At 38.9% G+C, this 72089-nt stretch overlaps 1 protein-coding gene across 2 annotated transcripts; it reads left to right on the top strand.

Moving 5' to 3' along the window:
- Positions 1 to 29322: 29322 nt before the first annotated feature.
- Positions 29323 to 56672, top strand: LOC120525063 (thialysine N-epsilon-acetyltransferase-like). Of its 2 annotated transcripts, none has more exons than XM_039747033.1 (6): positions 29323 to 29441; positions 38345 to 38396; positions 46157 to 46240; positions 49186 to 49287; positions 51717 to 51757; positions 56289 to 56672. In XM_039747033.1, the coding sequence occupies exons 1-6, from the start codon at positions 29421 to 29423 to the stop codon at positions 56466 to 56468; spliced, it is 480 nt and encodes a 159-aa protein (XP_039602967.1). In that variant the 5' UTR covers positions 29323 to 29420; the 3' UTR covers positions 56469 to 56672. The 2 variants fall into 2 exon arrangements, with proteins under 2 accessions (XP_039602967.1, XP_039602966.1); XM_039747032.1 differs by lacking the exon at positions 29323 to 29441 and adding an exon at positions 35335 to 35443.
- The last annotated feature ends 15417 nt before the right edge of the window (positions 56673 to 72089 follow it).

Genomic DNA, 72089 nt, shown 5'->3' with positions numbered 1-72089 from the left:
AAACAAATATTCTGTGTGACTTCAACTATGAATTAGTTTACTGCAGTGGCGGGTCTACATTTTGGGGCCTTGAAGGTTGAACTGTTATGGGAGCCCCATAGCAAGCAGCAACAAGGTCTGGCTAACCACTATCATCTTCTTCAATGGGATGGATCCAAATGTGTTAAAACTGAACCACTATATCTCAGATTTTGATAAAAATGACTATACTGGATTATCTCACATGTCAAAATCACTGGTGTATATACAAATTTTCGATGTCTTATAGTTTTAGAATTATTGGGTAATTAAAATTAGGGAGATTATATACATGCATGATTCTTCGAAAAATGATGGACTAGAACATAAAAAAGGCGGCAGTCAATATAATCATATTTTTGACACCTGTGAGAATACATATACTGTACATGAAGCATATTTTACAAAAAAACTTTTTCTTTTCTACATGCAGATGTGTTGTGTCATATGAGAGCTTCCTTGCAATGTCATTTTCTAAAGACAATATGCACTCTTAAAAATAAAGAATGGTTCGTTCAGAGTACTGCCATAGGGGAATAAGTTTGGTCCCCAAAAGAACCCTCCACATGAAGGTTCCAGAAAGAACCTTTATTTATATAGATCTGTAACAGGCTCCATGAAGTTAATAACCATGAAAAGATGGCAACAGATTTATGAAAAACCAGTGGCTCATGATTTTAACAGAACCCTGGCTGCATATGTAAAGTAACACAAGCTAATGTTAGGTTTTCATAATCTGTTAGTGTTCTGCTAGGTAGCCTACCATACAATAAAGAATTCAGGTTTTTTTTTCTTCTTCTGTATATTAGATTTTTTTCAAAACTCAAAGAACCAACTTCATATGTAAAGAACCCTTTCCAGAATGAAATGGTGCCTCGTCAAGTAATAGTTCTATGAGGAACCACACAGCCCAGTAAAGAACCATAAAGTCACACTGAATAATTATTATTTTTAAGAGTGTACATTAAGTATTTAAGCACTCTTCAGTTATGGTAGACTGAAATTTGTTCTTTATAATTGATAGCTTTGAACAATTCCTATCTGTTTCCCAAAACTACAATATATTATTATTATTATTATTTAAACATCCTTTTACAGTAGCCACACAACCTTTTTAAGCAATGAGAACTAAAGTCACTTCTGGGATCCCCCTGGGATTTGGGCTGGATTACTCATGAAGGAAAATAAGCACATGCTTAGGACATCAAAGGAAGGGGGCACCACACGCAAGCTGAAACAGGTTCCACAAAACAGGCACCCACATTAAGTTAAAAAAATACATGCACACTGTGGACGCTAGAGGCGCTGTTTCCCTGTTGAACCCACCAGACAGACGTCCAAGACACACGTTTAAAACACCAAGAATACTTTCTTTAATAATATTCTTCAATAAAGTGCACAAAGCACTACACACTCCATTAATCAATAATCACAATATTAAACACAATCCTCCACTCCCAGCAGCTCCATTACATTCCCTCCCAACTCCGACTCGGCTTGCTGGGTTTCCCAAAGTCCTCTTATAGTCCATGACCCAGAAGTATTCCTTCTCCGGGTCAAACGCCACATCCTCCTTCCTTAAGTATCCCGGAAGTACTGCGGGCTGTGAAGTGTAACAGGAATAGTCCCCAGGTTCTTGGTGAGCTCTCCCTGGCAGCACCCACGGCATCCAACAGGGCTGAAGAAATGGACTCCATGTCCCATGCTGCCCTGAGGGAATCCGGGGAACAATTTCCAACCAGGGGAGCAGCCATCTAGTGTCCCGGGGGATGTAGTGCCCTGAAAAGGCTGCTTTTCTTCCTGTTCTCTGTTGGGGGATGTCCCGGCCATACTGAAACACCAGCCGTCCATCACATATCATGCAATAATAATAATTAAATAGTAATTCCAGAGGCAGGCTGGATGCCTTATCTCTACTAAGTACTAAAGCAGATGTGTTATATAAGATCAATTTTGAGGGTCTGATCAAAGACTGCAATCAAAAAAGTAAGAGAAAACTTTTCAGATATAAATAAAGTGAAAGTATACAAAAATAAACATTATTTTCCATCTTACTATAAGTTTTGTTTCATTTGAAAAAATACAATTTTATTTTATGATTTATTACTGTCTCTGTCTTGAATTACATATATATGGGGGCACCAAAATCTTTTAAGTTCTTAGGGCCTCTAAAGGTGTTAATCTGGCTCTGTGCTGTGTCACACACGTGCACATGGGACGCAGCTAAAGAGCTTGAATGAGGGTAATTCCGAGCCAGTCTAGGATGGGTCAGAGTGTACTGACTATTTTTCTAGCTTTTCTGCAGACCGTTCATGGGAAATTCCTCCTGGCCCTGATGACGTCACTTCTGGTTCCGACCCCTTTGACGTCATTTTCAGGTCCAAGCCTTCCGGTTCTGCCTACTCTGATGTCATTTCCTATACTGGCCTTTAAAAGCTGCCACCTTTTCTCTATCCCATCAATTCTGTTTTGGACTCTGATTTGTGCACATCAGTGCTATCACTTTTTTCAATTTTGCAGCCAGAAAACAATACACGGGTGACTGTCCCAAACCTTGCTATGGCTCTTTGTCAAGTTTGTGACAGCTGAAGCTTAAGCTTCTTTAGTTTCAAAATATATCCGCTCTTGTTCACAGTTACAGTTTTCCTTTTAGAACAGTTACATCAACTAGTAAACAGGTCCTCAACACAAGTTAATGGAGTTAAGGAAGACACTTTCAATGCCGGCAATCCTTTTATCAGCAAGGACAGTGAGTTGTGCACAGAAACCTCTGCATGCATCATCCTCCTCCCAATGCTTTATTTACTAACAGGCAAGTTAAATGGTCTTACTAACGTAAAAGTATAAAGTGCAACCAAGGGGCAGAGTCGGCAATAACATCTCTAAGACCATCATGTTGAGCACAGGGGCCCCACAAGGGTGTGTGCTCAGCCCATTGCTCTTCACCCTGCTGAAACCACGACTGTGTACCAATCTACAATTCCAATCACATTGTCAAGTTTGCTGATGATACAACCGTGGTTGGCCTCATCACCAGCAATGATGAGGCTAATTACAGAAATGAGGTGAACCAACTGGTCCAGTGGTGTAAAGACTACAATCTCCTCCTGAACGTGAGAAAGACCAAAGAGATTGTGGTCGATTTCAGGAGAGGTCACTCACAGCCTCACTGACCATCGATGGTGTAGCTGTGGAAAGGGTGAGTAGCACCAATTTCCTGGGGACGTACATCTCAGAGGACCTCTCCTGGTCAGATAACACCACATCACTGGCCAAGAAAGCTCAAACCCGCCTCTACTTTCTACACAAACTGAGGAGAGTACAAGTTCCAACCCCCATCACGTGCTCTTTCTACCGGGGCACCATCGAGAGCATCCTCACTAACTGCATCTCCGTGTGGTATTGAGGCTGCACTGCCTCCTGTAGGAAGTCCCTGCAACACATAGTGGATGCAGCCAGTAAGATCATTGGTGCTCCACTGCCCTCCCTCAAGGACATTTTCCACACCTGTCTCACCCGTAGAGCCATCAACATTGCTGGTGACTCCTCCCACCCCTTTCACTCCCTTTTTAGCCTCCTCCCCTCAGGGAAAAGTTTCCTAAGCCTCTGGTCCTGCTCCACAAGACTGTTTAACAGCTTCATCCACCAAGCTGTCAGGATGCTGAACTCTGTCCACTACCTTCCCCCCTGTGCCCCCTGCCCCTGGACCATAACAAGAGTCACTATATACCAAGTACCCTACCTCAGCTGGTATTATATAAGGACTCAATATTACATCTGCTGCTAACTGTCTGTCTATTTGTACATCTCATAAGCTACTCTATAATGCACCTTCTCATTTTTTTTACTGTAATTGGCTTTTGCACTAATGACTGTTGCACATTGTACACAGGTCTACTTTACAAGTTCTAATGTTATTTATCTTATATGTTATACTTTATACTTTCTATATTTTATTGTACTACGAAGTTGAGAGAGAAACAGTATTTTGGTTCTCTTGTATGTTCTGCACATATAGTGAATTGATAATAAAAGGCTATTTGATTTGATTGATTTTATTTGATAATCAATATAAGAATGAAGTACCCTGCTACATGTAAGCTTCTGTGCACAGAGCAAATCGTCATTCAGTAGGTACTAACTACCATATACTAAACCAAGCTCACAGCTCCACTAACTAAACATTATACTGATTCAGTATTTCACTGTCATTATAATTTAGGTGGCCAGACGTCCAGGTGGCAGGGACAGTCAATCAATGCACCTCGTGTAGTAACTGAAAAGTATACCCTGTCTTAACAGGACAATATATTTAGGAACAGCACGTACAAAGCTCCAAGGGAAACCCCACCCTAGATCTCAGTTTATATCAAACTGAGATCTAGGGTGGGGTTTCCCTTGGAGCTTTGTACGTGCTGTTCCTAAATATATTGTCCTGTTAAGACAGGGTATACTTTTCAAAGCTCTGCCCTGTAGGGGCCCGTGGTCACCGCCAGGGGATGCCCCGATGCCTATGGAACACTGGACCTCAGCACTTCCACCGCACCCAGAAGTGCTGGGGGAAAGATGATCAGGGACACCCGGAGTGCTTCAGGGTGCGCAGCTGGTACTTCCAGCACGCAAGGGAGTGTCGGCGGAGGCTTGTCAGGAAGCACCTGGAGCTCATCCGGGTGTGAATTAAAGGGGCCACCTCCCTCCATTCGTTGGCTGGATATGGGAGCAAAGGAAAACAAGGTCTTGGAGGAGGAAGGGAGGTGGCCTGAAGACTGAAAGAGGCAGTGTGAGGTCTGGACTTTGGGGGAGTGTTGGGGGTTTGTGTGCACTTTGTTGGAAATAATGACTGTAAATAAACATGTGGTGGTGCGTAATATGATGTCTGCTTGTTTGTGTCCGGGGCTCATTCCACAACGTATAATAGTGTGGTCAAGACTCCGACGGGGAAAGCTTAAGAATTTGTGTTGAATTTGAAAAGCATTGATAGAACAACCAAGAAGCAGACAAAAAGAGACAACACTTTCATTTATTTGTTTCTACTACAAGCATTGTGTGACCATATTTTGTTTTTTTTGTTTTTTTTTTTCCCTGCCCTGAACCTTTGGTGTTGATGATGAGATAAAACAGGCATTAAACAAATGAAAATGGACTTTATGTATGGGCACAAAAGTGGGAGCAATATCTGTAGTGGTAATGGTATGAACATGTGATGAGGAGAGCAAATGAATACTGTATGTGGGCAAAAGAGTGATGGGAATGGAAATTCAGGGGAAGAAAAAGTGGAGTGGAGGTGGATGGTGTGACCGCCCCGGTCAGGACACCCCTTCTATATACGTTACAGGGGAGCAAGCATGGGCTGCACAGTACTTCCTCTAGACCACTTGGTGGCAGCCCCCCTGGGTGACTGTGGTATCTCAAATACCTGCAGGGATCGATAGGAGATGGAGATCTCCACAGCCCTGTTGGGATCCAGGGTGGCCACCAGGAGGCACTGCAGGGGTCAAAGTTCAGCCACACCCAGAGGTGCAATCGGAGGCAGGTGGTCAAGCACCTGAAGTACTTAGGGTGAGCTATAAAAGGGGCCAGCAGCCACCACTCCGAAAGCCTGAGTCGGGAGGAGGAGGACAAACCTTGCTGGGAGGAGTGGTGGTACAAAGAGTAGTGTGTGTTTTGTTTTTGTGCTTTTGGGACTGTGTACTGCCTGGGGGACACAGGGAAGACGTGCCCCACAGGTGAAGGAAAATAAAAGTTCATTTGCTTTTATATGTGCCTCCGGTGTCAGTCTGTGTCGTGTCAGTGCCTTTGTTACACTGGATAAAGTAAAAGATGATCTGAAGGAAAAGGGCTTGACTGTCAAGGAGGTACAAGACTGAACCATTTGCAGAAGGTTGATCAAGCACATCAGCTCCACATACAAGTGGAAAAAGATGAAGAAGTCACACTATAATTTACCATCAGAGCGCAACTGTCACCTGATATCCACAATGGTCGCTGTAATAAAATTTGCCTTTCACTTCTTTTTTTCCCTAACGTTTGTCATAATTGTAAAGCTTTGTATGTCCCATTTCATGAAAATTACTACAATTAGACTTGCTCAAGCATTAATTACAAAGTTTATTTATTTATTTATTCATGTATAGCCCCAATTCTAAAAGGTTGGAATGCTGTGCAAAATGTAATTAAAAACACAAGGCAATGATTTTCAAATCCCATAAGTCCAAATTTTATTCACAATAGAACACATAAAACATATCAAATGTTTAAAGTGAGAAAATGTACCGTTTTAAGGAAAGAATAAGGTCATTTTGAAATTGATGGCAGCAGCACGGCTCCAAAAAGCTGGGACAGGGACGTTTATTTATTCCTGTATAGCATCCCATGTTCTTTTAACAACCAATCAGTAAATGTCTTGGAACTGAAGAGACCAGTTGCTGGACTTTTGGGATAGGAGTGTTGTCCCATTCTTGTCTGATATAAGATTCTAGCTGCTCAACAGTCCTGGGTCTTCTTTGTCTTATTTTTCATTTCATGATGCACCAAATGTTTTCAGTTGATGAAAGGTTTGGACTGCAGGTAAGCCACTTCTGCATCCAGACTCTTCTACTACGAAGCCATGCTGTTCTAATAGAAGCAGTATGCAGTTTAGTATTGTCATGCTGAAATATGCAAAGCCTTCCCAGAAAAAGACATTGTCTGGAATGGAGCATATACGCTCGTATTGCTCTAAGACCTGCTCATACATTTCAGCAATGATGGCGCCTTTCCAGATGTGCAAGCTGCCAATTCCATAGTCACTAATACACACCCATTCCATCAGAGATGCAGGCTTTTGAACTGAGCGCTGATAACAAGCTGGATGGTCCCTCTCCTGTTTAGTCCAGAGGATGCAGGGTCCATGTTTTTTATGGCAGCATTTCTGAATCATGTTTACATATGGCTTTCTATTTTGCATAATAGATCTTTAACCTGCATTTGTGGATGACACAGTGAACTTTGTTCACAGACGATGATTTCTGGAAGTGTTCCCGAGCCCATGCAGTGATTTCCTTGAGAGAATCAGGCCTATTTTTAATGCAGTACCTCCTGAGGGCCCGAAAATCACGGGCATCCAATACTGATTTTCGGCCTTGTCCCTTCCGCACAGATATTTCTCTAGATTCTTTGAATCTTTTAATGATATTATGTACTGTAGATCAGGGGTTCTCAAAGCCGGTCATGGGAGCCCACTGTGGCTGCAGGTTTTTGTTCCAACCAGCTTCATAATCAGTGACAACACCTGATAACACTGATCTCAAATAATTAGCTGTTTTTTTTTTTTTCTTCTCTTATTCTACATTAAGCTAGTACCGCAGCTTGATTTTTACTTTTATAAGACACTAGCAAAATACCCGTGCTTCGCAGCGGAGAAGTAGTGTGTTAAAGAAGTAATGAAAAAAAAAGGAAAAATTTTGAAAATAACGTAACATGATTGTCATACAACCACATATATACATATATATATATATATATACTAGCAAAATGCCCGCTTCTTAGGAGAAGTAGTGTGTTAAAGAAGTTATGAAAAAGAAAAGGAAACATTTTAAAAATAATGTAACATGATTGCCAAAGTAATTGTTTTGAGTATTTGGCGGTAGCGTCACAAAGTTGTTTTCGGTAGCTGCATCAGAAAATGTACCACAACGTCTGACACGCCTCCTTTTTAGTGTTTTCTCACAGCTTGGATTGCTGCTGTCATAATCGGTTTGAGTCTACATATACAGGTATATATATATATATATATATATATATATATATATATACATACATATATACATATATATACACATACATATATATGTGTGTGTGTGTGTATATATAATGTAGATAGGTGTGTGTGTATGTATATATATATATATATACTGTATACATACATACATACACACAGGTATATATATGTGTATATATATGTATATTTCTATATGTGTGTGTGTATAGCTTTGGTCACTGAGTGCAAGGGAAAAATAATAAAATGTAGTCTATAAGTTATTAAACAGTAAAACATTAATGTTTTAAGAAGTACAGGTACATTGAGCACTACTGGAGTGGTTGCGGGTAAACTACATTTTAAAGACTGTGTAACAGAACACAGAACAGGTAAGTAGAACTAACAGCAGCTAAAATGTATATGGATCATTTCGCGGTAGTAGATTCCTTTTGAAAGGCGCTACACGACGGCTGTGGTATAGAAATTACATTTTCTGTGTGAACATCCAAATTTCTCCCTCTGGTAATGTGCCTTACCGGCATTACCAGCAATTAAAAAAAAATAGCTTTGTGTCCTATGCAGTGTTAAGAGAGAAAGTCTTTGGTTTGGGATAAAAGGAAAAAAGGTGTAAAGAAAGGAAAGTTGCCTTTTCTTTTATATAGTGTAGAGAGATGTCTTCGCTGACAATATGAGCGCCTTTTGGGGACAGTCGCGGTGGGTCTTGTGTAGACTGATGAGACGTCCCTGCCATTAACCGGCTGGGATGGCACTGTCGGTCCTCCACTCCTGTGCGTGTCTTCTGCGACCTCATAATAGTATACGTGCAAAAGAAAGTGAGAAGCGCCTTAATATTAGTTTGCCACGGTCTAGAAATGGGATCCCGTGTTTACAGTTGTCTGGGCTATAGCTTAGGGGGAGGATGAAAAAAATTAAAAGTGTTTACTTTCACTTAAGGCAGAAGCGCAGTCAGCATCTCAAAGTCCGGCACAGCTACACACGCGCGCACCGGCTGCCTGACTTTTGTAGTATTTTTGAAGTGCAGGAAACGCCACTTTTTGCCGACACGTTCACGTGATCAAAAGTCTCTGCGCTCTTTAGAGGTCTTGCTTTCTCTGCGCACTGCACTCATAGTCAGTTCACGTGAGCCGCTTGGAGTACATGCATCGAAGCTTCTGAGCTGTGCCTGTGCTATCTCGTGCGATCTTGCGATGTCCACGGCTTTATTTAATGTTAGCTAAGACCCGGCACTTAAAAGTTTCTTGCTACAGCAATTTTAAAATACGTTACAAGTGATCCAAAGTCTCGTTTATACCTTGTGTCTTCTCATTAAACTTGTATCTCGTGAATAAAGTATTCAGCGTTTTTCTTCAGCGCTCATGGGAGCTCTTCCTTCTTTTCTACGTACTGTGGTCATAGTCAGTTCACGTGATTACGTGGGAGGCGTGATGATGTCACACGCAGCTCTGCCCCCCACGGCCATCAAGCTAATTTCCATTACAGTATATGGAGAAAAATAGGTTCCAGTTATGACCGTTACGCGTAGAATTTCAAAATGAAACCTGCCCAACTTTTGTAAGTAAGCTGTAAGGAATGAGCCTGCCAAATTTCAGCCTTCTACCTACACGGGAAGTTGGAGAATTAGTGATGAGTGAGTGAGTGAGTGAGTCAGTCAGTCAGTCAGTCAGTGAGGGCTTTGCCTTTTATTAGTATAGATTTAGGAATATTTCTATTTTTGCTAGAGATTTAAATGCTTAACTCCATTTTGTTGATTTCATTATATTTTGCCCTTTAGCTGTGCAGTTTTGCTCCCTTCATTGTATCTTAATAATGGCAACCAGCAGAGCAGACAGCCAGGCAAGCAACACTGAATCATGAAAGGCTGCAACTACTTTAGCGTTAGACCCACTAATGAGAAAATAATGAATTAATTAAGCAATTTAAACACCCAACAAAAAATAGAATGAAAATCAACATGAAAGTATTGTTAAAAAAATTTAAAAAATACATTATTCCCATATAACTGCTTGGTACACACACATATATGTATATATATAGACATATAAAATCCTAAGCCTAAAAGTGCAACTGTTTTGTGCAACCATTTTATGTAATGTTTTTATGTCACGTTTTTTATCATGTTTTAAATGTGGCTTATTTTAAAACCTACATATATATGTTTGGTATCTTTTCAGAATTTATCGAACTTTAATGTGATGTTGTTAGATTTTCAGATTCTTCTTCTGTTTTAAAATTATAAACTAAAAAAATATCGAGAGTTTGTGACCAAAAAATGTAACCACACCCAGGGCCGGAAATAAAACACGTAGAGTAGGACAGCTGCTATACAGGCTTTTAAATGTTCAAATCGCCGTGTGAGATGCAGATCATGCAGCACGACAGAAGCTTCAAGCTAGCAGCTTATCAAACAAAGAAGAGGTTAAAAAAAAAACTGTATTTGTTTCCCATAGTATCACAATTTAAGAGGGGGTTTCAGAGGAGTGACTGTGTCTCCTTGGGGTGTGTTCACTTCCCCTCTTCACAACGCGAAGTGACTGGCACATATAGCACAAAATGGGGGGTGGCAAGCGAAGTGAGAAGCCACTGTGCATTTTTTATTTTATATTTTTTTCTTTCCTAGGACACACTATTGTGGGGTATAGCATGTACTTTTCTGCTTACAGCTTATTTGTGTGCTTAACTCTATACCCTGTCCACCCACAAATGAACCAGTAAGGTCAACGTCTCAAATGGAATTTGCTTGTGGCAAGTACTGAAATGTTTTTAGCTGTGCTGTGTTGTATGATTCATTCACATATTTTCTAAACCAATTCAAGCTTAGCAGTGGCATAGCTAGAGTTTGTGCTGCTCGGGGCGGAGCGGTGCTTCAATTTGCCGCCATCCAACATATCTGAATATGTTAACCTATTTAAATAGAAAACTAAAATGACATATAGAGAAAAATTAAGATAAATTTTGCATAGATTTATTCACATATAGAGAAACAGCAATAAGTTTTCACATATAATTATTTATAAGCATCGACTAGACAAGAATATAGTATAGAGGCACTGATAAGCCGTGTTCTAATTATTAGTTTAATATAATTACACTGTGAAAACCAGAACCAGTGTAGTGTGCAAGTGATAGGTGGGGATGTTTTCTACGCAGAGCAAGAACGCATTTGGATTGATAATGAAACAAAATGATAACTTGTAAATGAGTTGTTTATCTTTCTAGAAATTATTATTGGTGTAATGTTTATGTTTTTGTTATTTTTGTTATTGCCTCATAAATTTCAACTGCTGTGTCTGATGCCGTCACAGAAGGACAGTCTGAAAATTATTTTTAAAGTATTTGTGGATAAAAATTGGAGAATTTTAATTTTACTTTTTTCATTCATGAGTGATATTTTTCCGAACCCTGCTGCTTACACACGAAGTGTACTGAGCATTTTGGCCAATAATACCACCCCCAAAAATGTGCCACATGGGACGGACTGCCCCCGCCACCCACCCCTAGCTACGCCACTGAAGATTAGGTGTGGGAAGGGATGTCTGTCCTGATGGCACTGAGTGTAATGCAGGAGCAATTGTGAGTGGTAGACTTGTCTGTAGTAGGTCAGATAGTGCAGGCAGTAGAAAAGGTCATTGGGACCTCTCTGACTGACACTTAGCTATAAACAGTTGCATCCGCAAAGCATCCAAAAAGCCTATGGCATTATGATCTGGCAGAAGGTCCTGTAGCATGTAAATCAGTTCTAGCAGGTTTTGCAACAGCTTTTTCGCTGTCTGGTCGCTGAACTTTGTTGTACCCCACTGCCTTCAGATCTGCTTCTCATAGCATCATATGCAGTACACTATTAATATTACTACTGTTTTTTTATTATTATTGTTAGTTGTTCTTGTTATTATTTATTAATTGCTATCTAGTTCAAATTATTGCGTTCTATTTACTTAGTTATCATTAGTTATCCATAATATTAACCACTTTATAGATTAAACCAAGAATGTATAATTATAGGAAAAAGATGACACATTGGTATTATCACCGTTTTATATCATAGGTCAGCGGTTCTCAAACTTTCGTATTTCGCTCCCCCGCACCACCCAACCTTTTCTACCTGGAATAATTCTGCGCCCCCTGCATAATATAAGATAGGTGAGAATAACCCATGATACAACTAACAAAGGTACTTGTGCGGTGTCGCGGTATCCTATCATTTTTACTTTCATAAGATTTGCATGTGTTCGGCTAACTTTGATGAAATATATGCAAAGGAGACCCGGGTTCGCTTCCCGGGTCCTCCCTGCGTGGAGTTTGCATGTTCTCCCCGTGTCTGCGTGGGTTTCCTCCCAAAGACGTGCAGGTTAGGTGGATTGGCGATTCTAAATTGGCCCTAGTGTGTGCTTGGTGTGTGGGTGTGTTTGTGTGTGTGTCCTGCGGTGGGTTGGCATCCTGCCCAGGATTGGTTCCTGCCTTGTAACCTGTGTTGGCTGGGATTGGCTCTAGCAGACCCCCGTGACCCTGTATTCGGATTCAGCGGGTTAGAAAATGGATGGATGGATGGATGGATGATTTTTTTTAAAATGCTTTAATAACTGTTAAAATGCATTGTGTGGTTTTTGGTAGTAATTCTAATCCCAGAAACAAAGAATAAATTATTTATTCATATTTAATTATTTTTTTATGTAAAGAAATGATTAAATATGTTTACATTTTTAAAAATCTTGTAAACGAGGACACCAATGAAGTCAATCTGAGCGAGACGAACGTATTTTTGTCCGACAAATATTATACCTCTGTTAGTTGTATCATGAAAATAATCCAATACGCAGTAAATTATTTACCTCAATTTGGCAATATTGGCAACGCAGCCAATGTGGTAGGTAGATCACCTGATCTACTGTTACCCGAATGTTCGCGATAGATACCGATACGTCGCGAACTTTTCTGGATTGAAAATACGCGACTATAAAAGCAGCAGCAGCAGCGCCGCTCGTCATAGAAACAAACTTCAAATAGAAAAGGAGCTCAGAGTGTCTGTCTCGAATATCAAACCAAACCTGGACAGGATGTGTACTTTAACTCTTTGAGGGCTGAATATTTTTACAAACAACAGTTTTTGAAAGCAATGGTTTCACACAGAAATCAAGATTAAACATCTGTTGCTGCATGCTGTGGCTGCCAGTTTGACAAGAATGTGCGGCAGGCTTGCTGCCAAGGTGTCTTCACGTGGCTGAGGCATTGCAATCTAGGTCCTTCCTCGCAAACATTGCCGTAGGCGTATCAGCTACATGAACCCATTCAGCACCATGATTGGCTGGGGACCAGTCAATTGAAGCTGGGACCTCACATTCGTTTTTGATCACTTGTATCAAAATCGGAGTCCGACAAGTCATAGTCCAGTTCAGAGATAATAATCAAAACGTTGTCCACGCAGTAGTTTGCTTTATGCAATCACTTTGATCTCTCATCAGCTGTCAGTGCCATTTTTGCTGTTGTTTGCACCTTGCTACTCACACAAGCGCAAGAAATCTCTGTCAAACCAATGAAGCTCACTTCCCTTCAAGCAACGATAGTCCAACTAAAACATAACAGTTGGTTTTGTCATGATTTTACAGTTGATTACCATCGTCAACTCCTCCTTTTGACAAAAGTCGACATCAGCCCCGAAAGAGTTAAAGCAGGCATATATTAGTCATGAGATCTACGCCTTAGAAATGTTTTATTTTAATTTTAGTTATAATGCATTCATTGTGGATATATGCTTGCAAATTTAAATTTGAAATAAAAAATTAAATTTGATGTCTCGTTCATTTATTCGACGCCCCCCTTGTACAACTTCAGCGTGGGGCACACCCCACAGTTTGAGAACTGCTGTCAAAGGTTAACTTGTAGCCAGGCAGTGTTATCTAAACATCCGCACTGTATTCCACAATACTGACAGCTCACTCCTTTGCCTGTCCTATTGTATGATACTGCCAGTGATCCTATTGTAGATACATAAGAACATTGCTATCAGTGTGGTTTGTAAGTAGTTTTGGAAAAACATGTCATATAAATAAATACATCAATCATAAAGACACTCTGAATATACCTTTACAGTATATATCCCATTGTGGGAAATATACACAGCAGATTTTACAATCAGTACTATCTGAGCTACCTTTGAGAAAATCCAGTATCAGAAACCTTTCCTTTGAGATCACGACCAACATCAGACTTGGTGGAATATACTTAAGTTCTGAGAACTGAGATTTATTGTTGTGTAAGTACGCAGCAATTTACTATAGTTATCATTTAATTCAAGATAAAGTTCCTAATGCCATAACTCGAGGCTCTACATCTCCACTCTGAAATGAGCAGGTTTACATAATGGGTGGAAGGGAGGATTATGTATTGAAATATAACTTGCTGTGCAAAATAGCAGAAGTTATTAATAAATTATAGTAAACTTCAATTATACAGATTGGTTGGGATTGGAGAGTCAAGAAATCTTTGTTAGACATTAGCACTGCTGCTGCCCAAATCCTGGGGCCTGAAAGTGCAGGCGCATAAAGTAACAACTGTGTGACTCTGCCAGATGTGAGTTTTGTGCAATTTGACCAGTGGAGTAGGAAAGTGCAACAGCTGCAGAGAAAATAAATGGACAGCTGTGTGTGATTTAACATTCTTCATAATGGTGGCAACCAGCCCTAGATACTACTTGCAAGGGGCCAATTTTGTTATCTTCAGTTAATTTCATTTGAACATCTAGCAGATATGGTAGAAAAACCAGAGTACCTACAGAAAAACCTACACAGGGAGAACTTGTGAACCCTATGCAAACATTGGGAAGGTAAAAGATTCACACTCAGGACTCTGGATTTCTGCAGCAGCTTCACTACACACAGTAACTCTGTTAATATGGTAAGTGCTGTGAACTGCAACAAAATAATTATATATATGTGACAGGCAGTTAAAAGACCATTGCACTATTATACTCCACTCAAAAATAGTTTGGTTTCTTCCCTTTTGATTTCAATACATTTTGCTGAGTTTGGAAAAGTTCCTGCACATTGAAGATTTCAGTTTTTACTACATATAAGGAAGTTTTTCAAAGCACAAAGAACCAACTTCATATGCAGAAAAACCCTTCCCAGAATGAAATGGTGCCTTGTCAAGCAATGGTTCTGCGAGGAACCACACAACCTAGTAAAGAACCGTTCGTTAAATGCCAATGTATTTTTACGAGTTTACTTTGCATTAAGTGGTTCCAGGGTAGGCGGAAACCCTCCATAATGATGCATTGAGTAAGTACATTTAAGAAATGAATGGATTTTTAATTAAATAATCATCTGTAATAATAACAGATACACCTTTCTTCTCATGATTTGATGTTTTATTAACATTCTAATATTTTGTATTGCCAAGGAAAATCTTGTTTAGTCTTATGTTTATCTGGTTTGACTTTTTTAATTAGCTTACTTGCTTTATTAAATAAATAAACAAATAGAACAATTAGAAAAAAGACCGAAATTAACAACCCAATCCAACAAGCTCCACTATTGCCTGTATAGTATGGAGCCGTGAATTTCATTCCGCTTGTGCCCTATTACTTTTGCAATGGTTTTCATTTACTGTAGATATTTATCTCATTATTTATGATCATGGTGTTGTGGTTGTACAGACTCAGTGTTCTGGATTTTAATCTGTTGTCCAGTCACTTTCTGTATAGAATTTGCTCATTCTTCATATTTCTGTATGGGTTTTTCTTTAGATATTCCGTCTGCAGGTTAACTTAATGTATTATGCCAAAATGATCCATAGTTAGTGTGTGCTTTTTGAAGATGATGTTAATAATAATAATATAATATATAGTGTAACAGCATTTTTTCACTTAAGAAACATAGCTAAAGTTAGACCTCTTATATCATTGAAAGATGCTGAGAAATTAGTTAACGCTTTTGTTTTCAGTCGACTAGATTACTGTAACACACTCCTCTCAGAACTACCCAAAAAGACATAAATCACTGCAACTAGTGCAGAATGCAGCTGCTAGAATCCTAACTAGGAAAAGAAAATCCAAGCACATTTTCTCCAGTTTTGATGTCACTACACTGGTTGCCTGTGTCATTCAGGATTGACTTTAAAATACTGCTTATGGTTTATAAAGCCTTAAATAATCTCGCTCCATCTTATATATCGGAATGTCTGACACGTTATATTCCAAACCGTAACCTTAGATCTTCAAATGAGTGTCTCCTTATAATTCCAAAAGCTAAACTTAAAAGAAGTGGTGAGGCGGCCTTCTGCTGTTATGCACCTAAAATCTGGAATAGCCTGCCAATAGGAATTCGCCAGGCAAATACAGTAGAGCACTTTAAAACACTGCTGAAAACACATTACTTTAACATGGCCTTTTATAACTTCACTTTAACTTAATACTGATACTCTGTATGTTCAATTCTTCATAATAATTATTCACAGTGGCTCCAAAATCAATACTGACCCCAACTCTCTCTTCTGTTTCTTTTTCCAGTTTCTTTGTGGTGGCGGCCTGCGCCACCACCACCTACTCAAAGCATCATGATGCACCAACATTGATGGACTGAAAGCCAGAAGTCTACGTGACCATCATCATCAGGTCCTTCCATGAAAACCCTAAATACAAAGAGGACTGTTTTACTTATGTTAGGTAGATTTTACAGAGGGGACTGGGCGGTCTCTTGGTCTGGAACCCCTACAGATTAAATTTTTTTCTCCAGCCTTTGGAGTTTTTTTTGTTTTTCTGTCCACCCTGGCCATCGGACCTTACTCTTATTCTATGTTAATTAATGTTGACTTATGTTTATCTTTTATTGTGTCTTCTATTTTTCTATTCATTTTGTAAAGCACTTTGAGCTACATTTTTTTTGTATGAATATGTGCTATATAAATAAATGTTGATTGATTGATTGATTGATTGATTGATTGATTGATAATGATAAATTTTATTTGTATTGCACTTTATATTTTAGCAATCTCAAAGTGCTACAGAGTCAAAGATAAGAGTCTATAAAAATACTTTAACAAAAAGTATTTTGTAAACAGATGAGTTTTTAGGTTTCATTTAAAAACATCAGTCGACTGTGGGGCTCTCAGGTAATCAGGGAGGGCATTCCAAAGCTTCAGCGCCACAGATGAAAAAAGCCCTGTCACCCATGCTGCTGAGCTTAGTTCTGGGGACTTGGAGGGTGTTTATGTGTACAGAGTGGAGGGTACGTGAGGAAGTATAAGGAGTGAGAAGTTCCTGTAGGTAAAGACGGGCATATCCATAAATGCACTGATGGGTGAGAAGGGAGATCTTGTACTCTGTTCTGAGCTGGACAGGGAGCCAATGAAGAGTTTTCAGGATGGGGGTGATGTGATCTTGCTTTCGCATCCTCATCAGGATCCTGGCAGCGCAGTTCTGAATATACTGAAGTCTCTGGATACTCTTACCAGGAATCCCAATGAGGAGCGCATTACAGTAATCCAGCCTGGAAGAGACAAAGGCATGGACAAGCTTCTCTGCATCTACCAGGGTGAGTGTTGGGTGTAGTTTGGCAATGTTCTTGAGGTGGTGGAAAGATGACTTACAGAGGTGTTTGATGTGGGTGTCAAAGGTGAGTTGTGAGTCCATTTTAACACCCAAAATGGTAACAGATGTGGAAAGAGGGATATTTTGACCAGAGAAAGTGATACTGGTGATAGTAGAAGAACGGAGATGGTACAACTAAGATGGCTTCTGTTTTTGAACTGTTCAGCTGAAGGAAGTTGAGCCTCATCCAAGCCTCTATCTATATATTGCGCTGCCCAAGGTGACATACTCAGTTCTGCCAGTCAGGTATGATGTGAACCAGTTGTAAGCATTTCCTGAGAGGCCAATAGTGTATTGCAGGCGGTGAAGGAGGATGTTATGGTCTATTGTGTCAAAAGCAGCTGCCAGATCAAGGAGAATGAGTAGAGAAGAAGAACCAGTATCTGCTGTCATCAGAATGTAGTCCTGTTTGCTTCACCAGGCCGTGATCTTCAGCTCTCTCTGAATCGGTTTGCAGCTGAGTGTGAAGTGTCTTGGATGGGAATCAGCACCTCCAAAACCGAGACTATGGTCCTCAGCCGGAAAAGGGTGGAGTGCCCTCTCAGGGTTGGGAGCGAGATCCTGCCCCAAGTGGAGGAGTTCAAGTATCTCGGGGTATTGTTCACAAGTGAGGGAAGAATGGACCTTGAGATCGACAGGCGGATCGATGCGGCATCCACAGTGATGCAGGCTCTGCATCGGTCTGTCGTGGTGAAAACAGAGCTGAGCCGTAAGGCAAAGCTCTCGATTTATCAGTCAATCTACGTTCCTACCCTCACCTATGGTCATGAGCTATGGGTAGTGACCAAAAGAACAAGATCACAAATACAAGCGGCTGAAATGAGTTTCCTCCGCAGGGTGTCTGGGCTTTCCCTTAAAGATAGGATGAGAAGCTCAGTCATCCGGGAGGGGCTCAGAGTAGAGCCGCTGCTCCTCCACATCGAGAGGAGTCAGATGAGGTGGCTCGGGCATCTGGGCATCACTGTTCAAGTTGCTGCCCCCACGACCCCACCTCAGATAAGCGGAAGAGTATGGATGGATGAATGGATGGATGGGTAGTGTGTGTAGTGACCACTCCAAGGTTAGTTCTTGCCTTGCACATGATGCTGCCAGTAACTATGATATGTAAAGTGCAAAAAGATTATGGGGTTCAGGATCTGCAGCAGCATGCAATTTAAACACAACAGCTGTGTTTCCATACATGGCAAATACAATGGGCTTAGGACTCCACCAAGGCTTTATCTAGAATTGTCTTGGTGATCTTCTCAAACTGTTCCATTTATGAATTTCTGTCATTTGTAGTTGATTCCCTCCTTGAACAAGATCAGCTTGCAACCAAGTGTGACCCAGGGATGATAAGAATAAGCACCTCCCAATCTGAGGTGTTGGTCTACTCCTGGAAAATATTGGCTTGTTCTCTATAGGTGAGCAAGGACAGTCGCTCCAGGTGGAGATATGTAAGTACCTCAGAGTTGGGTTCACAAGGGTGATTGTAGATTTGAGCAATAGATTTTGTAGCAGCAGCAAATAGCACATGTTGTACTGGATAATGGTGGCAAAACAAGAGATAAACTTTCAGACAGAGCTTTCAGTTTACCAGTAAATTCCCATCCTAATCATTCATCTCACCAACTGTACAATCACAACCCACAGGTGTGACTGAAAAAGTAGAATTGTGAGTATAAGCAGCCAACAAGAGGTCCCCATGTTAATTTTCTGGATTCAAACTCTTAAATTAAAAGGAGACTGATAAAAAGTTTATTTTCACAGCATTATCTCACTGACCTTGATATAATTAGTGCATCACTTTTATATTTTTGACCTGTTGGTTTTATTACTGAGTTCTGAGAGACAACCCATATTAATGATTGAGCTTACCTTAAGGTGTAAGTATGTCAACCTCAGTTCCTGTAGAATCACATATAACATATTATGCAAAATTTATGGTGCAAGACACTATTTAATTAAAACAAAAGTTCATCTAACAGCAGAGAATAGCTTCTAATTAAAAATTGGTTCAAGCAAAAACCTGTAGAACCTGCAGCTCTCTAAAGAAAGGTTTTAAGACTCCTTATTTAGTCCAAGTAACACCCAATTTTACCATAACAGCAGGTATGTTATTTCTGCATAATGGCAGCATGACAAAAAAATCCCCCCATCATTCTATCTCTGTTTCCTTCTTTCTGTGCTGTAGATAGGCATAGAGAACAAGTGCACTTGGCACCAAATGCAAATTAATGACAATGCTATGGATAAGCTGGCACAAAAATATGAGCAGCAGATCTGCTGATGAATGCTCATTGTGAATCACAAGAATTATACTGTAGCTGTGTTTGTGACATTCATGAAGCCCATTGCCTTTAATCCAGATAAACAGTTCCACTCTGAAATGGCAAAAGGGTTTATAACTGGACAATTTTGGCATAACAATCCAAATATTCAGAATCTGGAAGAATGCAAGATCATTGGAGGCAATTTGTAACTTAACAACTTAGCAACAGAGTCAAAGACACCAAAAGCAATAAGGTGTAGTCTTTCTCTAATACAAGGGCAGTTTGTGAACAGTCAGTCATTATCCAACCCGCTATATCTTAACACAGGGTCACGGGGGTCTGCTGGAGCCAATCCCAGCCAGCACAGGGCACAAGGCAGAAACAAATCCAGGGTTGGCGCCAGCCCACTGCAGGACACACACACACCAAGCACACACTAGGGGCAATTTAGGATCGCCAATGCACCTAACCTGCATGTCTTTGGACTGTGGGAGGAAACCCACGCAGACACGGGGTGAACATGCAAACTCCATGCAGGGAGGACCCAGGAAGCAAAACCAGGTCTCCTTACTGCGGGGCAGCAGCGCTACCACTGTGCCACCGTGCCGCCCAGTTTGTGAACAATGAAAACAAAATACATAGTTCATTAGGAAATGTAAGCACACACTTTAACTTTTTATAGTGCCATCATAAGAAAGGTGTGTCTACATATTCCACTATGTGTTTGTTTTTTATTTTTTGTTACCTGTTAAAAACTGCACAGTTGTTAAGGCTATTGCACCACAATTTTAGAGGTCCGAAATTAAAAATGTGCTCTCTCTGAATGCTTCTGTCTTTCTCTCATCTAAAGACATGCTGATTAGCATAGTAACTGGTATAAGTGAGGGTGGCGCAGTGGGTAGCGCTGCTGCCTCGCAGTTAGGAGACCCGGTTTCACATCCTAAGTCCTCCGTGCATGGAGTTGGCATGTTCACCCCGTGTCTGCATGGGTTTCCTGGGAACACAATGAAAAACAACACATGCAAGAAGGGCATCTAAAGTATTGGGATATCTGCCCAAAATCCATCTGGCTTACTATCAGCTGAGAAGATCAGGATTTGTTTTTTGATTGTAAAGGCAAATAAACTTTTATATTCTTAATATTGAAGAATGCCCTTTCTTCACTATTGCACTTCCTTTAATAGCTTAATCAACATCTAAAACTTTTGGAAAAACAAACCAGCAAGTCCCATACTTGCATATACTTACATATTTGCTTTACAGTAATACTGCTTGATTATTGCTTATTTGAATATAATAAAAGTATTCTTTAGAAGAATGCAAATCACCAATTATTCAAAGCTGTGTGTTGCAATTTTATGGCGAGGTCTTCAATTATATCTTGTGGCATGATGGAAGTATTTTTTTTTTTTTAACAAATCTTTCCTTTTATCCAGCCATTGTTGGGATACATTTAATCCAGTTTTAGGCTCCAGCATCAGACTACAAAACAGTAAGGTATACAAATGTTACTTCTAAAATGGTAAATGCTTCTCTGAAGTTCAAGGACATGTTTAGTGTCAGATATGTAGTATAATAAATAATAAATTGACAGCTGTAGCTCTTAAATTGTAAGTAGTGTAAGTGATACAATTGTACAAAGAAAGAAGGACAGCGACAAAAGGTGATGTGCAAAACATATATAAACAGAATTAAGCAGAAAATACAAAATAAAGGAAAGCAAATTTCGTGACATAAGGTACATTTCAATGTGTGTTATACAGTGTTATAATTTGATATACAGTGCCTATAAAGAGCATTCAGCCCTTTGGAGGTTTTCACATTTTATTATTATACATCATTGTATTACAATAGATTTTTTTTTTTTTTACACTGATAAGCGTAATAGATTCTTTAGTGAAAACACACCTGTAAAGTAGTTTAAATTATAAAGTACAAAATAACTGAAAAAGTATTCCTCCCCTTTAATATGACACACCTAAATTATCACTAGTGTAGACAATTGGTTTTAGAAGTCACAGAATTTGCTCAATTGAGATCTTTTCTCTGGGGTTTCAATTGATTGTAATATAAATGCATCATATCTTGAAGGTCCAATTTGTGACGAGTCAGTACGGTGGGCTAATGTAGATAATGATGACAAAAGCACAGTAATTCAGCTCTGTGAAAGGTGATGGAAAATCACAAGTCAGGAGATGGGGGCACATAAACATCCATGTCACTAAATATTCATGGAGTCCAATTAAATCAAACATTAAAAAACAGGAAGAGTGTGGCACAGCTGTAAATCTGCATCATAAATTGACTGATCAGGCAAGAAGAAGTTTAGTGCAAGAGGTCCAAGAGACCAATGAGAACTCAAAAAGAGTTGCAAGCTACAGTGGTTCACCTTGGAGAGGCTTTACAGACAACAACTGTTGCCCAGATGTTTCACCAGTCACAACATTATGAGAGAAAGACAAAGAGAAAGCCACTGTTTAAAAAAAATGCACATGATACTTCAGCTAGAGTTTGTTGGGTTACATTTGATACTCTAAAGTCAATTGGGAGAAGGTTCTGTGGTCTTCTGAGACCAAAATTAACTTATTTGGCCATCAGAATAAAAACACCATATTTGGCATAATCATAACACTGCTCATGATCAAAATCACACCTACCACCTGTGAAATATGGCAGTGGCAGCATCATGTTGTGGGGATGCTTCTCAGCAGCAGGCCCTTGAAAGCTCGTGAGGGGAAAATTTGATAAAGTCAGCAAGAAACTTGTGCCTTAGGAGATTTCTTTTTCATGAAGACAATAAGCCAAAGCTACACAGGAATGATTTAAAACAAGTGGCTGAGTCAGAGTCCAGATCTTAGTCCAACTGAGAATTTGTAACTGGACTGGATAAAGGCTGTTCACTTAACGATTCCCATACAGCCTGTCCAAGCAAAATGGAAAAGAATGGAGAATGAAGGGAGACAAATGTGTCCACATACAGTATGTAAAGCTGACAGAGACCAGTGCACACAGACTTTAGGCTTTCATGGCTTCCAAAGGTGCATCTATTGACTTCAAATGGTTGAATACTTACGAGATCAGTTATTATGTGTTTAATATTTGTAATTAATTTAGTTCACTTTGTAGAGATCTCTTTTCACTTAAAGAGTATTTTTCTCCTTATCAATGTCAAGAATGGCAAATTACAGTAAATCCACTGTGATTCAATTTTGTATAACAATAACGTGAAAACCTCCAAGGGGATGAACTCATTTTATAGACACTGTAGAGACAGGGCACCTTAAGGGTTCAGAATTGAGGTGAAAGGGGCTTGGAAATGAACAACTGGATAGTTTCAGGGGTTACATCTTTCTCCAAGTGTCCAAGTGGTAGTCTGGACCCAAATGATCGAGTACCATTTTCCAGATGGTAGAGGATTGTGCGTTGATGATGCTTAGAGCTCTTTTTGTCATAAATATTGTTGGAGAATCAGACATTGCTAAATAAAATGGTTGGTGAAGAATGTCCACTGCATTTGGTCTTGTTTGCAATCCAGCCTGGTTACCACATTTCCATTTTCATACACATCAATAACACTATTTGGCTTGTTTACCACTTTTAGGTGAATCACAATTTCCAGACCTTGTTGCCAAAGAGTGTGCAAACTGATGCAGTCATCTTTCAGACTAAGATACAGTACTGCAGACTCATATTTCTTTTCAGAATCATTTGGTAATGGCTGAAGAATTTTGTCCCCAACCTTTCAGCATAACTCATACACCTTTAGTATGGAAATGGAAATGACTAATACTCCTAGGTCCTTCTCATAAGGGGTTCTTTCATGTGTTAGACACCCTATTGTGTATTCAGATCTAACATTTTAATTTCTACTTGTGCTATCTTAAATTTACTCACATTAGATTTCATCTGCCACAAATATGCCCAAATCTAAGTTCTATCAAGGTCCATCTGTAATAATTTGGCTGATTCTAAATTTGCCATTTTACCTAGTTTAACATCATCTGCAAAACTAACCTGATTATTACTTATATTCTTATTCTTTGAGTACTTTATAGTAAAAAGGGCAGCGTTCCCACCACTGATCCCTGATGGACATCACCTGTAAAAGCACAAAATTTGTAATAAAATCTTCCATGGACCGTACCTCTTTGTCAGATTTTTACCCACTTAAACTCTGTTCCCTGTGCTCCCATTTCTTTTTGTTTGATCACATTTATTATTAGTATTATTATCTGTTGTAAAGGATGGACTGGTAGCAACCACAACTGATGAACTAATGGGGTAATGCAGGACAGAAGTCGGTCTATAAGATGCCCTGGTGGGAGTATGGAAACACAGACAGTCAGTGCTATGTCCAAATTTAGGAACTCTCCAGGTATTAGTTACTACTTTTGTAGAAAATAATACAGCCCAACTCTCTCGGGGCAGGAAGGAGAAGAAAAAAAAGGATATCATAATTTATATATGTCTTCCTTTCTCCTTTCGTGGGGTCCAGCGGCTGTGGGGCATCTGTTGGTGATGAAAGATTCATGGATCCTGACTTTGCTGACGATGCTGTGATCTTCACGGAATCAGTGGAGGCTCTGCTCGGGGCGCTCAAGAGACTGAACGAGGAGTCTGAGTGTCTGGGCTTGCGAGTGTCCTGGGTCAAAACCAAGATCCAGGGGCCTCGTGTATAATGCCGTGCGTAGAATTCACACTATAACATGACGTAAGCACAAAAGCCAAAATGTGCTTACGCACAGAAAATTCCAGATGCAAGAATCTGTGCGTACTCCAACTTCCGCGTTCTTCCTCTACATAAATCCCGATCAGCATGAAAGCTAACGCACGTGCACGCGCCTTCTGTCCTGCCCCGTCTCCTCCCAGAATTATGCCTCTTTGAATATGCAAATCAATATTAATAGACCTTAAGCACAGCGTTCTGTGAAAAGGCAATGGCAAACCTAACTTCCAGTTTTATTACTGGGCGGCAAATATACAGTCGATAAGAACCTGGACACAAATAGAAGAACATACACAGGCATGGACCGCAATAGAAGTAAAATCCTGCAGTACTTCTTTGTATTCCTTGCTTTGTGCTCCAATAAACACACGTTATCGGCAATACACTAATAACCCAATTGTGCTCCACTCACTTAGAATCTGGAACCAATGTAGAAAGCATTTTAAGACGGAGAAGCTTCTTTCTGTGGCACCCCTGCAAAAGAACCACCTCTTTCAACCCTCACAAACATATGCAGTTTTTAATATCTGGAAAAATTTGGAATTAACTTGCTTAGAGACCTTTATATAGACAACGTCTTTGCATCCTATGAACAATTACGTTCCAAATTTAACATTCCAGCTACAAATTTCTTTCACTATCTTCAAATCAGGAACTTTGTTAAACAGAACCTTCCAGATTTTCCTCATCTTGCACCCTCATCCACGCTGGAAAAATTATTGCTCAATTTCAAGGAGTTAGACTCCATCTCTACAATATATAAAATCCTTTTACAATCCCTTCCTTTCAAAGATCCAAGAGGACACTGGGAAAATGACCTCTCAATTAATATATCAGAAAAGGAGTGGAAAGTAGCAATGCAGAGAATTCACTCAAGCTCCATATGCGCAAAGCATACAATTATACAACTCAAAATTATATATCGAGCACATCTGTCTCGACTAAAACTCTCAAAATGTTTCCAGGGCATGATCCAACCTGCGAACGTTGCAACCAAGCCCCAGCCTCACTAGGTCACATGTTCTGGGCCTGCTCCAAATTAACATTATTCTGGACAAAATTTTAATTACCTCTCAGACAGTCTTGGACTCACAATCCCTCCTAACCCATTAACAGCTGTGTTTGGGGTTCTTCCAGAGGGTCTTAAAGTGGAGAAAGACAAACAAACTGTGATTGCATTCACTACACTGTTGGCATGCAGACTTATTCTGATAAACTGGAAGAACCCAAACTCTCCTCTTTTAAGTCAGTGGGAAACTGATGTGTTATATTATTTAAAATTGGAAAAAATCAAATACTCAGTTAGAGGATCTGTGCAGACTTTTTTCAAAACATGGCAGGATCTAATCAGTAATATTTTGAAATGATTGTATAAAGCACAGAGAATTTGTTGATTTAGGTATTTTTAAAAGCTTTAAATTTTACACCGTTTGGCTTGCTCTCTCTCTCAAGGGTGGGGATCGATCTGTTCTTAGCATAATTCTTTTTTTTTTTGTAAAAACTTGATTGCTATGTATTGATTGTAATAAAATTAATAAATAAATAAATAAATAAAAAAAAAAAAAAAAAAAGAAAAGGCAATGGCAAAAGCAAGAGGGAATATATAAGAATTTCAGCGAATACCAAGTGGTGGCAAAGAAAAACGTACTATTTGTTGGTTTATACAGTGGTATAATCAACAAAAGGAAGTTGATCGAGTGACATAGCGTGTTGGAAAAACAAGCTCAAGTTCACAAAGTCGCACAGTGCCCGACATAAAAAAGAAAGAAGTTGTCACATATCAAAGTCGCTGTGAAAAGGCGAGTCGTAGCCCACCGTCTGAGTGTCATATGGAAGCTTATTAGGGTACAGAGAAAAAAAAGGCACACAGTGGGGAAAAAGCACGAAATGTCAACTTTAATCTCAAAATTTAAACTTTAATCATGTAGTTTATTTTGTCATTAAAGTAGAACAGGGGTGCCCAATGTGTCAATCGCGATTGACCAATAGATCACAAAGGTAGTGCAGGTAGATCACGTTGCATTAAAAAAAAAACGTTAGTCTATCATATATCCTCCCTATGGCATTTGCCACTTGATTGACATACAGGGCGGCCAGTCTGAGATCTCTTTTCTTCTAACACACTGGTCATCCTACACGCACGATCAAACACGCGAGCTACTGCAAAACTCCGGCTGTGATCTAGTTAGCCTTCCAATTTATATTGACTAAAGAAAAAAAAAATTTGTTTGGGGAGGGTATGGGGTGGATGTGGAATTGGAAAAGGATTTTTTTTTCTCACAATGTCAGAAAAGTGCACAATCAAAGTGCGTTTGTCTGATCTGTCAATCTATCATTGCTATGAAGTAAAATGTGGAAAGGCACTTTCAAAATATTCATAAAAACTACGAAACTGACTTCCTTCCGAAAACCGATCTGAGAAAGAGAAAGGAGAGGGAACTAAAATCGCAGTTAATTGGACAGCCGTCATTTTTCACTCAGATGAATTCAAAAACTCCTTGACTGCATTATTCAGCTCTACCTATTTATGTGAGTCAGCCTTTTCCCACATGAAGATTATTAAATCCAAATACTAAAGTGACCATAAATGTATTGAATTGTTATTGTGCCATAAAGGTTATTCAGTTATGCAAGGTACGACAACATACATTTTATGTATAAAGTATACTCAGTATATATATATATATATATATATATATATATATATATATATATATATATATATATACATTTTAATGTAGGTAGATCATTTCAACCTGGTCATTTTAAAAGTAGCTCGCAAAACCGAAAAAGTGTGGGCACCCCTGAAGTAGAACATCATAAACTTAATCTTAAAATTGTTTAATTTACTAGTTTCTCAAATTCCATCGTAACTAAAGTAGCAAGTTAAATTATTTGTTTTGTATTTGATCTTCTATGTGCTCTATGTGTGTGAAACACTATGTGCTTCTTAAACCGGCTTTCTCTACCTCCGACAGGGCACAGAATCCATTATATTCATGATATTACAGCTCTCTGAATAACTAAAATACTGAGATGTATACTTGATATCATTTTGATGATGATAGGAGTTAAAGCATGTTATTAAACATGGGAACATGGTGGTGCAGTGATTGTGCACAACCTTCGATGAAATAATTTATTGCAGCAGTACTGTCTCTTTCAAACGTACTAACCTCCAATTCCTGTCCTTCCTTTTCTTTCTCCAAATACCCTATCGCCACACAATCAGCTCTGTAATAGACGTTAAGCCACCTGTAAGCTTATAACGCTGATTCTTCAAAACGTTTAAGGAACATTGAAATATCTTCGTAGTACATGTTAAATTATTCTATCCTTCACGTCAGTCCCAGTGAAGCATATAGTGTGAGGCAGGAACAATCCGTGAACGGAGTGCCAGATCCTTCCTAGTGTAGTGACACCGTGTCCTTTAATTATTAACAATATAGATTATTTAAATAAAGTTAGAGTTTTATCTGTATAATTTAATAAACATATTTTGCTGCATTTCATCTTAAAATGATATTGTCATCATATGTAAATACGCTCTTTATAAAGTGGCTCAGGTTGTGCAATATTATAACTGTAATGCAAGTTTACAGTGAGGTGATTGTACTAATAAGTACTAACAGTTTTACAAGGAGCAGTTGATGGAGTGATTGATTGTGTTTAGAGCTCTTGGGATGAAACTGTTTCTGAACCGTGAGGTCCGTACAGTAAAGGTTTTGAAGCGTTTGCCATGTGAGAAGCAGTTCAAATAGGAAGCATGGCTGAGGCAGCATGTGCTTGATGCTGTATACCGATAATTCTCTTTCCGAACAGCTGCTCTGAGTGGTGCAGTGAGAGTAATATGGAAATAGATGATCTGCTCTGGCAACCCCTAACGGGAGCAGCTGAAAGAAGAAGAAGGTGCAGTGAGAATAAAACGCTAGAGCAGCTATGGTATTTAGAATAGTTTGACCATTCTGTGGACCATTATATTGTTACGGGTTAATTACAATCAGATGCATTAAACTAATAAACAATATGCGGTTAATTTCAGTGTATTTATAAAGCTGTGTCAGGGATGTGGATCTGAAAAAGATAAACCACACAGGAACAGTAGCATTGCTTTGGTGCTGGGTGCCACCAGTCTGCAAAACCGGGCGGAGAACTTGCATACGACAGGGTTGGAGCTACCATGGAAATGTGCGTGGCTTTACGCCAAGTTTAGGTTTTATACATCGCGATTTGAAAGTGGAAACGTTCGTACGCAACATTTCTGTACGTACACACCATTTATACATGAGGCCCCTGGTGCTTCCTGTCTTGCTATATGGTTGTGAAACATGGACACTATCCAGTGAGTTGAGACGAAGACTGGACTCCTTTGGTACTGTGTCTCTCCGGAAAATCCTTGGGTACCATTGGTTTGACTTCGTGTCGAATGAGCGGTTGCTCATGAAGTCCAGAATGAGGCACTTTACCTGCATTGTGAGGGAGCGTCAGTTACAGCACTATGGGCAAATGGCGCATTTCCCCGAGGGTGATCCAGCTCATAAGATCCTCATTGTTGGGGACCCGAGTGGCTGGACCAGGCCAAGGGGTCGCCCACATAACATTGGCTACAGCAGATAGAGGGTCATTTCCGGAGGGTGGGACTGGTCTGCGTGTCTGCCTGGGGGGTTGCCAACTGGGATCCTGAGTTGTTTTGTCGTGTAGTGGGTGCGGCAACACACTGTACCAGTGAATGCTCTCCAACTTGACTTGAGTTGATTCCTTTCACCTCATTTGTTATACAAATAACCTGTGGTTGGCTTGGCCTTTTAAGGAATTGTTGGAAGCCAGCAGCCTGAGACTGCAAGGTGGAGCTCTAGTCAGGGAACTTCAGAAGATCCCTAGAGCAATGCAGTCCCCAGTAGTGGTCCTGGAGCCTTCCGTGAGAAGAGTTCTCATTAATAGTTCAAAACACATAGATAGAGAGAGAGAGAGCAGTTGGGAGCATGCATTGATACAGTACATTGCCATACACGATGCAACCACCTCGGGATCCCAAATTAGAACCATGAGTTCGGTCGAACATAAGAAAATAGCAGGAAAGGTCACATGTTCAAGAGAAACAGGAAGGTAAAAGGGGAGAGTATTTCTGTGTTTTGGGAATTGGATATGTGCTTTAAACTCAACACACAGACTGGGGAGAATCTGTGTAGGTTGGCATATAGAGGAGAATATTTATTGATTTCTTGCATTTTTTTGTTCTTTGTTCTCCATAAGGGTAAGTCTTCCTTTGTATTTTTGAATAGTCTGTAAAATATCCCTTTTTAGGAATTCTGAGTACATTTTGATTGTTTGGTTTTGGGGTCTTTTGTGTATTGTGAACAAATGTTAATTGATTCCAGCTTTGCTGCTTGGTGTTGCTAGCATGGGCTTTGACTCCCCACAACTCTGAAGTGGAATAAGAGGGTTTGAAAAAAAACATTAATGAATTCAGTAGTTAATTATACTCTACAACATATTGGTATCATAGAAACTGTTGGTGTATAGCGTCTGCTGATGCCACCTCTGCCCAAACTGCTAACTCCTTCAATGTGTTAAAGAAATGTCCATAGCAGTAGAGTGTTGTACCGTATTAACCTTACACCTTGCCTGATGAAGGGGCCGTAGCTGCCTCGAAAGCTTGCATTTGTAATCTATTTAGTTAGCCAATAAAAGGTGTAATTTCACCCTACTTTCTCCTGTATTAAAGAAATGTCAGAAGACTCTTGCTCTGATAGCTTGTGTAATTGATAATAGATTTGATAAGTGTAGCTAACTTTCATTGTTTAAAGCTCTTAACTTGTGGTGATAAATTTTGTAACCTTGTCTTATAATACTTGTTTCTAAACATCCCCAGGCTTATGTTTACTTAATTATGTTGACTTCTTTTGTAAATTGCTTTGACAAAAGCCTCTGCTAAGCAAATAAATGTAAATATAGAAGGAACACTTGAAACTCTTAAGTAAATGGCAGACTTCATTAGACGTGTCCTTAAACGGTGTCGGTGTTTTTTTCTTCTGTAATGTTTAGTATTTAAAATATATTTAAAGCCAACTAAAATATTTATTTAACTAAGGAAGATGTGTTGGCGCAGAGCTTTGTAATGCTACCTCCTCGCAATTGTAAGCGATTTGATTCAAATCCTGACTTGGCCTGCCCTCTGTCTGTGCAAGTGTATCCCAAATGCTGTACACTCTTCACATGCCTATATTTGTCCTCCAAAACAATGTGCCTGTCAGACTTATGAACAGTTTTAATTCACCCTCCATATACAGTATATGTGCGTGAGTGTGCGTGTTCTCATCTTGTTCCAGTTTTGTGCCTAGTCCTGCTTTGATTGACTCTACCACTCCACAGAACCCTGAATTGAAATAACTGGGTTCTGAAAATGGTAAAATATGTTAATTAACCAAATTATTAGGAACACTGTACTAATAATGGCTAGGACCTCCTTTTGCTCTCAAAATAGCCTTATTTCTTCATGCTGTGAATTCCACAAAATGTTGGAAGCATACTTTTAAAATTCTGCCCCATGTTGACATGTTTGCATCATGTAATTTCCCCATATTTCTAAACTGAACATTCATGCTGTGAATCTCCTGTTCTACCACATCCCAAATCTTAATCTTTGGATTAAGGTCTGGTGACTGGGAAGGCCACTGAAAAATATTGAATTCATTGTCATGTTCATGAAATTAGTTTGAGATGACTTTTGCTCTGTGACTTGGTGCATTATCATGCAGGACATAGCCATTAGAATATGGGTAAATGGTGGCCATGAACAACAACAACATTTATTTATATAACACATTTTCATACAAATAATGTAGCTCAAAGTGCATTACATGATGAAGAAAGAGAAAAAGGACAAAGTAAGAATTAAAATCAGAGAACACTAACATAGAATAAAAGTAAGGTCCAATGGCCAGGGAGGACAGAAAAAAGAAAAAAAACTCCAGACGGCTGGAGAAAAAATAAAATCTGCAGGGGTTCATGGCCATGAGACCGCCGAGCCCCCTCTAGGCATTCTACCTAACATAAATTATCAGTCCTCATTGTATTTAGGGTTCTCATGGAAGGACCTGATGGTCACGTGGACTTCTGGCCTTTAATACATCAATGTAGGGGCATCATGGTTCTTTGATTAGGTGGTGGTGGTGCAGGTCACCACCACAGAAAACCAGAAAAAAAACAGAAGAGAGAGTAGGGGTTAGTATGGATTTTGGAGCCACCATGAATAATAATGATAATTAATTGAATATGCAGAGCATCAGGATTACATTAAAATTAAGTTATGAGAAAGGCATGTTAAAGTAATGTGTTTTCAGCAGTGTTTTAAAGTGCTCCACTGTATTAGCCTGGCAAATTTCTATCAGTGGGCTATTCCAGATTTTAGGTGCATAGCAGCAGAAGGCTGCCTCACCACTTCTTTTAAGTTTAGCTCTTGGAATTCTAAGCAGACACTCATTTGAAGATCTAAGGTTACGATTTGGAATATAAGGTATCAGACTCTCCGATATATATAAGATGGAGCGAGATTATTTAAGGCTTTGTAAACCATAAGGAGTATTTTAAAGTCCGTTCTGAATGACACAGGTAACCAGTGTAGTGACATCAAAACTGGAGAAAATGTGCTTGGATTTTCTTTTCCTAGTTAGGATTCTAGCAGCTGCATTCTGCACTAGTTGCAGTCGATTTATGGCTTTTTTGGGTAGTTCTGAGAGGAGTGTGTTACAGTAATCTAGTCGACTGAAAACAAAAGCGTTAACTAATTTCTCAGCATCTTTCAATGATATTAAAGGTCTAACTTCTGCTATATTTCTTAAGTGAAAAAATGCTGTCCTAGTGATCTGATTAATATGTGATTTAAAATTCAGGTCACAGTCAACAGTTACCCCTAAATTTTTACCTCCGTCTTGATTTTTAATTCTAATGAATCAAGTTTATTTCTAATAAACTCATTATATCCATTATTTCCAATCACTAAAATTTCAGTTTTTTGTTTATTGAGAAAATTACTACTCATCCACTCAGAAACACAAGTAAGATATTGTTTTAGTGAAACAACAGAGTCGGGTCATCAGGTGCTATTGATAAATGCAGTTGAATGTGATCAGCATAGCTGTGGTAGTTCACATTATGCCCCGAGATAATCTGACCTAACGGAAGCATGTAGATCGAAAAGAGCAGCGCACCCAGGTAGAGCCTTGTGGAACACGATATAGAATACCATGTGTCTTTGAAGTATAATTACCACAACTAACAAAGAATTTTCTACCTGCCAGGTAGGATTCAAGCCAATTTAAGACATTACCAGAGAGGCCCACCCACTGACTAAGGTGATTTTTAAGAATATTGTGATCAATAGTATCAAATGCACCACTCAGATCTAAGAGGATGAGAACAGATAAACGGCCTCAGTCTGCGTTTTCCCACAAGTCACTTACTACTTTAACGAGTGCAGTTTCTGTACTGTGATTTGTTCCGAAACCCGACTGAAACTTATCAAGAATAGCATGTTTATTGAGGTGGTCATTTATCTACATAATGACTGCCATTTCTTGAATTTTACTTAAGAAAGGCAGGTTAGAAATAGGTATAACATTTTCAAAAGCAGAGGAGTCGAGATTGTTTTTCTTGAGTAGGGGTTTAACTACAGCAGTCTTAAGACAGTCTGGGAAGACCCCCATATCTAATGATGAGTTTACTAGAATACTATCAGTTAGCACACCTGATAGGTGGAGGGTCTCAATTGAGAAATTATTTTATATAAATCAGGTAAGTCTATCCTGGTGAAAGAATTTAATTTGTTTGTAATGGAGAACTGGGGCTTAACAGGATGCACAGTGTTGGGAAGATATACTATTATTTCTAATATCATTAATTTTTTGATTGAAGAATACAGCAATAGCCTCACAAGTTTCACTGGAAGTATTCTGGAGGCATTAGTGACCTGGGTTTAGCAGACGATCAATCGTAGAGAACAAGACTCATTACTAGCATTGTTATTTATAATTCTAGAGAAACAGCAGTGCCCCTCAAGACGGACTGTGTTATTGTATTCTGTTATTTTAACCTTCAGTATCTCATAGATAGTTTATTTTTCTCCATTTACACTCAGCTCTACGGCACGTTCTCTTTAAATCAGACACTCTTTGGGTCTTCAATGGTATAACAGTGCTAGAAGATTTTTTAACTGTCTTTTCAGGTATGAAGGGATGCATATGGTCTGCAACAACAGTCAAACAGGCCATGGCATTCAAGCGATGATAAGATTGTTATTAACGGGTCCAAAGTATGCCAAGAAAACATCCCCACACTCATACACCACCACCACTAGAAATTGAGGTTCACCAGACCAGGCAACTTTTTTCCAGTCTTCAGCTGTCCAGTTTTGGTGAGCCTGTGCCACTGAAGTCTCAGGTTTCTGTTCTTAGGCAACAGGTGCGGAGCTTGTTCTTCTGCTGTTGTAGCCAATCTGCCTCAAGGTTCAAAGTGCTGTACATTCTGACATGCTTTTCTATTCACTACCATTGTAGTGAGAGCTTATCTGAGGTACCATAGCCTTTCTATTAACTTGAACCAGTCTAGCCATTCTCCTCTGACCTATCTCATTAACAAGGCACTTCTGTTCACAGAACTGTTACTCATTTGGTGTTTTTTTGTTTTTCGCCTCATTCTGAATAAAGTCTGGAGACTGTTGAGATTGAAAATTCCCAACGATTAGCAGTTGCAATAATATAATAATATTCAAACAATGACGTCTGGCACCAAGAATCATGGTATTATTTAAATCACTGATATGCCATTTTTTCCCCATTCTGGTGTTTGATGTGAACATTAGCTGACTCTCTTGACCTGTATCTGGGTGATTTTATGTAGGCTACTGTGCTGCTGCCACATGACTGGCTGATTAGATTTTAACATGGATACGCGGGTGTACAAGTTTTAATAAATTTGCTGAATATTTATTTAAGCGGTTAATCTGCCAAAACACACACACACACACATTTTTCTCTGGTTAGCACCCTGTCCACATCTGGTTCCCGTTTTGCGCTTGACTCTGCCTAAATAGTGGCTCCCTACATCTCGAACTACGTTATGATCCCACTTATTTTAACGTTAAGTTATTGTTTGTTCGCTTTTTTACCACGTGTTGGGCTCTCCTCTGCATTAATATTTCGAGTCGTACACACTGATACCCCATTTGACAAGACCCTCCAATCTTTTTTGCGGGGAAACAAAGCGAAAGTCTTAACGGTGTGAGAAGAAGAGAGAACACTAGGAGAGAACCGTTATCTACACGTTTCCAGCAGGCTTTCGGGTCCGAGTTCAGTAACTTACGCTCCCTATAGTGCGAATACTTGCGATTTTTTTTCTTCTAGTCTTGAGATTATCTTCCATATTCAGAAGACGTGCAGGTTAACCAGCGTTTACAAATTGACTCGAGATGATTGCGTGTAGATGAATATGCGATTGGAACTTTGTATAGACTGGTGACGTAAGATCCTATTACTTGAAAGCTTTGATTGAAAAAAGACCCAATATGTGAATAGTATTCGTAATATTATTATTAGAAGTACTGGTGAATTGCTGTACCTTTAATATACTTTAGCTCTAGATTTTATTGACTAACTGACGATTCACCTCAATAATAGGTACGATAAAAATGCAGGACAACCTGCTTCTTTAGCGACCTTTTGTAAAAAGAGTCGTATCGTCAGAAGCGAGCACGCCAATCATTGAAAGAGGGGTTAATCTCACAGACAAAAGAACACTCAAAAAGTTGTAATTGATCAATTAAAACTTAATACTACATAATCTAACGTATTTAATAGTATTATATATATTTATTAGTTAAGTTAGGATGGATAGGGACAGATTTTGTTCCTAAATAAAATACACTCTCTACAGATCACCCCCACAATTTTTGTCAGAAGAGTCACTTGGTACATCCCAGCTCATTACAAAATATTCTGCTTTACAGTCACATACCGGTAGCTCCAATTTAGTTCAGGAACAAAAAGAAAATGAAATACACTATAAGACATGCCGGACCCCAGGACTGTCGTGAAATTATGAGGTTAATTGTGGTAAGATGTATTATATTTTAGATATTTACACTGAAAATATTATTTCATATGTGTCTATACCATTTTCATTGTTACATTGTTCTATATATCGCAACCGAAACGGCTTCACTAATCGGTCAAGTTTATCACAACAGGGTTTCACAACGTGTAGCTTTAAAAGTTTTTAGTCAAACCAGTTTTTAACAATGTGTTACTATCTACTTCTAATGAAAAATAGCATATTAAAAGGTTTTATATCTCTCAATCAAAATTTGTGCAGCAAATTCCAAAGTTCCCATTCAGGACAGGTGGCTCGGTGGTTAGTGCTGTTTCTGATATTTAAGGTCGCAAACAATTCTCAATGTTTAAGACTTACATCAGTGACGTTTTTGAATCCTTTGTGTATTAATGGATTATTTGCTTTTTTTAAAAAAGTGTAATTAATAATTTTATTGTGTAATTAGATTTTGCTAGTATTTGAAGGAAAAACAAGCAGCACAGCTTCTACATGTTTGTATCAAAAATAATACTTTGCTAAAGTTTCATAAAAAATTAAACAAATGCTTTTGGATGCAAGGAAAGAAGCCATGAAGATTCTATACAATAATGAAGGGTGATTTAGTTTTATATAGCAAATAATTTGGGGAGATATGACTGAATTCAATTAAGTGGGTTTGAAAATTACAAGGTGAATGGATGGAACATTTATGTGGAAATAGATTTTCATATTGAGTGAGTGTTCTCCCGTGATCCAAAGACATTTGTGAAGTAGACTAGAGACCTATCCAGAGAAGGTTGCTGCTGCAGTCACCTCAAGTTCTTTGTAATTCTATACTACAAAAGCAGGTTCGAATACACGGATAGACTTTGTTGATGGTCAATACTTCCAGTGTGCCTTGTGTAAACAGTTCGTCACATACGTATCCCTATTTGTGAGTTTTTCAGCTTCATATTGTTAATCCTAATTGCTCTGCAGTGATTTGCTTCTTGTCCATTATTTAAAGAACAGGACCTCTGTGTATCTCCCTTACTCTAAAGCAATGTACACATTAGAAAAGATATGAACTAGCATCACACCACCACTCCCCTTTGCCATTTACATTTCCCCAGTTCAGTCCCCATACTGTAAAGAACCTTGAGGCAGATTGGCTACAACAGCAGAAGAACAAGCTCCGCACCTGTTGCCTAAGAACATAAACCTGAGACTTCAGTGGCACAGGCTCACCAAAACTGGACAGCTGAAGACTGGAAAAAAGTTGCCTGGTCTGGTGAACCTCAATTTCTAGTGGTGGTGATGTATTAGTGGGGGGATGTTTTCTTGGCATACTTTGGACCCGTTAATAACAATCTTATCATCGCTTGAATGCCATGGCCTGTTTGACTGTTGTTGCAGACCATATGCATCCCTTCATACCTGAAAAAAACAGTTAAAAAATCTTCTAGCACTGTTATACCATTGAAGACCCAAAGAGTGTCTGATTTAAAGAGAACCTGCCATAGAGCTGAGTGTAAATGGAGAAAGATAAACTAACTTTCTATGAGATACTAAAGGTTAAAATAACAGAATACAATAACACAGTCCGTCTTGAGGGGCACTGCTGTTTCTCTAGAATTATAAATAACAATGCTAGTAATCCCAGAGTCTTGTTCTCTACGATTGATCGTCTGCTAAACCCAGGTCACTCAATGGAATGCCTCCAGAATACTTCCAGTGAAACTTGTGAGGCTATTGCTGTTTCTGATATTTAAGGTCACAAACAATTCTCAATGTTTAAGACTTACATCAATGAAGTTTTTGAATCCTTTGTGTATTAATGGATTATTTGTTTTTTTTAAAAAGTGCAATTAATAATTTTATTGTGTAATTTGATTTTGCTAGTATTTGAAGGAAAAACAAGCAGCTCAGCTTCTACATAATTGCATCAAAAATGATACTTTGCTAAAGTTCCATAAAAAATTAAACAAATGCTTTTGGGTGCAAGGAAAGAAGCCATGAAGATTCTGTACAATAATGAAGGGTGATTTAGTTTTATATAGCAAATAATTTGGGGAGATATGACTGTGAATTCAAATAAGTGGGTTTGAAAATTACAAGGTGAATGGATTGATGGATGGATGGAACATTTATGTGGAAATAGATTTTCATATTGAGTGAGTGTTCTCCCGTGATCCAAAGACATTTGTGAAGTAGACTAGAGACCTATCCAGAGAAGGTTGCTGCTGCAGTCACCTCAAGTTCTTTGTAATTCTATACTACAAAAGCAGGTTCGAACACATGGATAGACTTTGTTGATGGTCAATACTTCCAGTGTGCCTTGTGTAAACAGTTTGTCACATACCTATCCCTATTTGTGACTTTTTCAGCTTCATATTGTTAATCCTAATTGCTCTGCAGTGATTTGCTTCTTGACCATTATTTAAAGAACAGGAACTTTGTGTATCTCCCTTGCTCCAAAGCAATGTACACATTAGAAAAGATATGAACTAGCATCACACCATCACTCCCCTTTGCCATTTACTTTTCCCCAGTTCAGTGCCCATACTGTAATGAGTTTATGTCACCTCTAATGTAGCCAGAAAGTTATTCTTTCCTGACAGCATGGTCTAATGGGAATACATTCAGCCTTCCAGTTTAATCCATTGTCCATGAGCAAACCACTTAATCAGACTTTTGTGGCAAATCTACAAATAAAACATCTGTACTTGTATTGTACCATTGGATGATGATGATGTTCATTTCAATTTATTTGTACACATAATTGTTACACAATTTGTTTTTATATTACCTTATTTCCATAAAAATAGGTTATGGTATTGTAGTGATCCTTCTGGTATACAATATTTAAAATAAAAGTTCATTCACATGCAAATGTCAAGTTTTTAATGTGTTGATAATTATTATTTTTTGTGTTTTTTTTCTAGGAGCTGTCAGTATATGAGAAATTGGAAGAGCAGGTTAATATCACACACAAAGGTATTATGGGGTGATTCACTTATCTGTCTACTACACTACAAAGATTTCACTTTGGAAAAGTATTATAAAAACACATAAAAGATTATTTAGTTTATCTTTCACATTTTAAAGTAGTTTGTATTTGCAGTGTTGTATAGTAATGTAGAAGTACTTTCTTACTGTACTTGAGTATGTTTTGAGAATATATCTATTTTACTTAAGTATAAAATTTTCTGTCTTTTTACTTTCACTTTTAGTTCAGTAGATATTCCAATGCAAATGGCTATTTTTACTCTGATATATTTTGATAGACACATTTATTACTGCAATATTAAACCAGAAAACAAATAGGTTGTGCATACACGCACAATGCTATACTCATTCGCTTGTCTAAAATACAGGCTTCGACTACTTTAGGAACATTCTTCTTTTTCTTCTTCTTCTTTTGCTTCTTCTTCTTCTTAAGCTTTTCCCTCTCTTTATGTGGGGTCGCTATATTCAACCAGCCTCCTCCTCTCTCGTCTTTTGTATACTTCCATACCTATATTCACATTCTCCCCTTCATTTGATTTTTCTAAGCTGATTGCATTCAGTAGTTTATTTTTAAATGTTGCTGACCTTCCACTGTTAGTGTTAATCCAAGATATTTGAATGTACCCACTATTTTAAGCTTATCTCCCTGGTGGTTAACTCCTCCACCATGTTGTTGTCCCTTAAATCTTAGATATTCTTTTTTCAAGTAATTTTAAGGCCTCTGTCCTCCATAGCTCTTCTCCTCTGCTCCTCTAGTTTCCTTCCCACAATATTTTTAGTGGTGCTACGTTGCACCATGTCGGCCAAAAATAGCTTGCATCATTGGGCCTGATCTACTGCTCCTCTGGCAATAACATTCATAACTTTTAAGACATGAGCTTAATGATGATTTTTAATGTAACCCTGCCATAACTGCAAATTCATCAGTATTTCTACACTGCTTCTCATTTGTGTGTTGGCACCCTGATACATATCATTAGCTATCATTACATTTTACTCTGTCACTTCCTTCACATTTCTTGCTGCGGAACTCTATCATATGCCTCCTCTTAATTAAATAATGCCATGTACAGTCCTTTCTTTTTCTCTCTACATTTTTCCATAATTTGTCTCAAGGTGAAAATCATACTTGTTGTATCTTTTCCTGCCTTAAATCCAAAGTGTTCTTCTCCTATTGTTGTCACACTTCTTAGCATTTTATCCATTATCCTTTCTCATATTTTAATGTCTATGACATCATCTTTAGCAATAACTACTTAATGAAAATTCACATATATGAAGAATTAAATGTTTCAGCTTGTGCCAACATTTACTCATCTTTGTAGTCATTCCAGAAACACCTTAGAACTCCTGTAGAATGTGGCAAGACTGGATGTTTGAGGTCAGGACTGAATGTTAGCAATGCACAATCTCAGTTATTCCCACATCAGATGCTGCTGATGCATTCAGACACTGTCCTCACAGCAGTCTGCCAGACTAGATGGGCTGGTCCATTAGTTGCAGTGACATGTTCTTGTGCATTCATGTATTGTGGTTCACGGACCTTTGAATGTGAAACCATAAGTGATAAAGCCTAGGTAAAGAGCTTTGTCAAACGTTATTTAATGATGGGCAATATCTTAATAGTGTTTATTTTAATGACTAATGTTCTTATTCAACTGAATCTGTAATTTCATGCAGTTTGTTGTTATCCAAACAAAAATGCTGGCCATTTTTAGGGCCAGACAATGCTTAAAAATGGTTTCATTTAAAATAATTATAATAAGCTTATGAAGATTTACTTTATACAGTACTGGTATGTTAAGGAATGGATTAGCTCTTTAAAGCAGGAGAAACCTGTACACCTTTACAATTAGCACCCTGCTCCATAATTTAGGATGCAATGATTAAGACGTACACTTGTGATGAATTTCACTGCTTCAAGCTGCAGTCACTTGGCTCATGCATTAGTTATTGTAATATGTCTCATAAGCCAAAAGAATGTTTATAAAGACTTTTTGACTACATATATAAATCAGTGAGCAATCCTACAATTTACTTGTATTTGAGATACTTCAAGACTTCTACTTGAGTCATTTTCTCATGGACAAATATTACTTTTATTTAAGTCATTACCCAGCAGGATTGTTCAGTATACCGGAAGCCAATTTTAAAAACAGTATGGTATCAGTATTTTTAGTAACTGTAATAAACTGTAAATAAGGGTCAAAGAGTAGCTCAACAGGATAAACACCTCCAGAGCTACCAGCCAAGATGCAAGGGCAGAGTTGTGGCTCTGAGGATAAGAATCTGCGCTGGTGTCCTGAAGGTTGTCGGTTCAAATCCCCATCACTGCCAAAAGAGATCCTACTCTGCTGGGCCCTTGAGCAAGGTCCTTAACCTTCTGTTGCTCCAGGGCGCTGTACAATGGCTGACCCTGTGCTCTGATCTCAAGGGGTATGCGAAAACTAACAAATTCCTAATACATGAAATTGTATAAGGCAAAATAAAGAACAAAAAAAAAACATTGATTTTCTCAACCCCACTCTCTCCCCACCCCCCCAATGTGCTCAAGACTTAATCTACTTTGTCACAATCAAGGCTTTTTAGGGGATCCTTACTTTCCTTGACTTGAATGAGACCTCAAGGAGATTCCCCTTCCCCCTCTTTGCTTCAAATCAATAAAGACTTTATGTGGGACCCCACCACCTTGCTCCAAGAGGGATGCGGAGCAGAGTGTGGCACAATGGTGTGGCGTACAGGGAGGCACGTGATTATGCAGGGTGGCTGCATAATACATACCTTTAGATAAAGTGATGTAATTAAAAATAAATAAATGTAACTTTACAATAATTTAATCAACAAAAAATTAAAAGATATGCAGATTCCGTCTGTAGAAAAAATAAACACACACTTGGTTTTAATAGCTCATATTGCCCCCGTTTGGCAGAAATAAACTTTCCTATAATTGTCTAATAGTCTCTGACATTGACTGGAAGAAAGTTTTTCCCATTCCTCCATGTAGAATTTTTTCAGCTTTGCGATATTTGAGGTGTCTTGCATGCACAACTCATTTTTAAATACCCTCACACATCTCAATGAGATTCAGATTGTGGCTTTGACTTGGCCATTCTAGAACCCTCCATTTCTTTACCTTCAGCCATTCGTTGTTGGGCTTATTGGTTTATTTAGGGTCATTGTCATGTTGCAGGGTCCGCTGTCTCACATTTTTCTAAAGCACCCTTTCATCTTTGTATGGTGGTAACTCATACTTCAACAACCAGAAGCAAACCAAACAAAATGTCTGAGTTTTAAATAAGAAGGATTCAGACAAGATCCTCACTAATGATATTGTAATCATTTACACCTGATCTGGTACACTTGATTTTAATTTGAGGTATTTGAAGTGGGGTGGCACAGTGGCCTCGCAGTTAGGAGTCCTGGGTTCGCTTCCCGGGTCCTCCCTGCGTGGAGTTTGCATGTTCTCCCCGTGTCTGCGTGAGTTTCCTCCCACAGTCCAAAGACATACAGATAGGTGCATTGGCAATTCTAAAATTGTGCTTGGTGTGTGTGTGTGTGTGCGTGAGTGCCCTGCGATGGGCTGGCGCCTTGCCCGGGGTTTGTTTCCTGCCTTGTGCCCTGTGTTGGCTGGGATTTGGCTCCAGCAGACCCCCATGACCCTGTAGTTAGGATATAGCGGGTTGCATAATGGATGGATGGATGGATGGTATTTGAAGTAGTAGTATTCCAGCTGCAAACTTTGCATTTATCTTTATGCAAATTATTGAACAGACTACAAATTGTAAATATGGTATTTAGTTTATTTAATTATATCATATTTATCTACAGATATTGTTTGAATGAGGATCAAAATTTAATATCTCCACAAAAAAGAAAAAAAAATCAGTGTGCTTACTTTTTCACATGACTGTAAATTATGTGTTTATTTATGTATTATTTTTTAATACCTTTACTTGTAACTCCCATTGGTAAAACAATTTCCTACTGTGGGATAATATTCAGTGCCTCAAGTTTTCTTTGGCAGCACATAATGCACTAAACGACAACGGCAAGTAGTGACTACAAAGAGCCAAAGCTTATCTGTTTGTCTGTTCACTTCAAATTTGTAGATATGTATAAAACTTGCGTTAAACATTTTGGTTTTTATCCTCCTCTCCCAAACAGATTCCTAATATTGAAGTCATACTTTGCATCTCTGGTGGAAAGGTCTTTTAAGGATACAGTGTGTGTTGTTGCCATAAGAGGCATTTTTTTTTACTTTGGCGTGGTAAATTTGGGTGGGACCAGTCAGATGAGCTTATAGTGGATTTTATTGTTTAGCTACTGATAACAGCATGTTGAGATTAGAAGATCGCCTTCTTGAAAGAGATTTACAGCCATAAAAGTTTCTGTCACTTGGTGATTTTGGCTTGAGTTCAATGGTTTATTCTTTAGCTTATCTGCTAAAAGTGATAATAGTTAGGTTACATCCTTGTACAATTACTATGTAGATTTATCTTTGTAGTTTTATTATATATTGTAACAAAACATGGAATGTAATTTACCAGAAAAAGCAATTACAGTTTATGTAGACTATAATTGGAATCTTTGGCTGATTTAAAATTATTCACTAGGGGATTTGTCTTCACTAGCTGACTCACTTCCACAATACAAAACAATACAATACAATTTGTTTTTGTATAGCCCAAAATCATACAAGGAAAAAATCCCTAGTAGGAAAAATAAAAATGGAAGAAATCTTAGGAAAGGCAATTCAAAGATATTCAAGGTAGGTTGGGCATGTAGTGGGTGTCAAAAGAAAAGGGTCAATACAATACAATACACAGAGCAGGGCACGAGTAATCCTCAGTACAATACAATAATACAATAGTAATATTACAAGTACAGAGCAAAATGCAAGAGTAGATGATATCACATGATACGATTCAGGTTAATTCAGAGTCCTGGAGACCTCAGCCATCAAGCTGCCTCCCCCGTACTGGTCATTCCACAGCTTCTCTGAGAATTATGAAAATGTATTGGTTTATTCACATTTTCTTCCACATTCCTTAATGATGCACTTTGCATTAAATGGTGTATTCTCAATTGTTGCAGTTCACGAGCGTGGTCTTTTGTTACCAGGATAGGCACCATCAACCGGACTCTGCATTGGATTCAATAAAGCCTGAAAATAATCAATAATTAAATTACCCCACTGACATTTTCATGACTTTTTATGAAGTGTCAAAAATATCAACCCAATGCATGTACTTTACAAAAAAACATTAATATGTTGATTTTCAGAACCTGCATTGTCCAATCTGTGTTTGAATTTTCTGGATGAAGAATTGCACATAATGCATGAGCCAACACAGAATAGCACCATCATGCAAATATCTAGTTACTAATGATGGTGGTTTATATAGTCACTGAGTAACCAAACACTCACAACTTTAGGATGTGCAAGGAAAGCCATAATGCTTAGAAAAACCTTTGCTGACAAAGGGAGAATGTGCAAATTCCACATTGGTAATTACTGGGTAATATTTGACCACTAGCCTCCCATAGGTGCGATACAGCTGTGTTGCCCATTGTGCCACTGTACATGAATGGGAGCTTGAAATAGTATGTAGACTGGACAACTGACAGTGACTTGGAAATCAACTATTCCTTCACCACGCAAAACTCAAGTCAATACGAAATGTCCAGTAAGTTTACACATATGCAATTATGACGAGAACAAAAGGCTGGATTGTTGAGATTCGTTAGCACATTTCCCCTCATAATCTCAATTTAGAGTATACCCTTAAGCAAATTAATTGGTGGCTCTAAATTGGTGCAGTGTGAATCAATGTAGGTGTGTTTTTTGCACTCCAGTGATCTAGCACCCTTTCCAGGGCTTGGTTTGATGCTGTCATAATGTAATTATATGGAGACTAGACATTAAGCCCATTACAATAATGGGCACTAGAACAGTAGTGCATAAACATTAGTAGGAACAGTCTTTATTAAATGGCAAGGGACCTTGTATGTGGCTGTAATATGCGTCACTGTATTGTGTGCCTTTAATTTTCTCTCTCAGTAAGATGGGTTTGTATTTCAGTAAAATGCCTGTAATTTTGTCTGACAGTAATACAGTGGAACCTTGGCTCATGACCATAATTCATTCCAAAACTCTGGTTGTAACCCGATTTGGTCGTGAACTGAAGTAATTTACCCCATAGGATTGTATGTAAATACAATTAATCCGTTCCAGACCGTATGAACTGTATGAAAATATATATTTTTTAAAGTTTTTAAGCACAAATATAGTTAATTACACCATTGAATGCACAGCGTAATAGTAAACTAAATGTAAAAATACTAAGAAAACCTTGAACAACAGAGAAAACTAACACTGCAAGAGTTCGCGCTATAGCCTTACGACTTAATAAACAACCAAGAAAAGTAACATTGCAACAATGCACACGCACGCCTGTGTGTGTGTGTGTGTGTGTCTCTCTCTCGCGGGCCTGCATGTGTGTCTCTCTTAAGCGTGTGCCTCTGTGTCTGTGTGTGTGTGTCTGTCTCACTCGGGCCTGTGTGTGTGTGTGTCTGTCTCGCACGCACCTGTGTGTGTGTCTGTCTCGCGAGCGCCTGTGTGTGTGTGTGTCTGTCTCGTGCGCACCTGTGTGTGTGTGTGTCTGTCTCGTGCGCGCCTGTGTGTGTGTTTGTCTCGCGCACGCACGCACGCACCTGTGTGTGTCTCTCTCTCTCTGCACAGGAAGAGACTGAACACGTGCCGTGTGGCCCCACGCATGCGCACTTCACCAGAAGATACACACACACGGACACCTGGATGCACACAGGGGTTTTATTAAAGAGGATATTCTGTTCAAAAAAAAAAGTGGTTTAAAACAAAATTTTGAATTATTCCAAACTAACATGGGTTTAAGTTAAAGGAGGTTATGAGTAAGCTTTATAACACACTGAGTTCATCAACAACATGGGGGCACAGATGGAAACTTGTTGTGGATAAATTTCACACCAACATTAGGAAGTTGTTCTTTATGTAGAGAACCACAAACACATGGAAGTAGTGTAGCAGACAGCAGGACTTTAGGGACCATCAAAACTCAAACTTATTTTGGAGAAATTAGATGAATAGGATTTCAGAGCTTTGTTAGTCTAAATAGCTGTTCCCATCAAACATATTGTAATTTTTTCAACATCTTTTTATAAACAAGGTATTTTTGACCATGTTGTAGTTTTAAACATGAATGTGCTGTGTTATGGACTGGTTCCCAATTTAGGCTTGATTCCTTCACTGTACTTGACGCTTTAAAGATGGGTTCTAGGCTCGCATGGCTCTAAATCTGGACTACTCAGGTTAAGAAAATGAATTGGAGAATATACATTGTGAAAGTCAACACCTCTTAGGACCCAGGGCTAAACTGTTCAGAATAAAATTATTTATTAAATTGTAAAACAGAAAGGTGAATGGCCTTCTGTTGTGGCTTTTCCAGTTTGTGAATATCTTAGGAGGAGGAGGAGGAGGTTAAGAGCATGCACTGATCCCAGATTAGGACCCAAGTGCAGCCATGCAATGGGTGATACCTCAGCACCACACTAGTTTAGATGGAATGGAACCAATGTGAGGTTTTTTTATGGTGGCTGGAGTGCCAATTCTTCCACCAGCCCCCAGTTTTTTCCCCTGTAGGTTGGGCTGTTCCAGAAATGAATTAAACATCAGGTATTTTTTAGGTTTTATATCTAATTGTTTTTTGCAGAGCTTGAAGTAGATGGATTTGGAGAAAACCCATTTTTTAAATGTCTGGTAGCTGAAGTCCCAGAAGACGAAAGAACTAAAGAAGGTAACTATTTTTTGCTTTTGCTAGTTGTCAACAGCACAAACTAAGAGCTTTAAAAATTGTACTTTATCCTGATCTTGTAAGTCACCTTGCATAATGGGGTAAACCATATTTGCAATAATACTAATAATAATAATATGCCTCCAAACTCCATGTAGCTGAACTCATTTTAGGTCTGGAAGTCTAATTTGGAATAGTGAGTTCTACTGGGTAAAGCAGGGGTTCTTAACCTTTTTAATCTGATGACAAAAATAGGAAAATACTCGGACCTAAAAAGACAAATATCACCATAATGACACTAGAGCCATAAAAAGACAAATAACAGTTGCCAAAAAATAAAAACTGTAAAAGTATATCTTGTATAATTATTACTAAACGAGAGAAGTGGAGAGCAAACATATGGTTAATAAAGCAATAATAATCATTCAAAATAGGAAATAAATTCCTGAGATATATCACTGCCAGTGTAAATACTTAGTTTAAGTTTTTGTAAAGCTGAAAAATACAATACAATACAATACAATTTATTTTGTATAGCCCAAAATTACACAAGAAGTGCCGCAATGGGCTTTAACAGGCTCTGCATCTAGACAGCCTCCCAGCCTTGACTCTCTAAAAAGACAAGGAAAAACTCCCAAAAAAACCATTGTAAGGAAGAATGGAAGAAACAGGCAGTTCAAAGAGAGACCCCCTTCCAGGTAGGTTGGGCGTGCAGTGGGTGTAAAAAAAAAGGGGGGTCAATACAATACAGTACAATACACAGAACAGAACAAATCCTCAATACAGCATAAAAATAAAAATTTTAGAAGTACGGAGCAGAATTTAACAGTAGATGATATTACATAATATGATTTGGTCATTTTTGAAGTGCAGCGTGAGGATATGATGATTTTTGAGAGGATGGTCATTTAAGTCATGTGTGGGTTAAGGAATGAAACAGTCAAAAAACAATTAATCAATGCAGTTTATTTATCTTGTCTTATGTAACATTTTTGAAATAACATTTTTCGAATGAGCTCCACCATTAACAATACATTTTTCTAAATTAGTTCACAAATGATTGAACATATCACACTTTTCATTTTACAACTCAATAAATTGAGTAAAGAAATTGAGAAAAAAAGAACCTTACTTTCTGAGAAATGTTTAAACATGTGGGCACACTCATTGATGAATCCCCACGATTCATTGGTAAAAAGCCACTTTTGAATTGAAGACCAACCTAACCACTGCATTCATTGGAAAGAGGGAAAGACAGATCTTCAATTCAATAGTGTGACCCCGTGTGAAGGGGTTCCTGTTTGTGGATTACTTTCACATTCCAGAGTTATTTATTTATTTTTTATCTGAGGCTAGGGATCTGCACTGGCAATCGGAAGGTTGCCGGTTTGAATCCCGTAAATGCCAAAAGGGACTCTGCTCTGTTAGGCCCTTAACCTGCAATTGCTGAGTGCTTTGAGTAGTGAGAAAAGCACTATATAAATGCAAAGAATTATTATTATTATTTTATGGATGACTTGACATGTGGATTATGCAACGTGAATAATGTGAGATTTTTTTCATTAACATTTTTGGTATTGCTTGCTGTTATGGTTCTGTGTTTTTTCTAAATTAAATTTATTAAAAGCAAGTAACATTCCATGCAAACAAGTCAAGAAAAAGAGGAAGGCCAACAGCCAGTGTAAAATTTTAAGAGTAGAAAAGTGGCAGGAGAATCCTTTTCCCAAATATAAAAGCTTATTCTGAAATGTTATTGAGTAGATCCTTCCAGGTTTTGAAAAAGTTCTGCACAGATTCTCTAAGTGAGAATTTGATTTTTTCCAATTTCAAATAATATAAAACATCAGTTACCCAATGACTTAACATAGGTGGACTAGGATTCATCCAGGTGAGCAAGATAAGTCTACATGCTACTAGCATAGTAAAGGCAATTACAATTTGTTTGTCCTTTTGTCATTAACAGTCACAGCTGTTAATGGTTCCTGTTTTATCAGAAACTTTGTTACATCCTTTTTTAAAGAAAACATGAGTTTAATTTTTTTTCTTGGCCACCACTACAAAATACATGGGGTAAGTTACATATAAAGAAAATATCATTTTTTGGTTGAAGTATGAATTAATGGATACAAGCAGCCACTAGAGGGCTCTATATTACAGCCTATAACCTGCTGGCTTGGAGTTCGCTCACCTTTCACTTAATAGGAAGAGAACAGTTCTCTGCGAGGAAATAAGAGTGGTCAGAAATGTGAGTATGAAAGAGGACAAACAAAGCAAAAACATGACATTTTGTCATGTAAAACAAAGAGCGAAATCAGAGAAAATAATCCAGCAATTAAAGGTACTTTTGTTCAGGGCTTGTAAGTGTTTTATTTTGTTTTGATTGTCCAATTCTTGATTCCTTGTGTTATACACTTGTTTTTTTATTATGGATTAATTTAAACAAGCTGTCCCCAGGAAAGCACAATAACTATACCCACGCACATGATGGGTTCAAGTGTAAGGGCAACATCATCCCACAAGACAACAGTAAATATAGCAGATTTCATGTGTATCATTTACATTTACTTATTTGGCTGATGCCTTTGTCCAAGGTGATTTACATCATTTATGATACAATTGGTTGCATTTCTTTTGGTTTTCCAGTTGGAGCACAGGCCAGTCAAGTGACTTGCTCGGGGTCACACAGTGTCACTAGCAAGATTTGAATCCACAAACTCAGGGTTTGAAATCCAAAGCCTTAACCTCTGCACTACACTACCATGTCTCTTGTGTAAACTCTTGATCACTCAGAAGAAGGTCAAAAGATAAATTGGCAGGTTGTACTAATCTACTGTATAATATATACAGTATATTTTTACTTTCTAAGATTAAAGCAAGTAATGTGAGCTGGCACATTAGATTGTTAATTTCTTTTTGTTTTGTTTTTTTTGTTTTGTTTTGTTCCTCAGGACACACTGTTGTGGGATATAGTATGTACTATTTTGTTTACAGCCCATGGAAAGGTCGATCAGTATGCATGGAAGATTTGTACGTGATGCCCGATTTCCGAGGTAGGCAATCACATACCCTTAACTGTACACTCCATATGTTTCCAGAGATTATGTGCCGCTGTATATGAGGCAGTGAGCTCAACTTCTTTAATAGAATTTGTTCAAGTGAGTCCTAAGAAATTTTAACAGTGACTGTCTAGCTCATTCATGAAACATTATGACTGCCCAACAAATAGTGACACTTGTCTCTCTCTATGTGGATTTTGCACATTCTGTCTGTGTTCATGTCTGTTTCCTTTCAGTACTCTTTTTACCGCAAACATGCCAGTGAGTTGCAGGCCAGGTTGATTCCTGGCTCAAATTTGCCCAGTATTAAATAGTGCTTATTTGTGTGTTTGTGTGCTCAACAATAGAGTGACATTGTGTCCAGATATGTGTCCTGCTTGGTGCCTGGTGCTACTAGGATGGTCTCCAGCCATAATCTGCAATGACGAAGTTCGGAAAATGAGTGGATGGATGTTTTTTATATATTTGCTGTTTATATGCTACTATGTAACTTGCTGTACAAGAAAATAGAAAACATTTTCCCTTGCTTATTCTTGATGGACATCACCTAATTCTGATAAGGTACCTTGTACCATAACCTGAGGTTACTATCTCCACTCTGCAATGAGCAGGTTTACAAAATGGGTGGAGGGGTAGAAAGGGTTGTTTACCATATATATTGAAATATAATGTGCTCTTCTAGAAAGCAGAAAATAACCTATAAATTAAAAATTGAAATATTAGCACTATTGTTGGCAAGTTGCTGGAGCCAGTGGGGAAATGTATGTTAAAATAAATAAAGGCTAAAGGGTCAGGACATCTCCATGAGGAGGTACCACTACTGATGTCCAAATCCAGGGGACTGAAAAGTCAGACAGAGCAAACACATGAAGTAATGATTCTAGCACAATTAAGAGGAAGTGCATTTAGGACAGAAGACAGGAAGTGCTTCCTTACTCAGAGAATTGTGGGGATTTAGAACAAACTATTAAGTCATGGAGTTGAAACAGAATCCTTGACAACCATCAAGAAAGATATCAATTAGCCAAACAAACAAGCCTGATGGACTGAATGGTCTCCTCTAATTTGTCAAATTAGTTATGTTCTTATGTGTGACTCAGCCAGATGAAAGATCTTGGCAGTTTAACCAGTGGAGTGGAATTTTGTGGCAACTGCAAAGGCAAAAAATCAACAACTGTGCATAACATTACATCCCTAACCCACTTAATCTAACTCTTTCTTATGATGAGAAAGAACTTCTCCTAGTAGCAGTGTTCACAAAGTGAGAAACAGCCATGGATAGCTTATCAGGATCTAATATGGAGTTGACAGTCAAGTTAATATGACCTTCCTAAGGATATGGGAGGAAAAGTAGAGTATCTAAAGAAAAACCTACACAGACACAAAGAGAATATGTAAAATCTAGACAGACATTTTCTAGGCCCAGGGTTCAAACCTAGGATGCTGGTTCTTTGAAGCAACAGTGTTAACCACAGTAACTTTGTTAATGTAGTCAAAACAAATGTTATGAATCTCAGCAAAACTATAAGAAGCAAAAAGCAAATGGACAATCAACACACAAGATATGTATAGTGCAGTGCAGAGGCAAGTGTTCTGGAAAAAAGATGGTAGGGTGCAGATTTTATTGCAAGCACTATTAAACATACTGTGAATTAAGGGATATTGTGCTCATACTGTATTATGTTCTAGAGTACCGTGTCCAGTTCTGGTACTGTGCTACAAGAAAGAAACAGTAGCTGTAGAGGCTGGACTAGGGTGCATGTTCTGTTCCTGGAGGCTCAGGGAATTAAACCTTTTTAGTCTTAAGCAAATAACCTTTATGGGGATCAAATCCCAGTCTTCACAGTTCTCAAAGGCATCAATAAGGCTGACCCAGCAGATTTTTTTTTAAATAAATACCAATTCAGGAACACTGGTTCAAATGATGATGAATTCCATTTAAAGCCCAAGTCAGAAAACTATTTTGACAAAATGAGTTATGTTGTCATAACTGAAACATCTTTTATAAGCATCTGGGTGAGATTTTGGGAAAATATATATTTTAGCTAACCAAACGAGCCTGATGTATTGAATGGTCTCCTCTCATCTGTCAAACTTTGTTTCTTCTTTTGACTATATAATAAGGGTTTATTGTTTTTCCAGTGTCTATGTAGTTTTTCTTTGTTTATTCTGGTTTCTCCGCATCTTAAAAATGTGCAAGCTAAGTTGATTGATAACCCTAAACAGGTTCATAAAATTAGTTTGCCTTGCAAAGCACTGGTGTTCCTTCCATGGCTGTTTCCTTCTTTGTATCCATTGCAACTAGAATAGGCTGTAGCCCACCATAAACATGTATTTTAATGAGTAACTCCAGAAAATGGTTGAGTGGAATTCTATTAAGTGACTATTTATTTAGCTGTACTCTTCTTTTCATTATTTGGCAGGTCAAGGAATTGGGAAAGCTTTGATGTGTGGCATTGCAAAGGTAAGTTTGTTTCTTTCTTTATTTAAACAAAATGTTATTTAGACAGTTTTGATTTTAGCACATTTAATTAATAAAAAGAAATATAAAAAACAAATAACCCAAACTCACAAATTCCATTACATTTCATTGCACTTGCTCTTTTGCTTTTGTATTAGTGATGACTGACATATTTGTCTAAATACTTCTGTTTAGGACAGCACAATGGTGTAGTTTTATGCAGTCAGTGTTCTCGGTTTGAATACAGTGGCCAGTCATTTCTTATGTAGACCTTGCACTTTGTCCCCATGTCTGCATGGGTTTTTCTACTGAATACTTCAGTTTTCCTCCTACATCACAAAGTCAGCAGGTTTCCTTCACGTTTTTCACATTTTTGCCAAGCTGCAGCCTTGTTCTAAAGCTATTTAAATTCATTTTTTTCCACATCATGCAACACTCAATATCCCAGAATGTCAAAGTGGAAACAGGATTTTAGAAATTTTTCCTAATTTGTTCAAATAAAAGACTGACACATTGACACAAGTATTTAGACCCTTTCCTCACTAGCAGTGATTACAGCCTGGAGTCTTCTTGGGACTGACACAACAAGACTGGCACACAAGAAGTTGGGGACTATCTGCCATTCTTTTGTGTAGATCTTCTCAGGTTCTTTCTTCAGTGGACAGCTATTTTTGGGTCACTCCAGAGAAGTTAAATTGAGTTCAAGACTAGGCTCTGGATGGGCAACTTACTGTAAGTACATCCCTAGAGTTATACCTAAGCCGCTGCTGTGTTGTCTTTGCTTTGTGCTTAGGGTCATTGTGCTGTTGGAAGGCGAAACTTCAGCCAAGGTCCAGAAATCATTGAAGCAGGTTTTTATTAAGGATAATTTTGTACTTTCTTTAATTTAGCTTTCCCTCAACACTGTCTACTCTCTTAGTCCCTGCCATTGACTAACAATACCACAGCATGATGTGGCAGCCATCGTACTTCATCATATTAATGGTGTTGTACAAGTAATGAGCGGTGCCTGATTTCTTCCAGTCACAGTCTGAGAGTTCTTTAGGTGCGTCTTTGACCACTGTGCATAAACCTCAGATAATTGGAGTGTTGCAGTGATGGTCGTTCTTCTGCAAGTTTCTCCCATGTTCACACAGGTTCTCTGGAGTTCAGTCAGGGAAACCATAGAGTTCTACGTCACCTCTCATACCGTGGGCCTTTTCTATGATTGGTCAGTTTGGCCAAGTGGTCAGTTCTAGGAAGAGTTGTGGTTGTTCCAAATATATTCTATATAAGAGTTATTGCTCTTGGGTACCTTCAATGCTGCAGGAATGATTTTTTGCCTTCCCCATATCTGTGCCTCGAAACACACCCCTGTCCCTAAGCTCTGCATACAATTCATTTAACCCTGTGGTTTGATTTTTTTTCTGATAGACATTGTCAACTATAATAACTTTTATGGACAGGTGTGGGCCTTTCCTAATCATGTCCAGTCAATTGAACTGACTACAGCTGTACTTTAAACAAGGTGTAGAAACATCTCAGTGGTGACTAATAGAATAGGATGCGCCTAAGCCTAAGCTGTTCAGCTATGTCAATGTGATATTTAAACTTTTTGTTTTTAATATATTTGCAGAACTTTTTAAAATTGTATTTTCACTTTGTTATAGTGGGTATAAAGTGTTGCTTGATGTTGGGAAAAAATAATTTAAATGATTTTAGCATAAGGCTGTCACATAATAACGTGAAAAAAATGAAGGGCTCTAAATACTTTCTGAATCCACTGTACATGCTGCTGAAATCCCCTTCATCTTTGTTTAATTTAAGTGCTTTCCTTCTAAATGTAAAAAAATTAAAGTGTGTATATATATATATATATATATATATATATATATATATATATATATATATATATATATATATACTGCTCAAAAGAATTAAAGGAACACTTTTAATCAGAGTATAGCATAAAGTCAATGAAACTTATGGGATATTAATCTGGTCAGTTAAGTAGCAGAGGGGTTGTTAATCAGTTTCAGCTGCTGTGGTGTTAATGAAATTAACAACAGATGCACTAGAGGGGCAACAATGAGATGACCCCAAAACAGGAATGGTTTAACAGGTGGAGGCCACTGACATTTTCCCTCCTCATCTTTTCTGACTGTTTCTTCACTAGTTTTGCATTTGGCTACAGTCAGTGTCACTACTGGTAGCATGAGCGATACCTGGACCCTACAGAGGTTGCACAGGTAGTCCAACTTCTCCAGGATGGCACATCAATACGTGTCATTGCCAGAAGGTTTGCTGTGTCTCCTGCACAGTCTCAAGGGCATGGAGGAGATTCTAGGAGACAAGCAGTTACTCTAGGAGAGCTGGAGAGGGCCATAGAAGGTCCATAACCCATCAGCAGGACCAGTATCTGCTCCTTTGGGCAAGGAGGAACAGGATGAGCACTGCCAGAGCCCTACAAAATGACCTCCAGCAGGCCACTGGTGTGAATGTCTCTGACCAAACAACCAGAAAGACTTCATGAGGGTGACCCAAGGGCCCCATGTCCTCTAATGGGCCCTGAGCTCACTGCCCAGCAGCATGCAGCTCATTGGCATTCGCCATAGAATACCAGAATTGGCAGATGCACCACTGGTGCCCTGTGCTTTACAGATGAGAGCAGGTTCACCCTGAGCACGTGACAGAAGTGAAAGGGTCTGGAGAAGCCATGGAGAACATTATGCTGCCTGTAACATCATTCAGCATGAGCAGTTTGGTGGTGGGTTAATGATTGTCTGGGGAGGCATATCCATGGAGGGTCACACAGACCGCTACAGGCTTGACAAAGGCACCTTGGCTGCCATTAGGTATCAGGATGAAATCCTTGGACCCATTGTCAGACCCTATGCTGGTACAGTGGCTCCTGGTGCACAACAATTCCTGGCCTCATGTGGTGAGAGTATACAGGCAGTTCCTGGAGGATGAAGGAATTGATACCATTGACTGGCCACCACACTATCCTGACCTAAATCCAATAGAACACCTCTGGGACATTATGTTTTGGTCCATCCAATGCCACCAGGTTGCACCTCAGACTGTCCAGGAGCTCAGTGATGCCCTGGTCCAGATCTGGGAGGAGATCCCCCACAACACCATCTGTCATCTCATTAGAAGCATGCACCGATGTTGTCAGGCATGTATACAAGAACACAGGGGCCATACAAAGTGCTGCGTACAATTTTGAGTTGCTGCAATTAAATTTTGGCAAAATGGACTAGCCTGCCACATAATTTTTTCACTCTGATTTTTGGGGCGTCTTTGAATTCAGGGCTCTGTAGGTTGATCATTTTCATTTCCATCAAACGATGTGGCATCCTTTCGTTCCTAACACATTACCCAGTCTATATCAGTATAGATATCCAGGAGGATTTCTTTTTCCCATTGAGATCTGATGTGTTTTCAAAGTGTTCCTTTAATTTTTTTGAGCAGTTTATATATATACACACATATATAAAAATATATAAAAGTCCAAATTATTATTTTATTTGAACTGCACAGTGCACAAAGCACCCTCCTCTCCACAATACTCATATAAATAACAATACTCTACAATGAACCAATCCTCCACTCTCAGACTTGTTGCGACCCTTCCACCCAGCTCACCTCAATGTCTTGGGATTTTCCACAGTCCTTTATAGTCCTCAACCCGGAAGTGTTTCGCCCTGTCTGTCCACATGACTAGGAACACTTCCGGATCAGATAAAAATCCTTTTTCTTCACTCCAGAAGCATGTCATTCCCCTTGTCCATGTGACTCGGATATACTTCCGGGGTGTAGGGCAAATAATATTCTTTGCTCCTCCCCTGCAGCGCCATCTAGCGGCCCCTGTGGTATTCATGGAATTGAACAGTAGATTCTTTTAGGGATGGAAGTTCTGCACGTTTTTCTGGCAATGAAGCTGGGAGTTAAGCCTTTCAGTTTACTAGTCAGTCCACAACCCAAACCTCAAATATGGTCTCAACCCATATGAAAAAAAAGATGGCAAGTACAAGCAGCGAATAAGAGTTTCCCATGTAGGATTGCTATATTCAAATCATGTGACAAAGTGAGGATTTCCATTGCTTCACCTTGTTTCCCTTTATAGAATTCATTGTAAAATGTTTATGCTTTTAGACTTATTATTATGTGTGTGGAGAGACAATCGAAGGGCGCTCCTCTGTGTTAATGACTAAATTTGTCTTATACTGCATAAAATTTAAAAAAAAATGTGTTTGTTAACTCATAACTTCTTTAACTGAGTCACACATGTACAGGTTTTGCAAGGTTTTAAACACACCATTTAATTACAAAAGAAGATCACATAACACAGCTAGGATTAGCTTCCAATTTTAAAAACTGGTTGGAACAAAAAGATTATTTCTAGAATATTTATCACTCTCTTGAAAGATTATTAGACTTGTTATTTAGTTAGTTTGTCCCCCAGTTCTTTTTTCACTTTTTCATTTCTGTATTTTGCTGTCTTACAAAAAATTCCCTGTCTGTTTCTTTCTTTCTTTCTGCTGTGCAGATTGGCTGGGACAACAAATGCACTCGACTTCAGTTTGTTGTTCTGGACTGGAACAAGCCTTCTATAGATTTTTACAAGAGTCATGGTGCACAGAATGTTACGGAGAAAGAGGGCTGGCAGGAAATGCGCATCGACGACAATGCCATGGAAAAGCTGGCACAGATGGCACCTAAAATTTGATTAGCAAGCCTGCTGATGTATACTAATTATGCCACTCAAGAACCAGGTGTTAAGCATAATACTGTAGCTGTGTGTGACATTCATCCAACATACCTCCTCTAATTCAGATAAAGAGGCCTACGCCATAGTCCACGGGTGTCAAACTCCGGGCCTGGAGGGCTGCAGTGGCTGCAGGTTTTCATTCTAACCCTTTCCCTAATCAGTGACCAGGTTTTACTGCTAATTAACTTCTTTTCCCTTCATTTTAATAGCACTGTTTTTAAGGATTCAGTGATCTTAATGTATGTCTTTCTTCATTAAATGGCAGCCAAACAGAAATGAGATGTGAAACAAGCCAACAGATGACCAGCTAAACTGCGGCTTCAAACTTCTGCCAATTTCACTCCAACCAGTTCCTTAACGAGAAGCCAATTTTTGCTGTTAATTAAACCAATCACTTAATTCCACGGCTTGTTGCTACTCTCATTCTGCCACAGCAGACATTTCCAAAACTGTTGATTTTCTTTTTTTCTAAGAACACCGTCAAGATGTTTTGGTGACCTGAGAGATCGACCTTACTGAGGTCCTCGCCTTTCTTTATGTTCAGATAACGTGGTTAGCTGGTGATGTGGCAGCTTGTTTTGTGTCTTATTATTGTTTGGCTCCTCATTAAGGAAAAAGAAAGAGCTAAAGGGTCTGAATCAAGTTAATTAAAACAAAGGCAAAAGAAGTTAATTAGCAACAAAAACTGGTCACTAATGAAGAAGATGGTTAGAATGAAAACCTGCAGCCACTGCGGCCCTCCAGGACTGGAGTTCGACACCCCTGCATAGTCACAGATGGAATGGAAAACAGTTTGCGGGGGATTTGGCATAACAATAAAAATATTCAGTGGAATGTAAGACAACACGTCACAAGTAAGGTGCAATCCTTTAATAGAAGTTAAGTTTATGGAGACTAAAGTAAATGTATGGTGCATTGCTTAAAGAGGATGTTTCTGCACTTTTGAGTTTTTATCTTGTCCTAATAAAAAGTGATGATGCCCACATTTTGTTTTTTTTTTTGTTTGTTTTGATTTTTAATTTATAAATGTATTGTTACTTATAGAATGGCACAGTGGGTTAGCATTGCTGCATCACAATCTGTGGATTCAAATTTGTGCTGTCTCTAAATGCTATTGGTTTATCACTTATCCCAAAGACATGCAGATTAGAGTAAGTGATCAGTATAAGCAAGTTTAATTGTGCTTATCCATGGTCAACTCCTGCCTTCTGCCTCATTCTGCCAGAACAGGCTGTGATAACACAGAAATGAAAAATGCAGTTTCAAGTTCATATTCAAATTTATTGTCATGTGTACATAGTACAATGTAGCTCATATTTGTATGTCTCCAAATGACTAATGACAGTAGGACTATGCAACACCATGAATTAAACACAACATTAGACAATATATATCAAGAAACACTTGTGATGGCTCATGACGCAAAATAAATGTTGGAGTGCCAACACAGTCATCCCTGTTTACTTCAATCGTCCAAACAAAAAATAACACAATAAACAACAAAAATACATATATAGTTACATGTGAGTCACTGTCTTGCACCCCAAAACATGAGGCTGAGTCTCAGTTCTTTAGCAAAACCAGCTTTATTCAGCTTGAAACAGGAAAAGCACTGTTATTTATTGTAGCTGGATCTACCAAACACAAACACAGCAGTCAGACAGGGTCTTGGCCAGTGTAGTGGCCCAGTAATACTGTTCCCTGTATTTATAATATTCCTTTCATCACCCATCGATGACAGGAGCTTATAGCGCAACCACAATCGGCTCAGAAAAAGCAATTCTCCACGGACGTGATAATAGTGCTTCAGGATGTACTTGATGTGTCACCCCATTTGGGGGTGTCCCAGAAGATTTCAGAAACCTCACAGCTTGGTCCACATTGGTGTGAGCAAAGCGACCGTCGAACGTCAGCATTGGTGTGTGCAGCCACGGGACAGTGGCGAACATCAAAAGCAAAAGCCTACAAACTAAAAGACCACCGAGTGAGCTGGGCGTTTGTAACCTTCTGTTTGTACAGTCATTGCAGTGGGTTGTGGTCAGTCACCAGGGTAAATTGTCATCCACAGAGGTAGTAACGAAGGGCCTCCACCGCCCACTTAATCTCCAAACACTCCTTTTCAGTAGTTGAATAAATTGCACTCTGTGGGTAGCAGCTTTCTTCTGAAAAACATCATGGGGTGTTCTTCCCCCTCAAAACATTGTGAGAGCACCGGTCCTAAACCGAAAGCACTAGCATTTATTTTCAGAATAAATTCCTTCAAAAACTCTTTATTGCACAGAATCGGGAACAATGATAAACTGGCTTTTAGGTCCGAGAAAGCTCTCTCACAGGCGTTGTGCCAGAAAACGCAATGATTCTTTTTGCCCTTTGTCAAGCCAGTGAGGGGGGCGGCTCGATGTGTAAAACTGGGAATGAACCAACTGTAGTATCCCGTGAGCCCGAAGGAGGCATGAAGCTGCCTCTGTGTTTCGGGATGGTCCATTTGAGGCCTGAGTAAACCCTTCCCCATGGAATATCCCAGGTAATGGGTTTCCGACATACCCAGCTTGTACTTCTTAGGATTGACCATCAGCCCTGTCAGCTGCAAATTGTCAAGCATCGCCCAAAAGGTTGACGAGATGAGATTCCCATTGTTACTGATAATGGCCACATCGTCAAGATAGGCACCCATGTATGCAGAATGGCAATGCAGGATCTGATCAGTCATTCCCTGAAAGGTCTATGGTGCACCATGGAGACCAAAAGGGAACACCATAAATTCAAACAACCTGTCCAGAGTGGCGAACGTGGTCTTTTCGTAACTAGACTGCTCCAAGGGGACCTGCCAATAACCCTTCATGAGGTCTAGAGTGGAGATATATGAAGTCTGCCCGAGCTTTACCAACAACTCATCCACACATGGCATCAGGTATGCATCAAACTTGGAAATCTTATTCAAACTCCTAAAATCAATACCAAGCTGAACTGAACCATCTGCTTTGAGACATTGGACTTTGCCATTCGCTTTTGCTCTGCTGAGTAGCACCCAATTGGAGTATCTGTCGGACTTTCTTGCGTATCTCTTTCCTTGTTGCCTTTGGTAGGTAATATGGGGGAACCTATATAGTAACACCGAACAGATTGACAATCTTGTGTTCTGCAATCGTCATCCGGACAGGCACTGCCGAAAAGACATCCGTGTTCCCCTCAATTAGAGATTGCAATTCCGCCCTCTGGGTGTCAGTTAAATCTGGGGGACCGCTGCTACTGTGACCAGGATTTCGTGACAGTTGTACCACTCCTTTAAAAGATTAAGATACAAAATTTGTACGGGTTTTCGTTGCCCGGGAACTCTGACTTTATAATTCAATGGGGACATGCGCTCTTCTATCACTGTTTGCCCTTGTCATTTGTAAAATATTCTTATGAATACAATAAGTTAAAAAAATGTATGATTCAATGTTAAAAGTTTGTCTGGCTATGAGTATAACAAAAACAAATAGATGCTTGAAAATACAACTGATGAAAAGCACTAAAAGAAATGCTTGAGTAAACCATAAACAAATGATAAATCGTAAAACGTCTAATAATAATAAGAATATATACTTTTCAATTGAAAAGAATACAGCTTCCTATAAAATTGTGTTTTGCCATGACCATTCAAAAAAAGCCAAAGTCAGTCAGTAGGAAAAGTAGGAATTGATCTACAGCAGGGCAATTGTATGTTGCACGTTCAAGTGTGGGTGGCATGGTGGTGCAGAGGTAATGCTGCTGTTTCACCGTTAGGAGACCTGCGTTTACATCCTGTGTCCTCCATGCATGGAGTTTGCACGTTCTTCCCATTTCTACTGGCTTTTCTCCAAGTGCTCCGGTTTCCTCCTATTGTCCAAAGACATGCAGGTTAGGTGAATTGCCGATACTGAAATGGCCCTCTGTGTGTTTGGTGTGCGGTTGTGTTTGCCCTGCGATGGACTGGTGCACCTTAGCTAGTTGGGATAGGCTCGAGCTAATTCCATCCCCTGGGTCTGGAGTAAGCAAGTTAGAAACTGACATGACATGTTCAAGTATAAGGCATCCCAGCTAATCAACTAATATTAGCCCCAGTAAAAAAATATAAAAAAAACCTACAAATATTGTATAACGTAAAGTACTCAGTTAGTTACATAATACTGTACTTCTGATACTTCTGATACATCTGATTTACTGATGGCACTATAACCAAGGCCATTGTCTTTGAAAATTTTATAGGTGAAGCTGGATAATAAATACTGTAGTTGTGGATAAAAACTCTGTCTCTGAATCTTGTGGTGCAAGAAAAGAGACTGTTGTTCCAAAACGTCATGCAGAGAAGGACTGAGAGATAAATAAAAATCATAAACAATGAGAATCAATGGGAAAGCTGAAGCCAGATGATTAAAAAAAACACCTAGAGTCTTAAATGGCTTAAGCAACTCCAAAAACATATAAAGAAAAGTCATTTTCAAAAACTCATGCTGACATAACTACTGTGAGCTGGCCGAGCACAGATTCAAACAGAACAAGAACAGACAAAGAATATTTGGTACACCAGCTGGATCATAATATTTAATTCTCTGCTTTTCTTCTATAAACTTAAACACGTGCCTTCTGGCACTAGCTAACATAACCTCACAGGGTACAAAACAGAAAAGAAAATCAAGCTTTTTGCTTTAGTTGTTGCAACAAAGAGAGTTCTGACTTGTCAGGAACCGGTCTCAAAAGACAACTCAGTGGAGGCAGCTGGACCTTTTATAACAGGAGGACTGGAAGAGGTGGAACTAGTTTTCCTCATTGGGAGGTTTCTGGGAGCTGCAGGGAGAAAAGAAGATGACACAGTGACAGTGCCCCCTCTCGCCCTGGTGGGTTACCATCTACCTCGAATGAGCCAGCAAGGAGATCCTTGGACGTGCATGCGTGATACCACATATAATAACCAATCATGACAACTGTTCAGCATAGTTGACGTCTTTAATAACACTATTTGCCTGCCTAAGTCAGCAAATGTAGTACATGGACTGAACATTAGGAAGTTGTGCACCACTAATATCCATCCATCCATTATCCCACCCGCTGAATCCAAACACAGGGACATGGGGGTCTGCTGGAGCCAATCACAGCCAACACAGGGCAGGAACTAATCCCGGGCAGGGTGCCAACCCACTGCAGGACACACACACTAGGGCCAATTTAGAATCGCCAATCCACCTAAACTGCATGTCTTTGGACTGTGGGAGGAAACCGGAGTACCTGGAGGAAACCCACACAGACACGGGGAGAACATGCAAACTCCACGCAGGGAGGACCCGGGAAGTGAACCCAGGTCTCCTAACTGCGAGGCAGCAGCACTACCACTGCGCCACCGTGCCGCCCATACCACTAATATTCTGAACCAAATTCACCACTTTCTATAATGTTTTGCAAACCAGAGTTTATAAAGTGCCATACCATGATGTAATTTGCCTAGTGACAATAGTCTATTCTCTTGTACCTACCGAAAGAAGTTGATGAGCACAAAAAAAAACGACTTTGGTGAGTCTTGGTTATAATCTAGTGAACTCAGAAAGTATTCAGACCCCTTCACTTTGTTGTGTTGTAATTTGCTATCATTGCCTATCAATCTACACTCAGTAACCCAGCGTTTCTCAACCTTTACGTATTTGCGACCCGAGTTTTCATAACTGTTTTAATTGCGCCCTCCTAACGTTTTTTTAAAAGGAGCCACTAATACCAATTTGTTCTTTTGTAATTAATGATATATCATAGATGCATATTTTATTATACCTACTTAACTTTTATCGACATTTATCTAACTATATTTATATATTTATTTTTCTAGTATCAGAATGTAGTTTAAGTTAATTTGTTTTGGTTTCAATAGATGTATTTTTCATATTTTCGATACTTGTTTTCTTTTTTTCACATCTTTGCACCCCCCTTTTTTGTTACTTCACGCCCCCTTAGGGGGGCCCGCCCCACAGTTTGAGAACCACTGCAGTAACCCATAATGACTACATGAATACATGTTTTCAGAAAGGTTTTCATATTTATTAAAAATCAAAAACTGAAATTTATGAGTTATTTAAGTTATTAGTTAGTTGTTGGAATTGCATCTTTCCTATTGACGTTCAATGCAGAGTTTTTTGGACGAAACCATTAATTTTTAGCAAACAATGCACACATTTATATGTTTTTTTTTTTTAGCATATGAATAGATAACGCACATGTGGATGTTCATTTTCTTCCCATGCACTTTGTTTATGTTGTTTGCCATTGTCCACAAACTGGTCATACCAGGTTTCCATTGAGTTTGAGTCTTCAATATAACTGTTCCCCACAAAACATGAAATTAAACTACAGACCACTACAAACTAAATATGGGGTAATAATATAAATAATAATAAAAAATATAATAATAATAATAAATAATATAAAAAATAATATAAAAAAACTAGCAAAATACCTAAACAGCTTGCGTGAAGTACTGCCTTAAAATTTTTATTAAGAAGAAAATTAAACCTTTTTAAACTGAAGGAAAATATACTAATAATTATTGGTTAAGGATCTCTTTGTATACCACATTGTCAGTTCGGCCCTCCGGTTGTAATATGACCAAGCTGTGCGCTGAGCTTACTCTTGAACATGCAACGTACAGTTGGCCATGTGAAAAGTAATCTTGTCTGAAATCTCACAGCTTGGATTGCTGCTGTCATAATCGGTTTGAGTTTTATGGTTTGTTTCAATTACATTAGTATTTGCAGGACTTGTGTTGAAGTGACATTCGGCATCTGTCAAGCGTTGTAAGCACACAACCGGTTTCATCGATAACTTTGCATCCAGCTTTTGAGAGTTTAAACATTCATAAACATCAAAGTGTCCACTACTGAAATCGTCACCTGTGAATCTAAGATGTTTAAGAGGCATCGGCGGTTCTCCAAATGTGTAAAATATTTCGGTACACTTGAAAGCGACAACCGAACAATTCAGCGGCAGCCATCAACTCACATGCAGAACCATAGGAAAAGGGCTTAAGCATTGCTTCTGTGTAGTAAAATTATCTCCTGTACCGTCATCAGACCACACCTTGAACCTGTCCCAGTCATTCAATGCATAAGACACAATGTTCCTCCGGATATCAAGAGTGAGACTGATATGGCCGTGTAATATGTAACACAGAGAATGGAAAAGGCATGCAGCATCTTTGGGCATGAAAACCACTCGGTAAGTGACAGTTCTTTGATCGATGGTGACCACCTCGATAGACATGTTAATGGGGGTACGGTTGGAATGATAAAGGAAATGGGTACCTGAACAATGTAAAGTAAGTCTAAAATACCTACACAATAACTATAATCATAATAAACGAACAATAAAACAGTGGAGAAGCCGTGGATTAAATAAAAAGGCAGCAGTTTTTAGCAGGGGAGGCGTGAATCACGTGGCAAAGCAAGGAAGGGAATGAAGAGAGGAGCAACGGACGGCCTCATATAGGCAGGCAGCCAACAACGTAGGAGGCGTTGGGATGGGGGACCCAACACCGCCTCACACGATGACCGAGCTGCAGGCTATGGACGTATATATGTACATAAGTAGGATTCAATTAACGTTGGGAATCCGCATACCAAATTTCTTGAAGATGGGCCCATAACTAACAAAAACCATTGGAAAGTTTAATATGGCGACCGACAATGGCGTCATACCACTGAAATAAGTATGTACATCGGTTTCGGTTAGTGCAGGGAAGCCGCCTACCAAATTTCGTGAAAATGGGGCCATAAATAAGAAAGTTCAGCATGGCGGACGTTGTTGACCGTTTTGACCATTATGCATAGAATTTCAAAATGAAACCTGCTTAACTTTTGTAAGTAAGTTGTAAGGAATGAGCCTGCCAAATTTCAGCCTTCTACCTACACTGGAAGTTGTAGAATTAGCAACGTTGGAAAGTTCAATATGGCGGCTGACAGTGGCGTCATACCATCAAAATAAGTACATACATTGGTTTCGGTTAGCGCAGGGAAGCCGCCTACCAAATTTCGTGAAGATGGGGCCATAAATAAGAAAGTTCAACATGGCGGACGTTGTGGACCATTATGACCATTACGCGTAGAATTTCGAAATGAAACCTGCTTAACTTTTGTAAGTGAGCTGTAAGGAATGAGCCTGCCAAATTTCAGCCTTCTACCTACACGGGAAGTTGGAGAATTAGTGACGTTGGAAAGTTCAATATGGAGGCCGACAGTGGCGTCATACCATCGAAATAAGTACGAACATCAGTTTCGGTTAGCACAGGGAAGCCGCCTACCAAATTTCGTGAAGATGGGGCTATAAATAAGAAAGTTCGACACGGCGGACGTTGTCGACCATTATCGATCGTTATGACCGTTACGTGTAGAATGTCAAAATTAAACCTGCTTAACTTTTGTAAGTAAGCTGTAAGGAATAAGCCTGCTAAATTTCAGCCTTCTATCTACACAGGAAGTTGGAGAATTAGTGATGAGTCAGTCAGTGAGTGAGTGAGTGACTGAGTGAGTGAGTCAGCGAGGGCTTTGCCTTTTATTAGTATAGATATCATTTTTGGTTGAAGTTGAAGAAGGCTTAATAGCTTTGGCCCTGAGTTTGTGATTTTGAATGCTGCTTTGTTATTTTGTGGTGTTGAATCCTGGTTTGTGATTTTTGTGATTCTTTTTTAGATTTTCTTACTTTGAGCACTCCATTATTTTTAAGTTCTGCCTTCTGGTTAGCAATCTATTGGAATTCTTTTCAATTTTGTGGCTGTGATTCGGGTTACACTTCCTGAGTGTGGTTATTTACTTCTTGTCTTCCCAGCCCCGACCCCTGAATGTATTCAGACATCTCCATGCTATCTTCCAATTCCCTTTTCTCTCTAAAGTGCTGTTGTCTTGCACAAGCACTACATAAAGAAGCTTTGTTTTCTTTTGGTGTCAGAGGTTTTTAAATGGTTTTCCTTTCCCTTTTTCGGACATTTTGATGTTTTACAATTTTAAAGCCTTGGCACTGTTTTGGAATTAGACTGGCATGAAGCTTACCTGTTGAGTTTGGGCTTGCCTGCCAGTAATAAGGCCTACAGTGGGGTGCCAGACCAAAGTAAAGCTGTGGACTGACTGATCATTTTGAGTCCTGCACCATCTTTTTCGTGTTTCATGCTGGGAGGGTTGTACAGCCATTCTGCAATTGCCATGATAAAGAAGAACCCCTGAGGAAACACTCCATTAGAGTTACAAAGACATACTGTATAATTAATGCAATATTTAATTTATTATACATACAATATCTAATAAATACTGTTTTCTAACATAACATAATCAAGTAACCTTAACTTTTAAGGCCAAGTACAGTAGTAAGACTGTCACTCCTGAAATAGCATGAATGGCATTATGAAATTAAGTAATTCATAACCTACCACTAGCTCACTTATTGTATACACTCAATGAACAATTCATCAGGAACACTATACTAACATTGGATATGGCCTCTTTTTTCTTTCCAAACAGCCTCAATTCTTGTGGATTCCACAAGATGTTGAAAACACTCCTTCCAGACTCTGATCCATTTTGACATGATTTGGTCTGCAGATTTGTCAGCTACACATTCATGAGGCAAATCTCTCACTCCACCATGTCCCAAAGGTGTTCTATTGCACTCAGATCCAGTGACTGGGAAGACCACTGAAATTCACTGAACTCATTATCATGTTCATGAAACAGTTTGAGACTACTTTTGCTTTGTTATATGGTGCAATATCATGTCTTCTGTTGTTCTAGCTCATCCACTTCAAGGTTCGAAGTGTTGTGCATTCTGAGATGGTTTTCTACTCAACACAATTGTACAGAGTGGTTATCTGAGATACTGTAGCCTTTTTGTCACCTCAAACTATTTTGGTGTTTCTCCTCTAATCTCCCTCATCAACAAGTTATTTCCATCCACAGAACTGACATTCACCAGATATTTTTTTTTGTTTGTTTTTTTCACCATTCTGAGTAAACTCTAGAGACCATTGAGCATGAAAATCTTAGGAGTTCACCAGTTGCAGAAATATTAAAACCAGCCCACCTAACACCAACATTCATGACATGGACAAAATCACTGAGATAACAAGTAAAAAGGAAACAAGCAAAGCATCTAACAGGTTTAAAGAAAAAAAATATGTAAATGTATTACCATTAAATTAAAGTAAAAGGCTGGAAAAAAGAGAGAATAGAAAATAATTAACAAAAAAGGAACTTGACCTGAATGACTCACTAACAAAAGAAGTGAAACAGTGCTAGGAGCATTCCTAGAAATTAAGTAAAACTTCTCAAATATTAACAGCCTTGGTTTTTATCTAGGACACTCGCAAGCCCAGACACTCAGAGCACCCTGATCAGAGCCTCCATTGACTCCGCAAAGATCACAGCATCGTCAGCAAAGTCAAGATCCATGAATCTTTCTTCACCAACAGATGCCCCACAGCCGCTGGACCCCACGACCTTGCCCAACACCCAATCCATACAAGTATTGAACAGAGTAGGAGTAAGAACACACTCCTGACGAACTCCAAAATCAACTGGGAAAAACACAGAGGGTCTGCCTCCACTCTGCACAGCACTCACAGTACCAGTGTATAGGCCGGCCATGATATCCAGCAACCTCGAGGGGATCTCGCAAACCCTCAAGACAGCTCAATCAACTGAGTCAAATGCTTTACGAAAATCAACAAAGGCTGCAAAGAAACTCTGCCGATGTTTGTGTTTGCACTCCATGAGAACCCTCTGTGCCAGGATGTGGTTGATGGTAAATTTCTTAGGCATAAAACCAGACTGTTCCGGTCATTGGTAGGTGAGTAAGTGATCATGGATCCTATTGAGGACGACCCTAGCAAGGACCTTACCCGGCACCAAGAGCAGTGTTATCCCACCTGTAGTTGCTGCAATCCAGGCGATCACCCTTCCCTTTCTAGATAGGGACAACAAGTCCCATTTTCCAGTCAGTTGGGATGATGCCAGTCTCCCAAATAGAAGCAAAGATTGCTTACAATGCCAAGAGGACAGCTTTACCACCAGCCTGGTGAAGTTCACCCCAGATACCACAGATCCCTGCAGCCTTTACTTCCCTCAGCTGGTTCACCACCTGTGCAATCTCAGTGAGACTGGGTGGTTCACAGCTAATTTGAGGATCAGCCTCAAGAACCGTGGACCCAGAGATATCCAACGCCCTAGCCGGAGGATCAGCTTTGAACAACTGCTCAAAGTAGCCAGCCCAGCGGGTGACAACTGCAGTGTCATCTGTAAGGACAGTTCCATCAGCCGCCCTGACTGTGACTCTCCGAGGAACAGATTCAGATGTGCATAATGCTTTGATTCCTCTGTAAGCAGGACGTGGGTTACTAGACCACAAATGGTCTAGCCCATTGTGGCACTTCTTGTGAGATTTTGGGCTATACAATAAAATAAATTGTATTGTATTGTATGGTGTGTCACTTGCTCACAGATTCCTCTAGCACAGCGTTTCTCAACCTTTAAATATTTGTGACCCGAGTTTTTATAACAGTTTTAATCGCGCCCCCCCTAACATTTTTTTGAAATGTAGATGCATATTTTATTATACCGACTTAACTTTTATCGACATTTATCAAACTCTATATTTATTTTTCTAGTATCAGAATGTAGTTTAAGTTAATTTGTTTTGGTTTCAACAGATATTTTTTTCATATTTTTGATTCTTGTTTTCTTTTTTTCACATCTTCGCGGCCCCCCTTTTTGTTTCTTCGCGTCCCCCTAGTAGGGCCCATCCCACAGGTTGAGAACCACTGCTCTAACAAATGCCTCTTTATCTGCCCTCAGAACTCTCGCAGCCATCCTTCTCAGTTCTCGGTACAGACCAAAGTTGTCATTGAGCCGTGCACTGCAACTCCTCTTGATGATATCCAGGGTGCCCTGCGAGATGAAACACCTCCTTCTGGGAACACCGGTAACACAAAGACAGCCCTCAGCAACCTTCATGGTCTTGTCACGGAAGATCTCCCACATCACATTAGGATCGTCAGTAACACCAAAATCTGCAAGTTCCTCACGCAAACTGCATGCAAACTCATTATAAACAGCCTGGTCTTGGAGTCTGGCCAAGTCCAGGCTCGTTTTCCTAGTAGGTGGTAACCTACTGGACCTAAGCTGGATCCTAAGAGTAGCAGCAAGTCTGAGGTCAGAATTCAGCAAACAATGTATATGTATATTAATAAAAAACAGCATTTCTTAAAGTACTTTACACAGTTTTAAACATTAAACCAAACACACATTGACTGTGAAACATGTTGGTAAAACGTTATAGCATTTTCCATCACATACAGAAAACTCGTTTTACATTTATTAATGAAATCAACAATAAAAATTAGTAATTTACATTTAAACAGACGCACGCAAAAACAACAAACAACCATTTATTTTGTCTTTTTTTTTCTTTCTTCATCATATAAAGCACTTTGAGCTACATCATTTGTATGAAAATGTGATATATAAATAAATGTTGTTTCAGCATGTCAAAGCCAGTTTATACTTAACGCGTCCATATGAGGTGCCATTTAGGAAAAAAATCTTAATGTTTCTGGCGTGGCTATATTGAAATGCTAGTGCATTTATTGGTTTCAGCGTAATGCTGGATTGTCGGTTTGCCTGTGCATACGTGGATTTTACAGTACAGTTTGATCACTTCGGTGACTCACACATTGAATTCAGCAGATCTCTATCAGATTGCTGGTTAACATTTTGGATTACTGGTGAACGTACTGGATTCAGTACAACTCTGTGGCAGGGGATAGGACTGACACTATTGAGTGAATGCTTACGTGCATGCATCATGGCTGCCAAGTGTTTCCAGCATCCTTTTGAGGCGTCCTCTGTGCACGTCCTCAGAAATTAACATGATAAGTGCGCGAGTCAGCATTTAAGTCTGATAATTTTCAACATGCCAGGCCATTTGCCATAATCATGATTCAGCTACAATCCTAGTCACATTCCCTGTGATAAACATGTATACCTTCCAGGGCTGACTCTTGTATTCTGCTTGAAACTGCTGAAATATTCAATGTAATTGTCAATGTCAGTTTAGTTAGAGAGCACATTTAAAACAACATCAGTAATGTTCTAGCCATAGTGCTTTACATTAAACATACAATAAACATAAATAGAACAAATAGAATAAACTACAATCAAACACAATACAACCAGCAGTAAACTGAAATAAACAAATTACTAAGAGGAGGGAAACATCAGTTTCACCTTAGGTCATGGAAAGCTAGAGAATAGAAATTTGTCTTCAATCTAGTTTTAAACAGTTCAATTGAAGGTGACTCCTTAATGTAATTAGGTAAAGAAGTCAACAGACGAGGTGCAGCAGCTGCAAAAGCCCTGTCCCCCTTAGTTTTGCAATTTGTATAAGGGACAACAAAAGACAGCTGAATGGTAGATCTAATCTCTCTGGATGGCTGGTGTATAACACACAATTCAGATAAACAGGCAGGAGCATACCCATGTAGTGATTTAAAGACCATCAGCAAAATTTTATAATCAATTCTAAAGCTAACTGGCAGCCAGCATAAAGAGGCTAAAATTGGATTGGAGATACAGAGGTAGACTTTTTTGCCTCAACTAAAAAACAACCAACTGCAACCTGAGTATCAGGGATTTACTGATCCCAGAATACAATGAGTTACAGTAATCAAGCTGACAAAAGGTAAAACCATGAGTAACTTTCTCAAGATTCCAAGGAGAAAAAAAGGGCTTAACCTAGGACAAGAGATGAAGCAGGAAAAAGCAACTCTTGCCTCTGGCCCCATACCCCAGAATTTGTCCAAGTCAGTGGAAACAACAAACAAACACGCTGTTGGCTCAATAAGTATAACTGATTTTCATCAACCTTGCGACAAAAGTTTACGTCAAGGAAGAGATCAGTGTGGTTGAAAACTATTACTACATTTCACAAATTCTAAACTGGATTAGCTGTATGATAATAGCTTGCCTGGTATATTTACAAATGTGGACAGCACTTATAGGATTTATTAGGACATTATTGTCATGTGTTCATATTACAGTTGGGAGACAAAGTCAGAGAGGCGAGATTGCGTTGGTTTGGACATGTGCAGAGGACAGATGCTGAGTATATTGGGAGAAGGATATTAAAGATAGAGCTGCCAGGAAAAAGGAAAAGAGGAAGGCCTAACAAAAGCGATATGCTGGTGATTAGTGTAACAGAGCAAGATGTAGAGGACAAGAAGATATGGAAGAAGATGATCCTCTGTGGCGACCCATAACAGGAGCAGCTGAAAGAAGAAGAAGATTGTCACGTGTTCACCTTACAGTGACATTTTTACTTGCACATGATAATCAACAAGCCTTAAAACTCTCAGGTACCACAATTACTGAGTTTAACCACCTTATGTTGAAACTTCTGTCCTTTATACCTCAAATAATTAGTTTACCTTGAAACTTCTATCTTTATCAATATGAATTATGCTATATTAAAAAATATTTAATTACACTGGATGATAAAGTTTTTAAAATGTTTTGACCCCTGAAAAATATTTGGTGACTATGATAGACAACTGCAAGTTAACGATATCATGTAGAAATTTGGAGAAAAATGAATCACGCATTAAATTGAGTGTTTTTAGTCTTTTGAAGATGTTTGACTTGTTGCACTAATTTAACTGAGCTAAAAATGTTTTCATTTTTACCAAGTATCTGATGCTTCTTGTTTCAGTATCTAACCATTGTTGACCATCATTGATGGATTCCACTTGACCTGATACAGCTTTTCCATTATTACAATGTCCTGGTGACAACTTTCACCATGTTCATTACTGACTGCACCTAGATTAGCAGTGAAGAAGTCCAAGTGTGATTGTAGAAAATAATTCTTTAGCAACTCGTTGCACTTTATGGTTTTGTATGCTTGAAGTGTGTTGTCAACCAGCTGGACTTAGTCTGGTGACCAGTAGCTGTTAAAAAAAATTCTCAACAACATCTATGATTGCCTTCCATGAGATTCTCTCTGGCTGCACTACATTTGATGACATGTCTGATTTGTCAACCAACAAGAATTCCTTCCTTAACCTTGGCATTAGTTATTCAATGTAAAAATCTGTCTCAAATATTGAAGTCCTTCATATTCCTTGTTTAGGGCTTTCAGGTAATTTTTCATCAGTCCAAGTTTTATATGAAAAGGAGGCAAAAATATTTTGGTTGGTTCAACAAGTGGTTTATGTGCCACACATTGAAGCCATTATGGTACGACCAGTTCTTTTTAATGTAATAAGACTCTTCAGCTGTACCATTCCAGTTTTTAGTCTATCATTTTTACATTCCTAGTAACAGAACCACAAATGTTGTAAGTGTTGTAGTGTATGTTTACTTACAATGTGTGAGGAAACAACAAAAATAACTGACTGCAAAGGAATTTTTCTAATCAGCCAGTAGAAATCCATAAGAGACACACAGGAAACAAACTCCTTATTGTCCAGTGTTATCTATATGTCTAGTCATTTTCAACCCCACCTAATATTTCTCAAAGTGACAGGGAGCCAGAGGGTAT

This window comes from Polypterus senegalus, chromosome 3 (assembly GCF_016835505.1).
Source record: "Polypterus senegalus isolate Bchr_013 chromosome 3, ASM1683550v1, whole genome shotgun sequence".
Lineage (NCBI taxonomy): Eukaryota > Metazoa > Chordata > Cladistia > Polypteriformes > Polypteridae > Polypterus > Polypterus senegalus.
This window is presented reverse-complemented; position numbering and strand designations above follow the sequence as displayed.

What these genes read in the sequence shown, in the direction of transcription:
- LOC120525063 (XM_039747032.1), top strand. Translation starts at nt 35,381, where the DNA reads ATGAAATACACTATAAGACATGCCGGACCCCAGGACTGTCGTGAAATT. An exon ending in AAATTATGAGGTTAATTGTG is followed by an intron (nt 35,444 to 38,344) that starts GTAAGATGTATT and finishes TTTTTTTTCTAG; the next exon opens with GAGCTGTCAGTATATGAGAA. An exon ending in CGTGATGCCCGATTTCCGAG is followed by an intron (nt 49,288 to 51,716) that starts GTAGGCAATCAC and finishes ATTATTTGGCAG; the next exon opens with GTCAAGGAATTGGGAAAGCT.